The following is a 62,848-nucleotide window of genomic DNA, read 5'->3' on the forward strand; positions in this document are numbered from 1 at the left end:
TTTGGCAGAATGGTTAAATCAGATCCAGTTACGAGATCTCTAAGTTTCTTAAAGTAATGAGTCAAATGTTATTATTTTTGTAGTGCATAATTATGTAAAACATTACAGAATTATGCAAAACATTGATAAAAAATAATTATTAAATAAAGAGTTATCTTCTTTAAGAGTAAAAAAGTCTCGCAGAAACTGGATTGTCAGAATAACACTCGAATGGTTGCTTACATTTTAAAAGTTTAAACAGTTTGGAGGGCGCTCCACTGGTGCTATATCTATATTTGGTGAGGGTGGAGATTATCGTTCTTTACGAACAAAATATATTCACGAATATTCATAGCAGAAACGACGACTTTTTTTTATAAAAACATTTTATTGAAGATTATTTTTTTAATAAATTAAGCGTATTTTTAAAATTTCTTCAAGCATTTAATTTTTTCATAAAATATACTGTTCTTACTGATATATACTTTATAGTAGTTGAAGTAACTTTGTCGATCGATGCATTTTAGAGTTGTGATTTTGAAAAAATGTTTCAAAAATCAAAATTTTCAAATTTTAAGAGTTTCCAAATTATATTTGCTGACAAAAAATAATTTCTTCTCCAGTGATAATAAAATTATTTCCTTTCAATTTTTTGTTAAAATTTAACTTTAGACTTCAACCAAAAACGAAAAATAATTTTATGGCGGAAATAATAATTTGATCAAAATAATCCTGATTTCCACTTAAATTTTTATTTTTATGAATTAATTTCACACAGATTAAAATTAGAGTTAAAGAAATTAATCTGCAAAATTCAATTGATTGTCCTATTTGTGCTACAAGTATCATTTTAGACACAATGAAAACTATATTTTTTTAGGAAAAGAGAATAAAAAAAAATAAATTTGAACTTTTTGAAAATTAATTTACTCAAGTTAGAAAAGTTTTGCTTAGTTCCGTATAAACATGTTCTTCTAAAACGAAGACGTTATGGATCAAAATTACTTATCACAATACGTTTCAGAGTACAATTTAATCATAATTATTAATTATTAGATCACACAATTTAATCATAATTATTAATTATATTATTATTCTGATAAGATCGCATAATTTAATCAGACATGGTTCTTATAAACATGTTTATCTCAAACGAAGACGTTGTAGATCTAAAGGTAAGCATGATCATTTCTAAATGATTTAGATAGTGAGAGAATTATACCACGCATTATTTACACTGGATTAAATCACAATTATTAATTATTTGAGCACACAATTTAAACAATGTCCTTATAATCATGCTCATGTCAAACAAAGACGTTTTTGATCAAAATTATTTACCACAATACATTATAGATCACAATTTAATCACAATTATTAATTATTTGATCACACGGTTTAATCAAAAAATATTCGTATAATCTTCTTTCTCTCAAACGAAGACGTTATAGATCAAAATTATTTATCACAATACGTTATAGATCACAATTTAATCACAATTATCAATTATTTGATCACACAATTTATTCAAAAAATGCTCTTATAATCATGTTACTCTCAAACGAAGACGTTATAGATCAAAATTATTTATCACAATACGTTATAGATCACAATTATCAATTATTTGATTACACAATTTATTCAAAAAATGCTTTTATAATCATGTTACTCTCAAACGAAGACGTTATAGATCAAAATTATTTATCACAATACGTTATAGATCACAATTTAATCGCAATTATTAATTATTTGGTCACACAATTTAATCAAACATGGCCCTTGTAAACATGTTTCTCCCAAGCGAAGACGTTATAGATCGAAAGGTAAGCATAATCCTTTCTAACTGTTTTAGATAGTGCGAGAATAAGATGTTAATTCTATGTATCAGAAGAACCACCGATGTGATTAGCAATTTACCTTTTGTTGAGCGCCTATGCATGCACATTCTGTTATTATCTATAATTATCATTGAATAAATACTTTTTTGCTTTGATTAACAAATGAACATTTTGATGAAAGAGTATTTTTGAGCGGGATTTTTAATTTTTGTTATGCCCCCATGCAGCATGTGGAGAGGCTATTCAACCCTCGGATGGGCTGATCAGGTTGGTTTCTCACAATCATCTTATCAAAAGGGCAGAGCACTTGAAAAGTCATATTTAAAGATTTTCTAAAAGAAATTTTTGATCAAAAGGATTTATTTTTTTTAATTTGAAGTTGATTTCATATTTAGAAATAACGTTAACTTGAAAACGATTTCAGAAAAAATACGTTTGCATTTACTATTAATGCGTGCATAATCAATCATACGCAATCAATCAAAAGTCAAAAATAATTCTTTTCGTTGTGTTAAGTTTTGTTTTTCTTCCAAACTTTTATTGAAATTATATGATTTATCTTTTTGCTTTCATACCAATGTTATCTTACGTGAAACATTCATTTATGATTTATCATAAATTTTATATAACATTTTCACATTTATGTATATTTTATGAGTACACTGGAGGCCAATTCTTATTTATTTATTTATTTATTTATTTATTTATTTATTTATTTATTTATTTATTTTGTTTTTTGTTGCATGAGATTTTTTAAAGTATCTTTATTGTTTTCACATTGCTATTTTCAAATCTGTAATCGTATTCTCGGTTCATACTATAGTCTTCTTAAAAGAAATTTTTAGTCTACTTTCTGCGAAATGTACAAATTTAAATACGTTATGTACAACAAGGGGTTACATAAAAGTTGTGACAAACTTTTAACGTAGTTAAGGCATATCATCGGAATGAAAATTGCATAGAAACCCATGCCGAAAATGTCATTGTAAGCGACAAGAGACACTTCCCTATAAAAACCTGCCCAGCTATTTTTTATGCATTTATTTTCATTTAATTTTATTTTTTTAGCATTATGCATGAAAGCTATCGTTCGAATAATAATTTTCCAGAAAAAAAAACTTATCAAACCAATTTTTTTCCCAAGAACCAGTAATTCATATGCATTCAACTAGTATATATTCATAATATGTTCATAATTACAAATTCAAATGAAATATTAAGTAAAAGGGTAATCAAATGTTTATTTTATTTATTCTATTTAGTTAACTGCTTTAAATTTACAAACTGAAGCACAGGTTTAATCACGCTCCGTGCACTCTGCTCATCATTATAAATAAATTCGAATACATCATTAGAATCCCCATTGTACTCAATGCATTGAAGACGATTAAAACTGTACTCGCGTCTGTTGAATTAAAACGTAAGAGCATTGAGTACCGTCATTCGGGGCTACTTTGTGCAGTATTACGCAGTTTTTGAACTTTGACATGTAAAAAAAACTATGTTAATTCAAACTTTAGTAAAATTTATCGATATTATATTCATAACTGGACTCAGACGAGTGAATTTGATCAATATTGGCATTATTTGTATGTAATATTTACGAATAATAAGTCAAAACATACCTTGCACAAAGTAGCCCCCAAATGGGGCTATTTTGTGCAGCGATAGGAATTCAGTTTAATAATCATGTTTTTAGTAAAATATTGTTATAAAATTGTTAAAAAAAGTTAATTGTTGACATTTTTAAAGACAAAAACATCAAGATATGTAAAGATATTAGTTTGAAAATAATTTTCAGCGTTAAAAAACCTTTTTTTTTTCGAAGAATTTTTTCTTAAAAAAATTTTTTATTTCAAAACATTTGAGTTTAAACAAAAGGAAACCATATACATTTTTAACCATTGAAATGGATGAAATTTTAAAAATAATAATTATTACATATTCATTAACATTTATAATATTGTTAAATTTGAACATAACATCCTTGAATGAGCATGACAGAACTTGCTCTTCAGTTTCTGTCAAAATCACCTGATGTCCTATAAAATATATTTTTATGTATTAAATCGTTTGATTAATTCATTAGAAAAATCTTTGTAGAAGAAAAATAATAGTTTACCAGGAAGCTTCACGTGTTTCTTGTGAATTTTATTAGAGATAGTATTTCTGTGGATTTTGTACTTCCGAGAAGCTTCTGCAATCGACATACCACCAGCAACTGCCTGGAAATATTGTTGCAGCTTTTCTAAAGTGTAATCACGGTAGTTACTCGTTCCAGGTATTTTTTTATAACGTCTGACCATTTTTCTGTCGAAAAAAAAAACGAATGAAACTTTGCACAAAGTAGCCCCAAAGTGCTTTTTTTTTTCATTTTCCGTTTATTTGTTATTAATTTTCAAATTTTTTTAACGCTAACATGATCTAATTGTTTATTAATATATAAATAAGAAATTTTGCACTTACGACAATTGTTTTGTCAACGTCTTTGCATTTCACAGCTAAAGTTTCCACGCACACTTTTCGACATCCGACGTCCTCGGAAAGTTGTTGACGCTGGATGACGAAACACACTCTGAGATTGTTTTAAAATTCGAAAAAATGTTTGTAGTAATAGAAGAGACTTCTATCTTCAAATTCCACACATTTTTAACGTGAAATAAACATAATACTGAATAGCAGCACTTGAAAAATGCCAAATTCGAATTTGCACAAAGTAGCCCCCGCTGCACAAAGTAGCCCCTAATGACGGTAATATAAAACTCACATGTGTCCTCTTTACTTAGTGTGGTAACGTCGTGTACTTAAGCAACAAAATAGAAATTAAAATTATACTAAGTGATAATATTTTTCTTAAATACACCGTATACTCCCTACAAAGATATCACGAACCGAATAGTTATTCTTTTTCTTGAATATTCCTTCAAATAAATAAGGGTAATTATTAAAAATGGACAAAAACACGATACACTGTTAGAATTTTCATTCCACACCGGCACCGGTTAAACAACCGGCAGCAAATTTTCCCTCCAATTAACCCGTAAAGTTTACGCTAACGATCATATTTTAATTTTACCGTTTTGAAATCGTTTAAAACTAACAGGGTTAAAAAAAGCATGAATACCTAACTATACGGTTTTTACCCATTTACAACTAGCAGGGTTTCAAATACCGCAAACGAAATTTAACTGAACATTGGACACAGGTCAGGAGCCCTATTATACTGCCATCTATGCGTAAATAAAAGTATCGTATTCTAATAGCCCAGGAGCATACATTATTCAATGCAGAACATTGGAAACTCTTCATGTGTTGAACGTAAAGTAGGAAATGTTGTAACATCAAGGTTGGGATTTGAACCCCAGTTCAGTCAGTCATGAGACTGACAGATTAACTCTCTCGGCTGTAATATATACTCATCTACAACGAACTATGTTGTTTCATTAGGTGGACCTAGTTGGTGTGATTATATTCTGGTTGTTTAAGCCTATTAGGTGAAAAGTTTTTTCTTGCACTTAAGAGTATGAATACCATCTTATTTATGGTTATTTGATTATTTTGTTTGAATAGGTCAAAATAACAATTAAATAAATTGTTATTAAACCATTTTTTCTGAGAAACTTCTGTGTAAAATGCATATTGAATGCAAAAAAAATCAATTTTCACGTACGTAAGTTTGGCCAATTTCATTTTACTCCTTTTTAATCTTCTTCAATTTTCAATTCACATAATTTACTTATTTATTACAATTTTACATAGTTTCAAGAACTGGCATCATTTTAAATGTTTTATCTCTGTAAAAAAATGTGGGATTTAAAAATGAAGTAAATTAAGTCAAAGGATTAAGTGTGACTTTTCATGTGCTCCGTCAATAGATTAATTTTTGTCCCCATACATTTCAATGTTAGATATAGTTTCATATAGAGAAATATTCCTATTCTTTTTTCCAATTACCCTTAAAAATTGTAATGAAATATATTATGCTGTAGGGCAAGGAGAATTATATAAATTATTTTCTTAAAATTTTTATGTAATTCATAGTATATTTAATTTCATTCTATTAAATTAATCTAATCAATTTCTAATCAATTAAATTACTTATTTTAAACTAAACTGAAGCAATTGAAAAATATTGAAGTTTTAGGGGTAAAATGCTTTAAAATAAAGTAGATGCACTGAATATGATTGAATTAAATCAATATGTATTTATATAATGATTTTATTTAGTTTTTTAAAACGTTGGATTAAGGGTGCACAAATATATTTAGTTCTTTCTCCATACATTTGTCTGTCAGTTTTAATATTTTAAATTCTCAAATATGATTTATTTTTCAATTATAAATGTTTAATAAAATAGATTGTTATGTCGGTCATTGTGTTAATGTATTCAGATGAAATAAATTGAATCTATGCAATGTATATGATTAAAAAATCGTCATTTGTAAATTATTTTCTATTAAATACAATATCAAAATAAAATAAAGATAAAAATGGAAAAAATTTATTCTCATTTCTCTTTACAATAGTATATTTGGAAACAAGTGTTAAAATGTAATTTGTTAACTGGAAAATATAAATTTAGTTACATTTATTTATTTATACCACAAAAGAAAGCCACCTATCTGGACATTTCTTTTATTTTATGATATGAAATGGTATTCTGTACATTTCAAAATAAAATTCATCAACTAAATGTATTTTCATATTTTGTCTAAAATAATCAAACCAGACTTAGTTACTAATATAACTAATATTATTTTTACAAATACAAATTCATAAATTGTATATTGTAACTCCGACAAGTGCTATTATCGTGTATCTTAAATCATAATTCGAACAATGAATTAGATGATTATATGTATAATACGAGTTCCTTTCATAAAAGTTTCCAAGCTTCATTAAAAAAAACATTGCTATTGAAACCATAAAGATACTTATGAAATTCTATTATGGTAAAACAGTTTTCAGAAGGCGTTTATTATATTCAGTGCATCTTACCTAATCAAGAAAACACTTTTATTTAACTACGAGTCTACTTTTTTATCCTCCCATAGCCTAGGGGCAGGGTGATGTCCTCACTGCCTTTGCAGAGCCAAAGTTTGGACGGAGGAACTCACACTGTCATTCACGTTCCACCTGATGGTCATACGAAACAACAGACAGCATTAGACGCATTGCTGAGTGAACTGCAGACTTTCAACCTTCCTGCCGAGCAAAAAACTCAGCGAGATAACATACCAGGATTGCTTGGGCCTCAAAGGCGCTTGCCTTCCTACCCCAGTGCTGATTCTCCAGTTCGATCTCCTATACACGGTATGCCACAGGCACGTTCCCCTACAAATCTTGACCCTGGTGCCAAGACACTACTAGTTACTCCCACTGCCAATCGTTTATCACCAACACCTCAACAGCCCGAACGGAAACCTTCCCCGACACAATTAACAGTAAAAACTATAGCTGAAGTCCTCACTAAAAAAGTTCCTCCTCCCCCTCCGCCCCGCACAACAAGTCGATCTCCAGTCACTTCTCCCACCGAGGCAGCCACTGTGTCCAAATCTGCGCCTCTACGCTCTGCCCTAGCAACACGCAATCCTCCACCCCAGCGAAGCAGTTCTGTTCCTACACCTAGAGGTTCCACCCATCCTACTCTCAGGCAGACTGCTTCTACCAGAGCATCTTCCAGAGATCGTTACGATCCACCATCAGTGAGCATCAAAGAACCTCTAGCTCCTCTGAGCTCATCATCCAAGGAGAGTATCGTGAGGACATCAGCACTCAATGATGAGCCGCCTCCTCGTGAGCAGCTTTCAAGCAATAGTAGCAGCAGTGAGAGTGTGAACTCACAAGAAGGTCTACAGATGGCGCTACAAGCAGCCAAGGCTGAGAAGGATAAAGTGATACAACTTTTGAAGAATGAATTACGAGATGAAGTAAGTGATGTGCAGGATAATTATAATTTCTATATTCGTTTTGTATAAGAATGATAAATCAATGTAGATAAACAGCGTAATAACTATTTATGTTCATTGTACCTGCATATGTTATTTTAAATGTTAGATAACATAGGAAAGGCTTGGGGAAATAATAAAAAGTCACATTTTCAAATTGTCTATGGGAGCATTTTAGTGGGAAAAAAAGTTGATTCCCATGCATGAAATAAGATATTCCCATATATTGTGCTGTAATCAAGTGAAAATTCCAGACTCGATACTGGTGTCCAGAAAAAATGCCTAAGATCAGTTTACAGCAAAAATATTACCTTTGTTGAAGCGAAGTTTAATACTTTATCTCCTCAAACCAATTTTATTTAAATCTTTAATAAAAACTAATCTTTGCTAATAATTATTTGGAAGTAACCTGTTAAGTAACGGCTTTCAATATTATAATGTTGGCTTTGGAAGAAAAAAATTATTAAAAGCATGCAATAACCATTTCATTCAAAAATGTTTAAAAGATGGTTGCAAAAATGTTCCAAATCTCTTCCAATACATTTCATTGTTTACTTTAATAAAAAACGTTATCCAGTGAGTGAAATGAAAATGAAACAATAACTTTTGATCAAATAATTGAATTCTTAATTATTAAGATTCACTCGTAAAGGTTCAAAGGGCTATCCTTAAATCTGGGGATAAATTTGTGAATACAATTTTCTTTTCTTTTTTTTTATACAAATTCATATTCAAAAGCGGATTTTCTTTGAAAAAATACGCTTTTTTTTCAACGCATTTGAATTCTTGACCCTCAACATATGTGGTGTAGTTGCAATCTGAAAAATATTGTCCAAAAAGTTTAATTGAAAAAGCGGTGGAAATTTTGGATTCTTCAATATGAATTCGTGATCTCTTGTAATTAAGATTGCTCCTTTATACGTAAAAATCTTATCATTATATCAAAGTTGACAAGACGTTCCGCTTTATATTTTGTGTACTGTGCACCATGTTGCTCAGTATCATTCTCCTTAAGCTACGATTCATTTAATTCTGATAATTGGATATGTTCCTATGCTTTCTTTGTTCCAAGATATGGGAGAAAACGCTAAATATGATTTCTTTTGTTTCCATTTTAAAAATGGCAAACCCCATTTTCACTAGCAAAAAAAATTCTATTTACTCTTTCTTTTGATATAACCCCAAACGCATTTCATGTGAAGGGTACTGCATTGTCATTAAAAAATGCAAAGTATATATTTATTTATTTTTTAATTTAGGTATTTGCGGCTTCCCAGGGAAAAAAGTCGGGTCAGGGTCCAAAGAACCGACAGGAACTTCTCGAAGCACGCCATCAGGAATTACTGAAAAAACAAAAGCAACTCCAGGAGCAATATACTCGTCTACAACAGATTCAGCGAAATCAAGTCTTTTCTCGTCTCGGTGGCAAGACCGGGGATCTTAAGAAAACTGGTAGCGAGTCCAACATTCTTTCTAAAGCTGGACTACTATCATTGACCACAGCTTCCGGATCAATGCAACATCTTGCTGTTACAGGGTCTATTTCGAATCCGATCACCGGGTCAAAGTCATCTCCATCTTCTTCTCCGAACCCTAGTAAAGGTGGTGCTCACAGTCCCGCGAGTAAAATATACGAGACCGATATTCTTTGAATTCATAAATTGGTAGTTTTTCTTAAAGAAAGAAAAACCGAGAGATGTATTTTCCTAGCATTCATCGACACTATTAGAGCGGCAGACAGCATATAGCTGCTAAGCCTAACGTGTCGTCATGAGGAGTTTTGAAATAAAACACACTTTGAAGACAAGTTATATAGAAATTTTTAACATTACGGATATAAAGAAATTGGAGGCTAATTTCTGATACAGAAATATATAAATATATACAAATATATATATATATGAACTTTGCAGGGGCGCTTTTTCCATTTATTGTAATGACTCTTTTAGACTTTAGCTGATAATTTGATAGAATACTTTTTTAAGAAAACAAGATTTTCTTTTGCTTTTGAAACCAATTCTGGGAAAAATAACCCACCGTCGCTTTAGGAAATTTAGTTCTTTTATTGAATGTCAAGTAATTTAAAAAATACAGATTCTTTTCTTAGATGAATAACTTGGTTTAACACTGACTTTAGTCACAGAAGCAAATAAGCCTGCGACCCTTCTATACATTTTAAATCCCCAAACAGAAATTGTGCCAAAACCAAACAAGGTGTGAGAGCTCGCTAAACTTTGATTTGAATATTAAATCTGGACTTAGTTATATGTTAAAATAAGTGTCAATAACTAATTAGTCTGAGTCGCGACGGTTAAGGGGCTGAGATGCCATTGTGAATGTACGGGGTTCTGTTCCTGGTGGTGACTTGAAGCCCACCCAACTTCTGATCGATAAATACCAGCTTGTCTATGAAGTGAAGGCGGCCAGTGCTGACCTCATTTCCACCATCATGCTGTTTAATACTTGAATGTGTGAAACCCTATCTTCTATGACCTCCCTGTTTGACAACTGCCTAATTAGTCATTACACTTATTTTTTTCATGAAATATTTAACATTATTTTTATGATGAAGATTGAATATGAATTACACAGAGATCAAAACTATTGTTGTGTTTTATTATCGTATTCTAGTCTAAAAAAAGTATTATATGTTGTTGATGTATCAAAAAAATATGAGAAATTCTTGTTATGTCTAAGAACGTCCTTTAATAACATTTATGTGATTTAAATTGCTTTTTTAAACTCCAAATCATTTGTAATGGCTGCGTAAAAGACGGATCTGCATTTCTACGAATCGACAACCAAACACACACAGTACCCGCTTCCAAATATTTATACCCTCATTCCAGTTAACTTACGGTGCTACCGCCAGGAACGGGGACTGTTTTTATACTTGACGCGAGATGTTCTTTTATAAAAATAACAAAAGTAAATAATATGTCACTACAACAAAATATTCTTCAGCGGCGAGATTTGTTTTTTCCGAATTCGCCAGCTTGTGACGAGGGATCTTTATAGGAGAAAAGTTCCAGTTTTGTAGCTAGTTAAAGTATCTCCGTTTACTGTCACCAGGAGAAGTTTTATACATAGGCAAAAAAACTAACTATGAAAAAATACGTTAAATGACAAAATCATTTTTCTAGAAAAGCTTTTCCTGCTCTTCCACTAAATTTGTTCATTCAGTTTTCGCTCTGTCGAGAGTTAACAAATGCAGAAATATTTAATGATCTTAAATATAATTTGATAATTATTTCGCATTTCATTATTTCAGATTGAGTAGAAACTTTCTTCTTTTATCAGATTGAAGTATCACCCTCACATTTAAAGTGCAAAATTAGATTTTTAATTTAGCATAATTTATATGTTCTGTTCTATTTATAGCATAATTTCAATCCAGAAGAAACTTTCAAATCAACTTAATACCATTTCAACCCAGTGCAACTCAGGTGTAAAATGTTTTTGAGAATAATTTTGGCCTTTGTCTTTTACTTTATATTGGACCTCGCTCTAAATTATACTCATATGAGTGATATTATAAGTGATTTTTATCATTTCTCGATAATTCAGAATTTTATTTTAAAAATTGAAGTCATTAGAACTTACATTATAAATAGTGTACACTGCTTGTGAGGCTTGCAAGAAAAGAACATAAAAATAGAAAAAAAATTCGAATTTTTGCAAACCGATATTGCGGATAAATCAATTTTTAAGTAAAAGTTTCGTCTAGAAAATAGATTATAACTATCACTTAAACTTCTAAAGTAATAAGATTGGTAAACTAATAACTATAGTATTGATGACTACTAAACTATTTCTAAATACATTACCCTTTATATTACGTATTTAAGACTAAAAATGCCAAAGGTTTAAAAAAAAAATGTGATAATGAATTAATTTTCATATTCTGGGAAGCTTAAACCATGAAGGATTCCTTTACCAAAATTCTGATCTCGACAGTTCAGAACTATTGCGACAGCAGGGAAATTATTCGAGCTCAATGTTCGAAAGAAGAAACAGCTACTCTCTGTCCACCTTAAGAAGACGGTTGACTTTTGAAAAGCTCATTTCAACGCGGGGGTGTCATTGCGTTGTAGAATTGGTATTGGCGCAAAGCTTTTCCCCCGTCATCTATCGTTTCCTGTATCTTCCTTCGCAACCTCTGTTTCAACGAATGGACTCGTACCATTTTGTAGCTTTCAATCGTCTTCTTACTGTGAACAGGCAGTATTGTGTGGCTGTTAAGAGAACTCCTCCAGACATCAGTCTCACGCGGTGGCGGTTACTATGGTTACGAGAGTGAGTCACTTCGGATAGGGGTGTGGAGTGAAGAGTGTTGACTTGATCTTAAAACAAGTCTGCTCAAGAATCTTTGTTTTGAGAAATTGACTTCTTTATTCCTTCAATGCACTCCCATAAAAAACGTGCTCTTTCTTGTTACCATAGCGGCAAACAGCCCCTGACTTTTAGTCTGGAGGAGTTCTCTTTGAAGCTAAACAGTATTCTTCTTTTCCCTTTTTATCACTATCTTCTGCATTTGTTGACTTGGCGAAATATGGTATGCTACACTAAATTGACGTGTAATTTTCACCATTTAGCATTTTGTACAAGGAGCGTCGTGTATATTGATAATTCGAAAATTTAGAACTTTATTCCTCTCAGCCGGGCTGCGCTAGATGTTATTTATTGTACAGATGAAAAACAAAAAGCAGCTACGTTTTTTGCTTTAACTTATTAAGTTTCTCTTGTACAAACATTTTAGCTTACTTATTTTAATTAGTAGATCGTTTTGAGGCATTTTGGGTGCTGTAACAGAAAATGCGAGTATAATAATCGTTAGAAACCTTTATAAAGCAAAAGAAAATTTACGAATTTTGCTCAAATTTCATCTAAAACATGTTGCAATTTATTTAAATTTTATAAGCATCGAACCCTAAGAATTGTTGAATAGATATATAAAATGATGTTTCTAAAAACTACTATTTTTTTGTTAATAAAATTAAATTATTATTTTTTACATATACAAAAAAATTAAGCTTCAAGAAAAATAATTTTAGAAGGATATGAGATAATTAAATGTAAGCTTTACAAAAGTAGTTTTAAGTTAAATAAATCCTTCATTTATTAATTTTATTAATTATTAATTATTTTCTATTGCGTGATTACTACTTTTATTATTCAGTATTTGTATGATTGTAACTTTTTTATAAATTTTTATTAGATTTTGTTTTGTTTTTTCATAATTTTAATCATCGTTGCTTATTTTTTCTTAAAAAAATGAGGTGATAATTATTTTATTTACTTATCATTGGGCGAGTTTTGTGACATGTAGCTAATGGAGTTCACTTTGAATCTCTACAACTTTAAAGTTGTAAATACTCGCTCGACAGTTTATATTTTGTGTAATTTAGTTTAAAGTTTCTAAATAACAACATGATTCTTTACATGATAAAGAATTATTTTTCATTTTTTAAGAAAAAGGAAAATATAGAAGGACACATTAAAAACTCAACGAACAATAATCCGAAACTTAAGAACTAATCCTACTCTACCAGATGAACCAGTCTAAACTGTAAAAAAATCCGGCTCAAATTTAGGATGACGGTACTTTTTACCATAAAATTAAATTTTGCAGGCGCAATTATACGGAACAAAAAAATCTGATATACGAAATTTTTTTCAGTATATGAAATATATGAATTATATTAGAATATCTCTAAAGTAAATATTACTTTAAAAATTCCTTGCGTTCAGTGAACTTTTTCATCTATCAACAATGGTTTCAACAATTTATGGCACGCTTCTCATGTCACTCCTCCATGTCACAAACTCGTCAAATATATATTTTTTATCAGGTTTTTGTTGTTATTTATTTACAAGCATTATATGCAACAATGACAACTTTTTACAAACGAAATGAAATGTATATTTTCGAATCTAGCTCATTCAAATCTAGCTGGATTTCGAATCTAGTTTTTATTATCTAATTGTTTTAAACTACTTCATGAACAAAAAAAAATAAAAATTGTGTGTATTCGTATGAGGGTTCGAAGCAATTTGTGATTGTACAATATTCAAATGATAGACATTATAAAAAACTGTTCAAATGATCAAATGTCGTTTTTATGTCTTTCAAAGATTAATTAAATTAAATCTGGAGTTTATGAAACATTGACATATCTGAATAAGAAATGTTGATTGAAATTAGATATTTATGGCGCATAAACCTGTTAATATAAATAAAATGTCTGTTGCGCACTCAAAATTTTGTTTTGTGTTTATTTGTATTATAAAGACTCACATTAAACTAAAAACGCTCAAATAATTGAAAATGATAGTAGTATTTTTGTTTCAAAAACTCTGACGTCATTTTCTCTCGCAAAAATCCTAATGGTAATTCTGAATTGAGTTTCCTCTTATACACTAAAAAGATTAAAATATTTTTTGCCGTTAGAATAATCACTCGTTTTCAGCACATTGTTTTTTAAAACTTTATTTTTTTAAAGCGACAAAAAAAAGATAACCAATAAAATTTAAAAAAATAATATTTCGAATAATAATAAACTGGCAAACTTTTTACGAAAATATTTTAAATCATTTTTTAAAGATGCCGGTTTTTAGAAGTACATTTGAATTCGCTATTCTCTTTATAATTTTACATTTTGTGTTTTATTCTGTATTTTTCCAGAATTTTTATTTTCTATTTTGGATTAATATGTTTTATCTTGTATTTTTTTTCCTTAATTATATTCTATTTTCGTTTCAATTTTTAGGTGCTCCTCACACTATTGTATTTATATATTTTGCTTTGGCTATATTAATACAATGTTAGAAAGCACGCTTTTTTGTGGATATAATAATGTGAGCTAATGAAGATGATGAGATTATATTTTTTCGGTTTTTTTTCTGTTTTCTGGCCTTTTAGTATCATTTTCTTAATACTTTTTTATATTTTTTAAAAAATATTTCATTTTAATAATGTTTCTTTTTCTCTTTTTATAATTCTTTATTATTTTTCATGTTTTCTCTATATTTTTAACTTATTGATATACATATATAGATATCAATTTTTATTTCATCTTTGATAAATATTTTTGTTTAATTATAAGGTAATTAATGAAAACCAATATTTTATAAAAAGTTCAGTTTTATTAAATCTATGAATGTACAAAATTATTATACACTGATTTATAAATTTATGAAAAGTTACGGATACAGCAATACATAATATTTATTTCTTTACTTCACAGTTTTTAAATATATGGTATTTTCTATGTAGTTAGAATTTTAAATAATTGAAAAAAATATATTATTTGCTCTTAATTAATTTTTTTATTTAACATTTATGAAATACGAAAATGAGGAAAACTCAACAGGACCTATAATTCTGTGTGAAACTTTCTTTCATTATTTGAATCATCCAGTTCTGCATTTCGATCATCAAACGCATCATCTCGATCCTCCGTTTCCTCATCTAGATCCTCCGTTTCTTCATCTACATCCTCCTTTTCTTCGTCTAGATTCTCCGTTTCTTCATCTAGATCCTCCGTTTCTCCATCTAGATCTTTCGTTTCTTCATCTAGATCCTCCGTTTCTTCATCTAGATTCTCCGTTTCTTCATCTAGATTCTCCGTTTCTTTATCTAAATTATCTGACTCATCATCTGAATTATTACACTCATCATCTAAATTATTACACTCATTATCTAAATCCTTGCACCCATCATCTAAATCATCACACTTATCATCTAAATCATTACACTCATCATCTGTCTTTTCACATAAGTCATTTGTTTCTTCATCTGAATCATCGTAATTAAGAATACTTTTCTTTAATTCATCAAGATTTTTCAAGGAACTTGACTTTGGCTCAAAGCTTTTATTGCCTAAAAAAATTATAATATTATGATCAAGAAATCAAGAAAAATAAATTAAGAATCGCAACACAATCTTAAAATTATCACTGTTTCCAATTTTATTAAATCAAGCATGGTTTTTAGCTAATCATAACGAATCTATTATAGTATTGAAGAACAGCACTTCTCTGTAATTAATCAACCTTTTTCAAAAAACTTGACTTTGTTTAAAAGTTTTTATTGCCTAAATAATTTTTATAATTTTGCTATCAAGAAAACTAAATAAAGAATTCTAAAATTGTTTTAAAATTATCACTTTCGCCAATTTTATTAAATTAAACATGATTATTATCTAATCATACTGAATCTATTATTGTATTGAAGAACAGCACTTCTCTGTAATTCATCAACATTTTTCGAAAAACTTGACTTTGTTTATAAGTTTTCATTGCCTAAATAATTTTTATAATTTTACTATCACGAAAACTAAATAATCCGAAAATTGTTTTAAAATTATCACTTTCGTAAATTTTATTAAATTAAACATGGCTATTAACTAATTAGCAAAGTATTGTAAACAAGCATTATCATTATTTCTTCAATTGCAAATTATGGAAAAAAATATCTGTTTGAGCAGAATCATTAGCAATACTGTACAGGGTACTAAACACCTTTGTCTAAAAAAAATTATTTATCTTCCAAAGTACATTTATAAAACCCTCAATGTACATAAATTTTGCATTGTTTTAAATTTTACATTACATTTAATTTTACAGTTACATTAATTTTGAAAAGATATTTACAAAAATGCAAATTTTCTAGGAATCGTTACCAGTTTTTAAGAACCAGGTTATTATGAAACAGAAAGTACCGGAGCAGTTTTGTGTGGTCATATTAAATTTTATTAAAATATTGAGATGCCAAATACTAGGCACCATGGCAGCCAGAATTTGTAAACCCATGGTTTTATAGTATTAAATTCGCATTATTAATTTTACAATGATAACAACTTTCAATATTATTATTAATTTTTAATTTTACAGTGTTATTTACTTCACAATGCTCTCAAACTTACTTTTTAATCAATTTTACAATAAAAAATTTTTACAGTATCATTAATTTTACTATACTAGCTATTTAACAACACTATGAACACATTTTTCACATGCTTTAATCTGCGAACTAAATTAGGTATAAAAAAAATTTTGTGAAGCGTCCCATATTAATGTTCAGAATCATAAAACTTTTAAATGGTATAATGGTTCTTTTCACACAAATTAATTGATTTTATTTGTATGTGTACATTACTAATGTATATTACTAAAGTAATTTACGTTAAATAAGTTACGCCAAGGAAAAGTACGTTATTGAAATCGTTATTATAATCATTAGTTACTGTATAGTATATATGGGTGATTCTTTTCAAACACGACAATTCGGACCAAAAAATTTCTGCAAATTTAAAATCTTCAAAGTAATCTAAAATTTTTTTGTATACTTCTTTAGTTACATTTATTAATATCTAACATACAGCAGTGTAGTTTATTGACATTTGCTCGAGAGAAAAAATAAAATAGAAATTCACCAAATCTTGAATGCCAGGAAAATGACATATTAGCCTAGAAGTTTAAAAAACAGTCATTTTAAGTTAATAATAAGTAACTCAACTTAATCCTCTATGTTAGATGGACCATAAATTTCTTATATTAATTCTTTTTATCCACTGTAGAAAGAATCAAATTTTTTGTTGTTGCTGATATGTACAGAATAAAATTGTGTATAATAATCAATCATTAAATAAATAAATAACTTTGATTACATCCAACCATATTACAATCATACATAAACTTGATATTAGGTTAATATTTGCTTTTCCTCCTTACAGTATTAGCAGTTAAAGAAATATTTTGGTAACACTTCAATGTCCTGAGATCCATAAGCCAGGATAATGACAAATTAGCCATTTTATAGCATATAACTTTACTTTAATTTAATATTTTGGCCTAAGACGTTTACATTCTGCAGAAAACAACAGCATTTCTTAAAGTAACTCAGATAAATCTATGTAGTTATTAATGATTTCAGGAAGCCAGGAAAATGACAACACAAAAGCCTACTCATCTTGAAAAATCTTTTGAAATAGATTTTGAACCAGATAATTGGTTCTTTATTCATATAACAAGACGTATTCATATAGGAGGGTATCTAATCAATCTATTAACATAAGATATTGATTGCTGGCTCTATCTATTTTGTTTATAAAATACTAAATAAAAGTAGCCAGGAAAATGACAGATTTTCTTGGGACAAACAAATTATTGACAGAAAAAATTATTTTGAACGAAGTTTTTGTAAATAATGCCCTCTGCGTATATTCTAGAAAAGTTTGCACCAGTTGAGATAAAAAAATTAGATATTGAAAAAATTATGGGAAGTTTTGAAGCTAGTTATTATTAGAAACATTGCTTGGGACATGCCAGGAAAATGACATTTTGAAGTTCATTTAAATTTTTTAACTATACAAAACAGTCAATGCTAGTGCAAAGTCATTTTAAAATGCTAACAGCAATGCAATTTATTAATTTTTTTAAAAAAAAAGTACTTTTAGTATTATAGTATTAGATCTTGGAGCAAGGGACAGTGAATTGTCATATTTCGTGAGTATCACCCATATATATGCTATATTATCACCTATGGTATACGCATGTAAAGGGGATTGAACAAACAACGTGATTTAAATTTTTGTGATTTTAATTACGAGAGGCTGGAAAAAATAGTGTTTAAAAGAATTGACAAGTAAAAAGCCTCTATCCACAAATGTTATAATTGTTCTATATTATGTATAACCTACCCGTCCCCCCCCGGCTCAAAAAAGAACGTTTGACTCATTAAAAAAAATTCAAAATACTAAATTTTTTTTTACAATAATCACATTTTTTGAAACCCTTCTTAATTTTTATTTGCCGAATAACTGTTTGACCGATTTCTATCAAACTTTTTTCTACTTACCATCATTGTCATTTCCATGAGAAGTATCTGCCATATTAGGTTTTTTCAATGATTCAGAAGATTCAGTTTCCTTTTCATCTTTTAAGGAATCAGATTCTATCACAGAGTCTGCATTTCGATTTTGAGAAATTTTTCCTGATCTATCTAACTTCTTGACTTCTGACTGATGATTCATTACAGGATGCATTAGAAGAGAAACTGAAATTTATATTTTATCTATTATTCAAAACGAAAGCTCCATGTAGATAAGCAGATATTAAATAAATTAATTTTCTCATATCAGAATTCGTTATTCAGACATTGTTTGCTTTAGGTTGGAGCTCGTTTTAAATGTATTTACATATTTATAATAATGTAATTGTTATTGTAGTTCATTTACGTCACACTAGAGCAGCACAATGGGCTATTGGCGACGGTCTGGGAAACATCCCTGAGGATGATCCGAAGACATGCCATCACAATTTTGATCCTCTGCAGAGGGGATGGCACCCCTGCTTCGGTAGCCCGACGACTTACACGCGAAGTCGAGCACTTTACGGTAGAACAGTTTAAGGAGGACCAATATCGCACACCCTCGGTCCCTACGCAGACTGATCCAAGTGGTCACCCACCCGCACACTGACCGCAGATAGTGATGCTTGACTTTGGTAATCTGCTGGGAACCGTGTCTTAACGATCAGTCCACTGCGGGACATAATATAATAAAACTAAAAAATGTGTTTAAAACTTCTGATCTGTCATTTAATTAATCAAAAACTATAAAAGAAATCAAAAAGATTTTATATGCAATAAAATATGCCTTGCATATATGAATGCTTTTCAATTTTTAAGTAACTTTTTGAAAATTAATTATGTTATTGAGTTGCGTTACTTATTAATATATTGAAGTCAGTTGAAAAATTGTTGAATCTGTTTTATTTCTACGAGTTTCAGTTTGTTCTTTAAAAAATGTCATACTGTCAAATTATGTGAAAATTGGAAAATTGTTTGAAAATGATATCTATTATCGTCTTTCTTCGGTGAAGACAAAACATATATATTGGACCGGTCTTGGCTATAGGTAATTATACATAATTTCGGAAATCGGCCGATATAATTGGAAATGATATTCCTAGTCATTGTAAACAATTCCAAACGTTTTTTTTCTTCTTATTGCTAGCACAACAATATTTTTATTTTTCATTAAGGGGATTTGATTTAGGTGAAATATAGATAATATTTCTCAATTTCATATTTTGCATAAAATACAATGTACTGAATACAATGCCGGAATTATCCAATATACCTTTACGTATGTAACATAAATTAATTTTCTCATTTATTAAACTGATACATATATCTTTATCAGAACTATTTTTCTGTAAGCAGAAATTAAAAATAAAGCCTAGTTTAATTTCATTTGAAAAAAACATTTAATTCTTGCCAACTCTGCCATAGTTAATTAAATCAATAGATTAGGTAGAAAGTAATCTTTCAGTTATAAAATTAATATCATTTTTAATGCCAACGTGGAGATCTTATCAAGATAGTGAAAAATTTCACATAAAAAAAACTAATTAAAATCATTCCCTTCTTGTCTGTTTACTTTAATTTACGATCTTTTTTATTAAGAAAAAAAAGATTATTTATAAAAGACTCACCAATTTTATTACTTACCAACAAGAGCTAGAAGAAAAATATTCATTCTCTCATTTTCACTCATTTTAGTAATTTACTTTTAATTTCAAATAGCAGGTAGAAAAAATTTATTTTTAAATTAATCGCTATTATATTTTACACGATATATTTTTATCCAAAGCGTTCTCTAATACCTTAATAATGCCAGAAGTTCAAAGATTCATGAATCGCAAAAAAATTGTCTTTTACTTTAATAAAAAAGAAAGGTGCTGTCAAATAAGGTATCAAGGGAACAATTAACAACAGCTGCAATAACTGTAGATTGAATTCTTCGAAAAATTTTCAAATTGAGAATTATGCATTCATGGAAAAAATATCTTTTTAGGTCTTTCAACTTTACCTTTTGAAGAAAAAGTTCTCATTTTCAAAAAAGCGAAAGAGAAAAAAAATAGCATTAACTTGTAGTTTTTTCATATCGGATTAATATTTTATTCACTGTGAAAATGAAATTATTTTCATTTTCTTTACCATTTGTTAAATTCTAATTAAATATGCACCTTTCAAGAAGCTAGAAAAATGTTTTTTTCAACAGCTTATAATATTTTTCTCAGTCTTTACCAATAGTTATATCAATACTTATATGAGCAATTAAAGTCTATAAATAAAAGCGTAAAAGATGTCTCTCCTTATAAATAAGCTGTTTAATTAAAAATAATGTCCCTAATCATGAATACGTGAGATGTCTCTTTATTTTCGGATTTTATTTTATTACATAATGATGATTAAACTCTATGTTGGTTAGTAAAGTGAAAATATGCATTTTAGAGAAAAACCATTTAATGATAGGGGGGCTTCATACTTATCGTTATTTAATGTTTTCCGTTAGTATGACAATGATTCAAAATTTAAAAATATTTCGTCTCCATCTGTAGTTTTCTCAACTTTTCGCAACATCAAGTTTTTCTCAACTTTTTTTTCAATTTTTGAGCTTAAGCGTATTTTTTTTTTCTTTTAATTTTCAAAACCCACTTCGTCATTTTTCTTATTTAATTTCAAAAATGTGATCTCTATCTATAAGATATTTTTTTTACTTCACTGCACTTTCCCTGTCCTATTATTCATTGCCCTTTATATATCTTTGAATTTCAAAAATAAAATAAAGACAATCTATTGTTATTATTGATCGCAAAAAAATTCTTGCAAGAAATATAAAAATGATTTCCACAATGAGAAAAATATTCTGGTTAAATTACTATACTTGTATGATAAAATCACTTCTGCTAATATAGAAAAAAAAACGATAACTCTAATACTTAAGAAAAATATACGGCATGCATTTGGTAATTTTTTCGTTTGTTAAGATTTCGATTTACCTGAAATTCTATTTTTCAAAATACCTCTTATTACCACATATTTATTAAAATACAAAGGTGAAAAATAAATTTAACCAAATAAATGATTTTTATGTCGTGCTCGAAAGTATCGCGATAAAATTACCAACATTTTCTTCTAAAGTCGAATTATAATTGACCATACCATAATTTTATCATATGATTGACAATTTTAACCTTTTGATGTCTATCTCTTACCAAATATAATGGTAATAGTTTGTATTGTTTATTAAGAATGCATTATTGAAATAGTTAATAGGAGTTATATAACGCTTAATTATTTCTTTTCTAATGTATTTCGTACTTATAACACGAAGAAGCGGGAAATGGATGATAGCTTAAAATGTTTCATCAAATTGTTCCAAAGATACTTATTTCAAATATATCGAGTTATGGTGTCTGTTTTATCCATTTTTATGAGAATAGTGAGATTTATTTATTCATTCACGTGCGCGTATGGGTTTCTTTGTAAGTTCGACAAAGATAGCAAAATATATATTTAGTGTTATAACGGGAATCGGCCCTACTACAACCACGCTCTAGAGCCGTTGCTGGAACAGTGATACTGCACGACGAGGAAGATCCCTAGAATATGTTGCAAGTGAAACAACTATACATTTTTGGGGTCTGGGTATTGTTGGAAGAAGGATTATAGTCCTTCTGGAAAATGTAGAATTAGCGGATTCGATATCTTTCCGCTGTCTTTCTCATTTTCGTGACATGTGTTCTTCAAATTGGCAAGAGACAAGCCATTCTTTGCTTTAAATACAGTACTATGTATCTGTATCTAAGCAAAATTTATTTATTAATTGCCATACATTCAATTATTACTGTTTGTTTTGAACTGGTTACCACCATTTTGAAGGTAGAAAAGCGAAATCGTACTGTCCAGAAAGTATATTTAAAGCAAATAATTTTTAAAAAAAATATTACTATTTCAAATATTTATTAATTTGTTGTTATATACTTACATATGCAGGGTTGTGTGCTCATTACAAAGTATTACATATTTTTAGCCCATGTCCAGTTGTAGAGCATATATCACAAGTTAGAAAAGGGTATTACAAAGATCCTTCGATCGTAAAGTAGAGATAGCGGGTTCGAATCTTTCCATATCCATGGATAAATCCTTACGATATCCTTCTCTATCTTGTGCTATGTGTTCTTCGACTTGAATATCTAATAAGCCGAATTTTGAAAGAAGCACACAAGCCTGTATATGTATGGGTAACAATAAATTAATAAATAAGCCTAACAATAAATAAATATAAATAACTAAGTTGGGATGAGATTTAATCCCACCTCCACACTTCCATTTTATGATGTTAGGACAGCTCGAAACCATTTTTACTTGATTTTTTTTACATATATAATCTGTTACATTAAAATCGAAAACTGTTTTTCATGATTTTGTCTCCTCTGCCCCTTTCATTGCTTAGCTTCTTCCTTTAAAATATGTTTTATGTCATTTTTTACTTACTGCAAGCATATCGGTAAGATTAATTGCTCCAACAAATGTATTTAAAATGTTATACTAGATTATGTTTAAAAAGTCTGTATGTAAGTTACGTAAAACGATACGATAAACATTAATCATTTCATGTCTTGGCAATTTTTTTAATAGCTATTCCATAAAATGCCTAGGTTTTAAGTAAAACATTAGTCATTTCATTCTTTTCTGATCAATTTTAGGCAATCTGTACAATGACTAGGCATTTCACAGAATGCCGGATTTCAGGCCTTGACTTTAACTTATCCATTGCTTTTACTTTTTATTTTAAAAAAATGGTTTTTCCAGATAGTTTTATTTATTTACAATTTGGGTCATCTTCAAGATTTTTTCCCAAATGTTATCCAAGACAAAAAAGAATTTATATTATTGAGATGTGATTGCCTTACTTTACGTGAAATAGATATGCGTATAACTATCCTACGATAATCTACATAAACAAATTCTTCAATCTGTAGTTAAGCTTATTACAGTAGTGGAGCGTTGTATACGTTGGGTTGAAGGTATGATCTTTTTCCACGCTTCAAAAAAAGAGTGCATTGCATTTTTACACCCTCTATCATGAGTAAAAAAGATTTTTTTCTTTAAATTATTTTTGTGATTGCTTCTTTCTTCTGATCCGTGCTTTAAATGGTTCTAAAAGAATTGCATAAAATAATAGAAAAATAAACAACACTACAATCAATAAAATATTATTTAATTAGTGTTTATACTTAAATATACAAACAAGACTTTTGTAAGAGTTTCATTCAAATTTTTTTAAACTTATTATTTCCAGACCTTAACCTTCATCTTCATATTTGTGAATGTTCTTTAAATTACCTAGAAATTAAAAAGAAACAATAATATCCTATAAATATATGCAGTGAACAAAAAGTCATATTAATAAAGAGAACACTCTAGCGAAATTACGCTAAATAAAAATTTAAAAGTCGTTACTCTCATTACTCATTCACGCACTAAAATAGTTTATTTGTTAACACAAATTTCGCCATAATGGAAAAAGCTAGATTACAGAAAACAATTATCGAAAAATTTTCGAAATTTCTTTCTACCTGAAAACCGATGTGTAAGTTATTTGAAAATTCTTAGCTTTGCCCAAAATCTAAAGTTTGCTTCCTCCCTATGTAGGCTTTAGCCGTCATCTTGGATTTACTTAGAGAAAGAAGACCAAACAAAAATAAACTTAAAAAAACTTGAAAAGAAAAGAGACTAAATTTATGCGTAAGCTATATATATATATACAAAAACCTTATAACCCCAAAACTATTAATCCAGTCTTCTTGAAAATTCAAAATGGCGCCTAAAGCTTAAAAATCAAACGTCTAAGGCTTAGCGTCTAAAGTTTAAAATTCAAAATGGCATCTAAAAAGAGTCAGCTATTAGATGCTCATATTTGATTTAAAACAAATCTTTCAAAAGAATTAAGGGCTTTTTCTTAGTTATTTCTATTTTGAGCTTTTTGTATTGACACAGTTTGTATTAACACACAAAAGGCATTATAGAAAAAATTTTAATACATAAAAACTTTGCATAGGAAAATCAGTTTTATAAATTAATTTTAGAAAAAACATGCTATCGAAACAAAAAATTGAGGCAAAATTTCATTTTATTTAAAATGTTTTTTTTTTCCTATGTCACAAATTAAATATTTTGCTACCAGATTAGCTATCATTTTTTGCAATTTCTTAGCCTAATATAACTAAAATTTGCTCCATGGAAGTTAAACCTAATTTTTGTTTTGAATATATATCAATAACTTTTTTTTCATTTCACTTTATTCAATAATTTTGAATAAAGTGATGTAGCTTCACTCTTAAATCGTTCGAATAGTTCCTGAGAAATCGCATTTTAAATTCGATTTTACTGGAACTATTCGACAATTTTACACAAATTTTGTATTTAGCTGTATAAAATTACATTCTTTAAAATGATGCAAAAAATCCTGAACCTTACAATTCAAAATTTTTTCGACCATTTTAAAATAAAATAGTGAAAATAATGAATATTTACTAAAAGTTATTTTTTACATGGAATCATCATTGGATAAACGGGTTTTAGAATTGTGGGCAAAACATTTTCATTTCTCTTAAGACATACTCGAGATATAACGAAATACGCGAAAAGTAAAATTAACATTAAGGGGTACAAACTTTGGAGCGCTCTCCGGACTAAACTATTGGGACCATATTTCACAGATTGCGGTTACCTCTTATATTTTGGGGGTCAGATATCCGAATCCGTAGAAAAAAAGGTATGCTTATTCAGAGAAAGTACACTTTTTTAAGTGATTTCGTAACTTAAAATATCGCCTGCACTTATTAATTAGCATATTTGAAGTCACACTCTCGAGCCATTAAGATGGAGTCCTAGAACGTGAAGATCCGATGATGAAATCAAAAATTATACAGGGTGATCCGCTTTTTTTCAGCGCATTGTACGTTAACGTTCCTTAAAGTTACAAGTTAAAATTGTTTGTAACATTTTTACAAATGCTTTTAATCTCAGCAACTAAATATTTTGCTTCTAATTCAGGGAACATCTCTGACAAATGTTTGGCAATTTATTTGAAAGGTTCTTCATGGAAACTGAATCATTTTTGTTTTGTTTTGGTAAGGCCAGTAATTTTGTTTACTTCGATATATTCTAAGGTTTTTGAAGGGCTAAAATAAACTTGCTGTTCTGAAAATCAATCCTGATGTCTGTCATTATTAAAAAGACATCAAAGAGATATCAAAGTCAGAAGCTGAACTAGATCAGTGTTCCCCTATCATTCAAACAATTTTTGTTTGCGCAATTGTTCGAAAATTCGTATCCCTATTAGTTGCATCTGTAACTTATTGATTATTGATGGATTTCCAATGGACACGTAAGGAAAGCGACGTCATCTTAGATATCTCTATAATGAAGACTCGGACATGATTCATTTTAGCAATGTGATAAAGTTATCGCAAAATTGTATGATATTATACATCAACGCACTCCAAAATTTCTATGTATGTAAATGCCTTAAAACCTTTTTTTTTCTAAAAACAATCAACAAAAGTGACAATTCTAAACTGTGAGACATTTTGGAGAATGTTGAGTTTTGGAGAGTGTAAGGTTGAAAAACATTATAGGATATATTAAATTAAATTATCTTAACTTGGTGACACTATACCAATGGTCACAGCTTTAACGTGGTCCACTTTGGTTCCTTAATAAGGTTACAGAAAACTTGCACGATATTCATATTATCAATTTTATGCTAGTTTTTTGTTTCAATGTTTCTCTGAATAAAAAAACGCCTGATGTATCAACAATGAAACATAACGTTTATTAAGCTTAAAATTGCTTACCTTTTTATTCCTTTAAAATCGAGATTCACCGTCGGTCTCAATTTTTCCCCTCAAGTTCTTTAATTACGTACGCCTTCCCTCGGCGATCTCCATAATAATCTAAAAAAGCAACATTAAAAATAAAAATAATGTTGCAGAATTCATCGTTAACACATTTTTTGTGTTAATGATGAAACTATCAAAGCCTAAATTAGCAATATGATTATCAGTATAAGAATATCATTTTATCCTGTAGACTAAATTTACAATTTTTTTTTAAATGATGACCAATTTTATTAAAATGTTTCATTATTTTGTTCTAATGATTGAAAACGTTTAGCTCATTCTAAAAGGCACTTGTTTTAATCAAGGGCTGAATAATAAGATGCTGATAAGAATTAGGGAGACCTTGTCCCCATTTAATCTACATAACCAGCCACATAAGCAAGAGAGGCATTCATTTTGTGAAGTGAAAAGTTTAACTATTAACCAATCTTTTAGCCAAAACGTAAACATCTGTCTCAACTGGTTTATTTTTATTTTACTTTTCGCACACAACACCACCTTTCACGCATACAGAGTTATATTGATAATATAACTCTGTATTTTATGCTGATATTTTATACTTGCTGATATTTTAATCTCCTCTTACAAAATATCAAATCGTAATTGAATTGGTGAAACCACTCTCCTGGTAATGAAAATTGGATAATATGGTTACGTGGAAATCAAGATTCCTCAGAAGTTTTACTCATCACGCGTTGTCCAACATTCCAAAGCATGCTTTTCATTAGTGTTTTTAATAAGCCTAGTGGTACTCGGCTTGGATGGAAATGACATAATCAATTGTTGCACCCCTTCATTCGAAGAGCTAACTCATCCTAGAAAATCTCGATATTATTTAGATCTAAGCTCTAAGCAGAGCAATTCATTCTCTCACAACATGGTAACTAGTGCTGCCATTGTCCTGAAAGTAATATGTATCTAAAGCCTAAAAGTATTAACCGGCTTGCACCGACCGCAGTGCTGACGTGAAATATCCTCAGTGGTAGACGGATCATGGATTAGAGTCCCCTTGCCATCAGGCTAACCGTGGGAGGTTCTTGTGGTCCTCTTCTCCATGTAAAGTAAATGCGGGCTAGTTCCATTAAAAAGTCCTCCACGAAGGCAAATTTCTCCCAATACTTGATCAAGGAGTTCCCTTGTCTCCTGAATTGGGTTCAAAATTACAAGGCTACGGAGTTGAGCATTAGTAGTCGTAAGGCCAAAATCATTGGGTCGGCTGTTCAACGACGGTTATAATACAAAATAAAAATGTTCAATATTGACCATAAAATAAGAAGATCCTTATCGGAAAGAAATGTTTCAGAGTGGGAATTAAGTCTACCAATAACGCGTGCAAACCCACTGAACAGCTTTTGCGGTTCCAGTTCCTTTTGAATTGTTCATGCTTGAGTTGCTCGTTCACCATATGTGAAAAATTGAAATCTAAATCCCAAGTTTAAGCATTTGTTTTTTGCAGACCTACTTTGTAGATTTGCGTTTGTTTACATGAATCAAAACTCTCTGGGATTTTCCTTTTTCGAACAGAAGGTTCTGCGACGACAATTCATAGCACACTGTTTGTCGGAGGGCGATTCGTCATTAGCACAATTCCTCACAGAGGCAATTTACCTGAGCAAGACTCGCTACAGAGACAATTCGTCGTGGGCTATATCGACGCAGAAAATATTAGTCGTGGCCAACATAGGCACCACACGTTTATAGTTTGTCTAAGCTAAAAACTCTTCCGGCCGCAAAGTCTGTGGACGTCTGGTGGTATGGAAACAAGAATGGCACATTTTAGGGGGGTAGCTTCAGTATAGGTACAATAGACCAAAGAAAGAAATTACCTTTCTATCGCGACCCGAGCCGAAGCCACTCCAAAACAGTGACCCCACACTCCTACTCAAAATAGTTATACCTCGTTACCATAGTCACCGCCACAGGTCCAGACGAATGTCTGGAGGAGTTCTCATTTTAAAATAACACATGTGATAGCGTAGAGTCATCACATATCAGGGGAATGGGGCAGACTTGCTTCCTCTTACCAAGAGAAACTCGCCCGAATTCCACTTTCATCCATATGCATGAGTGTCCTAATACTTATTGGTAGGTATCATTATAATAAATAATTATATAAATAATTAACCAAAACAGAATGAAAATAAAACAAAAAGAAGTGTCACTACTCTTACGTCCTCTCGAGAGTGTTTTACTTCCGAAAGACTTAGCACAGTGTGGTAAAGGTGGGTCCCAATTTCCATTGGTATCACATTCATGCCACTCTGTTTCTTTGCCTCTGCCGCAATCTATATGGCACCGTGGTCCGTGATCCATGAATCCTTCCATGCATTTTCCTTCACCACCATATAGCTTAAGTTTGAATTTGAGATGAGCTGCCCAAATAAAATAACTTGACATGAGTTGTCATGAATAATACATTCAAAAACAAAAATCGTTCGTTACTAAAAAAAATTTAACAATTATTAAAACTTTTAAAATTTGCAGCTTCTAACTTGAAAACAATAGATAGTTACACCGAAGAGCCATTACATTATGATCACCCTGCTAATAACATGTAGGACCACCTTTAGCCCTCAAAACTGCTAGCACCCGACTTGGCATTGATTCCACAAGGTGCTGATAGGCAGGCTGAGGCATTTGGTACCAAGCGCTCACCAACTGGTCCTGCAATTCCCTCACATTGAGAGGGGGTAGCATGGCAGAACAAATTTGGCTTTCCAAGTAGGACACAAATGCTCTATTGGTTAAGGCCAAGATATGACTTGAAAGTCACTGGAATGTTCCTAGAACCAACCCATGAGGATTCGACCCTTATGACATGGTGCATTATCCTGTTGTTAAGCACCATCCCCCGCTGGAAAAACTGTTGCCATGAATGGGTGAACCTGGTCTGCAATTATGTTCAAGTAGCTTACAGACGTCAGGGATTGTTCTATGAGGATTATGGGTCGTAATGTGCCCCATGAAAACATTGTTCCTGGACGAGAAACCATGAAAATCTGGGCGAGTCCATTGTTATAGATGGAGGGTGGTCATAATGTAATGGCTCTTCGGTGTAAATTTATTGAAATCCATTGAATAGGTATGTTCTAGCTTAATGAGAGTAAATAATCTTTAAATTTCGTTTCATCTGATTTTAACAATCACAGTTGCATCTTTGCTTACCATAAGAAATTTCTTGAAAAAAACTCTTATAGATATTTATTTAGTTGTTATTTTACCATATTCAACCAAAATAGTCAAATAATCATAACAAAAGATGGTATTTAAGCTGCTAATTATAAGGAAAATCATATAAAAGATCATACATCATAGTTGAGATCGCAAAAAATATTTTAGCACGATAAAAATAAAGGTAGTATCTAAAACTAACAAATCACTTTTGAGGAATGTTGAGTTGAAAACAAACAAAAAAATGTCAAAACCATTTTATAAATAAAAATCCCAATCAATTACCTAAGGAATTACAGAATATCCGTCATTCTTTAATAGAACCGAGACATTACTGTTGCCACCAAAAAGAAAGAAATAATTTAGCGTTTTTCTCGAGGTTACATTGGAGATTAAGTTTGAAAAAATTTTCCCTTTAATAACTTTTAATATTAAACTAATACTTACAATCACAATCTCTGATATGACTGGCAACTCCCCACCATCCTTTATTCTTACGACAAGTTATTTTTGCTTTACTTTTTCCATCCTTCAAATAAGCTCCATAAGCACAAACTTGCTTGCATTTTCTAAGAAAAAGAATGACACAATATATGCATAGCTAAATTTATGAATTGTAATATTTTTTCTCTCCCAGCACATAGGCTTTCCAAATGAAAAAAAAAAAGCTTTCCGATTTGGTTATTTATCCCCAGTTTCAACGGACAGATTTTAAGGGAATTCGATGGGGAGATACACATGAGATTTATGTATAGTTTTGTATAACACATACAAAATGAAATTAACTTTCAGCAATTAGAATACACACCCATTATCATGCGCGTTCTTTGGGGTAGGTTAGAGAATTGAGCAAAACTAAAACGACCATAGGACCGTTCCCACCAAATTTCCTTAAAAGCCATCCTGTAATTTGGAAGAAATCTACCAAGTCTGAATTTTCTATAATCTTAAAAATAAGTGTAATTTAATATTATTAAACTAATCTGCATAGAAACTTTAGCAATGCTCTTAGTGTTCAATGTATTGGAACATTTTTAAAAAATTCAATGACCGTATTTTGTGGGAATACTTGTAAATTCAAAAATTCTCACCAAAAATTTGAAAATCGAGCTCCAAGGGGCATAAATTTGAATAAAAATATACCTTCTTATTTGATTCGTAGAAAGTACCCTTAATTCTACATGAATAGATGCAAATATTAGACAGCAGCATAACTTTATTATACTGTTACGAGAAAAAATAAATATCGTAGAAAAAAAAATTGTTAGCTAATAACTTCTACAATAGAACTAAAATATCCACAAATTCATAAACACTCAAATTCCATAGTTTTATCTATTTTTCGGGTCATGTCTCTTTCACATACATTAAGAACTGTCTGAACCATTTAGAAGATTTTGCAAATGCCATTTTTTTCATGTAGTTAATTAATTTCCATTCTATTTAGAAATACGAAGAAATCTATAGGATCTTATACTCACATCGACCTTAAGGAGATGATACATCTCAGTTCTGAATGCTTCATTTTTTTGGGGAGATGACATTTCTTGGGACTAATTAACTCCTCTTGTAAGCTATGAGTATACATATAAGAATCATCTTCATCTGCTCCATATTCAAAATCTAAATCCAGGGGAGTTTTACGTGATATCCTATGATTGAAGTCTTCATTCGTCAAAGAATTAGACCAAATTCTTTCGTAGCTCTCTTTTTCTAAGAAAATATCAATTTAAACATCTTTGAAAATAATTATCTGAGAGAAATTATTAATAGCCTATTAATTCCCCGAAAAAAATGCCTTACTTATATGTGTTCTTCTGCTATGACCACTAAATGTATGTACACTTGAATTTTTGTCACAATAAAGTATACATAATATTAACACCTTGAATGCCAATGGGGGTCACCGGTGACCTATACTGTGTTTGTTCATAGCGCCACGGGGGTCACCAATGACTGGCGAAGCCAAGATTATTAGAAACACATAATTCGAGCAAATTTTTAATGCTTTCAATTTTTTTATATTATCATCATTACTAAAATGGTTTGAAGAAATTAATGCAATGTAGAACACACAAAAATTGTTTTATTTATATACACAGAGATGCCAACTTGCTCCGGACAGCACATAAATATTTTAATGTGGTAGTTTATTAATCCTGATTCTTGGTTTAATAAATTCAATTTAGTAGGTTTACATCCACCACTATTTCTAAACAATTCGCAGGCTTATATAATTCGTCACTTTTTTTCTGATATGTCATGCTAAACCTTTTCAAAAACTAGCAAAATCTGTCTAATATTTGCAAATTTAGTTTGTAGTTATTTACCGTTTGGCCAGATAGACAAGACATGTAAAATTAGCTTGGCTTTCAATGTGTTAACAACTTAATATTTAAATTTCAAAGAGAAAAACGAGACATGAATATATAAGAAAGAAAAATAAAGTTAAATAAATAATATGGTAATGAAATCTCTGGAATTGTTCTCGAGGAAAAAAGGGTGAAAAAATTTAAAACCAGTTTGTTGTCTGATAATTGATTTCAAGTTTACCTAACCTCTGCAAATCAACAGGCTTTGACTTTCTGAAAAGTGGTTTATGTCAAATTTATATGAATAAAATAATTTCTCTGCGCATATGATACATTATTAGAACCGTTACTTCTTGGTGCCTAAAAAATTATGAATTAATTTATCTTTTAAATCTAAACAGGAGGAGAGTGAAATGTACGATTTTATGCATTCTGCTTAGAAAACGAGATAACTATTTTCACGAAGTATTAAAATTGGTTACAAAGTTCGTCAACAGATGACGCTAACCACTGTAAAAAGCTATGAAACAAGATTCGTAAAAACATAACGCAGTCTGATGACAAAATTAAGATACGTTCCTTCATATATTTTTAATTGAAATATTCTGAAATGCTGTTACAGTTTTTCCAAATCAGTAGCTCTACTGGCGAACTTTGCACTTTATTGTGAAGTTTAAGAATAAATAAGTTTGTCTCTTTAACAGAGCAAATCAAACCTCACATTTTTATCTCATTGATTTTTTTTCTTGATGTCTCAGGTCATCGGATATTTTAGAATAATCTCTTAAAAGAGGCCCGTGGGCAATAAAAAGTACGGAATATTGAGACTGCTTACCTCCTTAGCCGATCTCAATTTTTTAACAAAAAATTATCTCAATAACTTTGAAAAAAAATTATTTTTTTAATTTTTAGCTGTGATCCAACATGTTTTTTAAATAACGTATAATCTTCTTTTATTCTCGTTTATAGTTCCGGTTTCATAAGTGTAGTAATATTTATCAATTAATTACTGAACAGTTGAAGATGCAAACAAATATTCAATAATGCATATCAAAATGAGTAGCATGTAAATTTAAGTTTCAAAATAATTAAGTTTCAAAAACGTTCGATTTTAAAAATTATATCTGATAATTCATTCCATTCATCAACATATTATCCATGATATATGCCATATCTTTTCTAATTATGTTAGCTACATCATAATTTTTTAAATATCAATAAATGGAGCTATTGTAGATTCACGTTAAAATAGTAAATAAAATAGTTGATTTTTTAAAAAATTAAGAAAACGTAAAAGTTTCGAACTACTGAAAGATAAAAAGGGAATTTTTAAAATATCTTAAATAAAGACACTGTTTTTTTTTAAATTTGACCTTTTCATATAAATGATAATTTTTTTTTACAAAAATCTCTCCATTATCTTACAAGTATATTTTTAGAATTCTTGTTAAAACTAAAGACAAAAACTACTCAGACTAAAAGCCACTAATTAATTTTGAAGCTAGAAAAAAACAGGATCAGAATTCAACCAGTTACTATTGAGGAAGGTAGAACTGAAAACATCGAAACCTGATTGATAACCGGAAGAAACAGAGTGGAAAACTAAAGGCAATTAATAGAAACACCCTTAGTTGTTTTCGGATTAACAAGCTGGTTTTTCTTTCTTTCACCGTAACTTCCTCACTGCTAACTCAACTCATTTTAATGGAGTTTTTATTTATTTCTCGCATAAACATTTAATTTATGAGCCCCAGAGTGTACCTTTTTTCACTTTGTTCGAGGCAAAGACTCTAAAAATATATAATAAAGGCGAGGATTACAAAGCAACAAGTGTTTTGTGTTTTGAACACTTTTAACCCCTTAACGATCGGTCAATTTTCAAGAAAATGGTAAAAAAGTGCCTATTTTTTTGACTTTTGTATCTGTATTAAGTATTTGATTAGTGCTGACATCTAGTTTAAAATAAACTAACTATCTACAATTATCTAAAAATTATCCTGGTACTACCACCTGGTGTGTAAAATAAGAAATAAAATGTTTTCCGGGCAAAAGAAATAAATTAGTTTTATTCTTATCGGCGCGTTACTACTGAACACTCCAGCCCGGAAATATCACGAGAGCGAGAGATAGAGGGCGAAACCTCACCCCGTCATTTTCACGGGAGCGAGAAGGAAGGGGTTAAACATAGTGGTTATTGTTATGCAGATAAGGATGAAATCAAATAAAACATGAATGGAATGAATTATCATACAAACTTGGGGTACCTGTGTCATGCCCATGCGATGACACAGGTACCCCAAGTCACTACCTACATGACTGCCCACTAACTGAATCATACCACCTCAAAAAACCCAATGAACAAGGCAGAACGATATTTGCAGACAGTTTCAAAAACAAGCATATTATGCAAAAACTAATAAATATTCTAGCCATAACCAGAAACATCACAGACAATATGTCATAAACCTTATAATAACTTTGTAAAAATACTGGCAGCAAATACAATGTTGAGGTGTCAGGGCTCCAGGCAAACCATTGCTGCAGCATAAAAACACACTCTGGCCCCACCCCTGACCAGCAAGCATTTGGCAGGCAGTCAGTCAACACAAGCTGTTGTCCGTGAGGCAAATAAAATTTAAAAAAAAAAAAAAAAAAAAAAAAAATTTAAAAAAAAAAAAAAAAAAAAAAAAATAGGAAAAAAAAATACCTGTGAATACCTATTTTATATTGTACTGTTATTGTCGATGTCCATTCTTTGTGGCTGTAATGTAACGCTGCTAGTTATCTATGTAAAATTAAATTGTCTCTACTAAGCCGGGATAGCCTGGTCAGTAGGGTGCCGGGCCCATGTCCAAGAGTTCGTGGGTACGGTCCCTGCTGGTCGAAGACTCCCCGTGTAGTAAATGGTGACTGATGCACGTTAAATCTGTCGAGTCTCAAAGTCCTCCATGTTCCCATAACAAATCAATACCTCTGGGGGTACCGATACAGAAGTTTCCTTGTCTTCTGGATTGGTTCAAAATTACAAGGCTACGGCGTTTAACATTTGTAGTCGTAAACCCAAAAATTGGGTCGACTGTTCAACGGCGGTCATAAAATAAAATAAAACATATTTATGTACGAAAATCCGCCTGATGGTTCAGAAATAATGTGATTTAAAATGATTAAAAAGTTTGAAAATGTGCCTTCAAACTGCTTTTACCAAAAAGAAGGGAAAAAACGTAAATTTTAAAAACACAAGTGGTTTTTATGACTAAATTAAATGAACTCAAATTATAGTTACCATCTATTTTTGTTATGTTTCTTGTCCGTAAATGTGGCCTTATTACAAATGTCTTCCCAATATTCTGGTGATAATTTTCTTTTTTATTCCTTATATCGCTTAACAATTTATCTCCACTTTTGACTTCAAATGGAAGAAATTCTTTCAATCCATCATCGTAGTAATTTTTTTCGATGGTCTCACTCTTAATATTTCCTTTAAATAAATTAGAAGACTCAATTCGGCTCTCATTTTTTAAAGAATCAGATTCAACAGCAAAGTTTTTGTTTTGTTTAGTTTTCGTTTCATTATTTTCTATCTGAAACTCATGTATTTCTTCTTGGCTATCAGACCATATTGTTGCCCTTTCTTCTATTACTTTTCCTCGTTCGAATTCAAATGGAGAAGTATCTTTCGATTTATCATCGTTATAATTGTTTTCGATGGTGCCATTCTTGTTATTTTCTTTAAATAAATCGTAAGATACAGTTCGGCTTTCATCGTTTGAAGAATTAGATTCTACAACATGGTTTTCATTTTGTGTATGTGCAATAGCGTAAGTGGGACCAACATTTAATTCCTCAAAATTAATTGCTTCTGTTGAGTAATTTTGTGCAGAATTCTGCAGAAGTGAGGCTGGAATAAAAAAAGTGCTTTGTTATTGAGAAGAAAGCTATAAGGTATACAAAGAAACAGATTCTAACCAAATACAGATTGTTTCGCAATCATTGAACCAAAATTATATTGTTGGAGCCTTTATCAAAAATTGAATGAAAACAAGTGCATATTTGTAAGTTGGGATGAAAAAATAAAAAAATTAATTTTCAATCCAGTCTAATTTTATATTGATTAATGAAATGTTATGAATATTTCATTAACTTAGATATTAATTTTCGATTCCTAATGGGTACATTTTTAAAACGTTTTTGTTAAGATTTCTAAAATATATACATTAAGGGTGGTGATTACCAAACACTTTTCATCTTTATTCCTAAACGTTGCTAGGGAGGCATCATTTCACTATTCTCTCAGCTTCATTTTTAACTATGCATACTTTGTTGCTGATCTACTCATGGATGTAGTGGATCCCAATTTGTATTGCCTCTAATCACAGTAAGCATTTGCTTACTACACATTGATCGTGGTTGAATAGGCTTGCATTGTCTACTGTTTCAAAAATTTAACTAATTTTTCTCTTATTTGCTTACTATGCGATATAAGTGTTTGCAATATGAATTAAAATTTCAGCATGTTTGTTAAGCAGTTTGATTATCGCAGCAACAGTAATGTATTGTTTAACTTTTCTAGGAAGAAATAATAACTCGTTTTATTCCGTATATTTGCTTACCATACAATAATTAATTAGTTTTTCTGTAGTGCTGATAATACATAACAAATTTTAAACAATTTAAGAATTTTTTTTTCCAAACTGTAATAAAGTAACTAATTTGAAAATTTGTTTTTACAATACTTTTTTTGTACTATTATTGTCACTATATTTATTTTCATTATGCTTGGTAATATTAAAAAGGGGTAAAAATTCTGTAGGCATAAGAATTCTGTTTAGGGATCAAATCTTGATAAATTCTGCTTGAAAACAATTGAGATCTGTGTTATCATCTAGCTTAGAGTTTCAATTCAGATTAATTATCCTAGCTAGACAAAAAGTAGATAAAATTTTGTTTGCTAAAATTAGCCAATGGACTCAAAAATGATTGATTTAATCTTCGATATAAATAAAAGAATTCTGAAATTCTGCGAAGATATAATAAAAACAGATGTTACATGAGTTTAAACCGTGAAATTTTAAAACGTGACTTTATGAACTTACTATTATAATACCAATTAAGTTATAAAATATATATTACTTTTATTACTTACCAACAAAAAGTAAAGGAAAGCATCCCCTTTTACCCATTTTATTCTTTTAGCAGTTTATAAACAAATTCAGACGATCCATTTTTAAATTGTATTTGTAAACTCCTACAATTTCCAAGATATTTTTAATAAAAAACATTACACAATATCCTATTAATAAAAAGAACATTTCAGGTGAAAAAATTAAAGTAAACAATAGATTTTTTTTATGTAGAATATGCATACCAGTTAGAGCAACTGCATATTAACAATAGAATAAGTTTCTCAAAAGTATGTAAAAGAATGGGCTTTATTCAGTTTTCGAAGAAAAGGTTTAATCCAAATCAAAATCTAACAATAGATTTGGATTTTTTTTTTACAGTAAGTACTACACACTTCTTGCTTCGCTCTTCAAGCCCCGTGATTGGGATCATCTTTGTGTTTGATTATGAAGCAGAAATGGTACTGAAGGACAGAATTTATTCTATTTAAATATTTTATTCTGTTGTTCCATAACACATTAAATTTCACGTTTCACATCCTATTTTTTTCTAATTTCGTATTAACTTCATAATTACAAAAAAGTAATAAAAATAATGACATGGGAACATACTCGACATCTAAAATTACTTCTCAAGAGAAATTCACAAGTCTGCAAGTTGATTATATACTGTCAAAAACTCCAAATCAAATTACGGTCTAAAATATCGGCACACCACCCTAAAAATACATTTTAGCGAGAAAACCATTTTTATCGTAAAATATATTACAGTAATATTTATTTATTTAGAGTGACTTGGTGATTTTACGTAATTATTACTGTAAGAACTACGGTCTGTCTGATTTTTTGTTCCGTATCATGCTGAATTTAGCGGTAAAAATACCAACACTCTAGATGCCGTTATTTTTTATAGTGTTCATAGAACGTGAAAACCACTCAAGATTACCTAAAAACATATTTGATCTAATTATCATTGACGATAGTTTGCCCAAAGACATATTTGATATAATTATCATTGGCGATAGTTTGCCCGAAGACATATTCGATCTAATTATCAATGGCGATAGTTTTTGTCAGCATTGTGGCAGTAAACTTATTGTTATATTTTATTACGCACTCTTTCCTCACTCACTTACCTTCATCGTAATGGTTTTTATCACTTGACGTAAAAGAGGCATTTCCATCAAAAGCAAATGTTATTCAAATTATTTTATATCACAACTGACGATGAACAACGTATCATACGATAAAATATGGAGCAATCAAGTTCAAATTCACATTAAAGCACTTTTAAAAGCTACTCAAATGTAATTAACTCTCGAGTCAAGTTTCAAAACAAGCTTCTTTCGTTGTTGAATTTAATTTGCATTTGAGTTACATGAAAAGGAAGACCAATAAAGTCTACTGATACCAAATTTTAACCTGACAAAATTATTCCTCTTAATAGAGGTACCTCTGATTATTATTATAGTATTAATGAAGCCAAGCAAATGAGCAAAACGATCTGATATTTTCCCCATTGGTGCAGCTCTTAGTTTATCTTTTCCAATAGTTCATGCCTTTTCACAATGAAACACGCTGTTTCGCTGTAATTTGTACATATTATTCTAATTTTAGTACTTTCAAGTAAATTAAAATAAAAAAGGAATAGGTTTTGTCACTTTTCTGGTCATTTAAATTGTTAATTTTATGTGTTTATTCACTATTTTCATACCTCTTATGCAATTTTAAAGCAATATAAGATGAGAAGTATTAGAACTAATTCATTTTCTATGGTAAATTTCTGGAAAAAAGCCAACATCTCCGTTGCAACGAATGAAAAACCATGGAAATTTACCAATGTTTTTCCTACTGCATTTTACCCTCAACTCAACTTTCACTGAGTAGAATTTTTGTCAGCAGTAAGACTAAGTGAAAACTTTTTTCTGATTGATGATATTTTTTCATTCTTGTAATTTAAAAGTTCAAATATTCATATTAGTACTTAAATATAGCTAATTTTTTTCACGAAAACTGATAGTAATCTTTATACTTACGCTTTATTTATTTGCAAAAACAAAAGCTTATATTAATAACTTTTTTAAAAAGCATTTGAGACCATTGACACATAATTTTATGACGGATATTATTTTAGAGTTTTTGCCATTATTCTCAGTAGTTGAGATAATATCAGCACATGAGGAAGGTGGACATACCCTCACAACTTCTATTAACTTATTAGTTAACAACATAGCTTTTAAAAAAGATTAATAGACTACACATGCGAGTACCGAAATGAAAAGGCAGTAAGAAAAACAACTAATCACTCCAAGCAAAAACAAAATTCCATAAGGAAAGTAAGCTCCATGCATTTTATTAAATTCCATCATATTTTGACCAACATCTTCCATCATATTTTGATAGTTATTGTTGGGCCAACAATAATATACATAACTTGTTGGTTGACCATTATAAATGTAAACCAACAATTTCCATCATATTTTCATGGCTGCTGTTGGTCCAACAATAGTAAACATACCATGTTGGTTGACCATTATAAAGGGAATACGACATCTTCCATTCTTGTTTGATGGTTATTGTTGGTCCAACAATAATACACATTACTTACTGGTTGACCATCATAAAGATAATACAACATATTCCATCATAATATGATGGTAAATATTGGTCCATGAAAAATCAAACATTACCTGATTGTTTACCATCATAGCAATAGAGCAACATTTTTCATCTTGCAATGTTGGAATTTGTTGGTCCATCAAAAACCAACAAACCACGATAGAAATTGTTGTATGATGGTGGCCATCAACACATGTTGGACCATCAAGAATCTTATTGAAACCAACATAAACCATCAAAATCCTTCGATGGTATCATCATAAATTTGGTCTTGGGCAAGTAAGGCATAGACGACAGTGTTCGAAGACAACGATTTGAAGTTCGAAGTATTGTGTCGTATATGAGTTAGGAGGGAATCAAAGTCTAATTTACATGCCCGGTGACAATGACGTCATTGTGGATTACCACATATAACTCAATACATTTAAAAGTACCCTTTAGGAGAATGTCACCCGGGTGGAGTCGAGGTAAGATGGGCGGTGTCAGTCTGACCAAAAGAAATTTATGTATGTCTGGGACAAATATTGAAGTTTCCTATTACAGTTATTAAAAGAATTAAAATAAAGTCTTTAAACCAACAGAAACCATTGGTAATTTCAAGAAGGATCTTAAATCGCAGATTAAAAAAGATCTTTTTTAATTAATGATATCTTGTACTGATTTTTTTAGTATAGAATAGCGTGAAAAGCAATACTTCAAAATTAGCTTTTCATAGAAAACGAATAAGCAATATCAACCACACCGAAATCAGTAATATCATCCACAAGTTTAATAAATATTAAAGGAATCACCTAGTCAACGTTTGTCGAAGTGCTCTAAGCATAGATTGGCCGCTGTTCTAACAGAACTATGTTGCCCAGGAACAAACCACGGCAGATGTAAATTTAATAAACAAGGTTTCTTCATAAGGACGAGTTTGAAGTGCTACTTAATATTTATCCTGATAAATAAAAAGGTTCTACCTCCATACAAAGACAACAGATTGAAAAAGAGGAGTAAATGTCAAACATTTTACATTCATTGATGTAAACCAACGTCTCAAGTAACTCAGTAGAAATTTATGTGACATGTAGCCCATATTATATGAACATGAAAACCCATGTAACATATATTTATGTGGGTTTTCATGTTCCCTACGCTTTCAGATTTTATAGTGTGCTCAGCTTCTCCATATTAGGCATCTTCAAAAATACTTTTATATTATATCTCAGAGTAATTGGTACGTAGGTTTTTCTCATGATACAATTTGAAATAAAAGCACAGTGCGCAAAAATCAATAACCCTGAATAACTTTTATTCTAATGATTCTTTTCAAGAACTAGGACTCAATCTTAATGATTCAAAAACATAATTTATGGTTCTAGGGCTGTGTATTTTGTCATATTTCAAAAGCTTTCCTTTAAGCAAATTGGAATTTTCTGATGCAATTATAAAAACTATTAAAACAAAGATAAGGCAAAGCAAAAATACTGAATTCCATTTCTTATCTATTCCAAATTCGCAAATACTTCATGGTCAAGTGAATTTTGCTACCACTTGTCAAAAAGATCTACCACGCTGCTACTGTTCTTAGGGAACTGACAGAGCTCAATGACTAAATTTTTAGTCTAATAAGCTTTAATAGATAATAAAAGAGTAAGCAAAATTACAAAGCTATGGAGTTAAATATTGATAGTTGTAAACTTCAAATCAGATAAGCTGTTCAACGCCGTTTTAAAATAAAACATGAAATAAAACTAATAAACGAAAATTTCACATGATTTTAAGAAACCGTGTAAAACAAGAGCTTTTGTAAAAATAATGCATTTTCATTTAACTTTTATTGCTTCATGATTAATGCCTATAACATATATATAACATATACCATTTTGTAGTCTTATCTTTACTTCAAATAAAACAGTGCCGGATTCGTATTTTTAGGTACCTTTAACGTTGTCTCAGATATGGTTTAAAGCCATATACGTGCTACGTCTTTGTTACTCATATGATTTAAACCTTATTGCAGATCTCCTTTTATTTAAAAGGAAATTACAACTTTGAAGTTTTTGTTGAAAGCAAGAATGTTCTCTGTATAGTAGGTTTATCCAGGGCTCGAAAAAACTCAGAAATTTTACCCGTCCCCGAGGACTGCTTGTCCAACAATGTACCCGTCCTCCTTTGAAACTAACCCGTCGCTTCTAAATAAATAAAAACATAACTTTCTCTTATTTATTACAAACATTTATATAAATTGCACAATGAATTAATAGTTACTAGGATTACAAATACTAGGATTACATTATACAGTAATAAAAGAAATACTAGGTTACTAAGAGTAAAACCTTGTATTTCTATTATGAAATAATTTATTTCTTTGATGAAATAATTTAAGTAACAAAGGTTAAGTTAGCTGTCAATTATCATGTCAATTTATCCGATGGTACTGCGTTTCCTAAATGAATCAAATATGACGTTTGCCAGTTCCACAATCAAGTCAATGATTTACAGAGGTTTCTGCACAGAAATCTGAAAGGGGTTTTCTATTTAGGTGGATGTTCATAATTGCGTTTAACGCTTCTTGTTTAAGACCAGTAAGTAATGTGTTTTTTTGTAAGTTCATTGCTGAAAAGCCCCTTTCAACCGCTGCAGTACTCCCAGACAGAGAAAACATCAGTTCCACCATGCGCAATATGTTGCTGTATTTCGAGATTAGCGGGTCATTTTAGAAGTGAGGCGATAGACTCTAGTAAAATAACAAAAATTTAAAATGTATCACGGACATTAACGGGAAAATGGCCGTCCGCGCGGACGCTGGATTCTAGAAATTTGTTGTCCGCGGGGAATTTTTGACAGCCGAGGACGGGCGGTTTTTCGAGCCCTGGGTTAATCTTAACTTTTTTTTTGGTACTTTGCATTTTACAATCTGTTGTTTGGAACCACACGAAAAAATTTGAAATAAAAGTCACACAAAAGCATTTTATTAATTTTCATTATTTATCTACAAGTTATTGCTTGTTTATTTGATAGTAATTAATTTCAAGAGAGATTAAGAGATAACATTTAAAAGGAAATTACAACTTTGAAGTTTTTATTGAAAGCAAGAATATTCTCGGTATAGTAGGTTAATCTTAACTTTTCGGTGTTTTTCATTCCGTACTTTGCATTTTACAATCTATTGTTTGGAATCACAAGATGGAAAAAAAATCTAAATATAATGTCACACAAAAGCATTTTATTAATTTTTATTATTTATCTACAAGTTATTGCTTGTTCATTTGATAGTAATTAATTTCAGAAAAGATTACATAAAGAAACTCCTTCAATATTTAAGAATGATAGTTTTTTATTGTTTAATGAAATAATGAGTGGACTTCTCTATCCAATCCCCTAGAAGTAAAAATTCAACAACATTAGCATACATACATATTATTTAATAATTTCTTTGCATAGTTAAAGTAATCTAATTTAATAATTTAAGTAATCTAATTAACTACAAGATGAAAAAAAAACTTTTTTATTTTATGTATTTAAAGCTCAAGCCTAATACAATGAAAGAGATTATTAAGATAGCTAAATATTCAAAACGTGTTTTTTGTACCAATAGCTCAGTGCTATTCAGGATGTGACAAAACGTATGGTAACTGTAAAAGAATTAAAACTTTCCAAAACAAACTATTTTGCCTTAAAATGAGGGGGAGAGATAAAAGGATGCTGTGTAAGAGGAAGCTTCGCAAATGGCACTTTTTTAGATATCTCCAGAAAAAATCTAACCTTACCAGAACAGTAGCCAGAGACGGTCCCACCGTGACTATTCAATCTGTTTGGAAAGGCAATGTGCAGGTAGTAACAACTCGTCCTTTACTTTCCAACCCCAGATCATATGAAGGGAGTTGTTTACATTGACAAGTTCTATCACCCTTTACAGTTTGATCATTAATTTAATTTCTCCCGGTATACGTTTCCTCAAGCCATTAACCCGGTATACATTTCCTCAAGACATTGATCCGGTATACGTTTCCTCAAGCCATTAACCCGGTATACGTTTCCTCAAGCCATTAACTCGGTATACATTTCTTCAAGCCATCAATACTTTTGAAAGACATGTGTCGTAAACCAATTGCAAAATAGAACTCCTTGCACACTGCCAACGTCATTTGTTGGACCTACTGTAGGGAGTCTTGTAGGTGCAAAGTGAAGTCAGCAGTTTGCTTACCCTATGACATATGCATGTAAAATAACCAATCATGGCATATTGGATACATTCGTATGGAATAATCATATATGGGTGTATTATCTAATGGATCTAATTAGTCCATTAGGCATATTTTCATGTTTGTTATATTGCTTTAAACGTTAATATTACATTTTAAGTGTGGTGATCCAGTGAGTAAAAGTCTCTTTGAATGTTTTTTTTAATATTTTAAGATTAAAAATAGTTCTTTAAAATCTTTATTTTGAGATTTCAAAATTAGGAGTGACTCTTAAAAATCCTGAAGAATCAATGTGACGAACACAGTCGTGACCTATTTACAAGAAAATTAACAATAGTTCGTTCGGGTGAAAACTAGGCCTCTTGAAAGTCTTATTTTAAGATTAGCAGTAGTTCTTGAAAAGCCCCATTAAAGGATTTCAAGCTTAAAAGTGACCTTTACAGATCCTGGAGTAACATTGTGACGAATAATTCTCAATTTATTTCAGAATCAGGAGCTAACTTTGCAGTTCGTTCGGGAAATAGAGATCTCTTAGATGTCTTTTTTTAGAATTTCTAAATTAAGATAAGCCTAAAACACCAATGTAACAACTGAAATGTTTCCTACTTTTCTCATTCACTGCTGTTGGACTCCATTCCTTTTTCAAGCTCCTCCAATACCAAAGCTTTGCCTCTTTTTGGTTGGTAATGGTGATGATCGCTCAAGAAGCGATGTCCTTGGTCATGATAGTGTTCTAATATCACCGAATAAGAAAAAAATAATATTACTATCTAGCAGGATGTACTTTTTAGGACATTTTTAAATGCGAATGACTAAAATGAAAAAAAAAATGAAACTGTCATCAAGGCACTATTAAAATTTGAATCAAAAATTTTGAGTGAGCCTTTATACTTATATTGCTGCTTATGCTGTTTTATTACTGCTGATGTACTTTATATTACTGCTTATGTTATTTATATTACTGCTTATACTATTATATTACTACTTATATTATTATATTTCTGCTTATGTTATTTATATTACTGCTTATGTTATTTTATTACTGCTTATGCTATTATATTATTTCTGATGCTGTTTATATTACTGCTGATGCATTTTATATCACTGCTTATGATATTTATATTACAGGTTATACTGTTTATATTACTGCTGATGCATTTTATATCACTGCTTATGTTATTTATATTACAGGTTATACTGTTTATATTACTGCTTAAGCTATTTATATTACTGATTATGCTATTTATATAACTGTCTATGTATTTCGTATTACTGTTTATGCTATTAATAATGCTTAATTAATTAATTGATGATATTTAATTAATTAATTAATAATACTTAATTAATTAATTAATGATACTTAATTAATTAATTAATGATACTTAATTAATTAATTAATAATACTTATTTAATTATACTTAATACTTAATTAAATATTAATTATACTGCTTATTAATAATGCTTGTACGTTATGTTTCACCAAGAAATAACCAAGTGAATGAACGTAACTGAAGGAAAATAGTACTTTAAATTGGTTTCACAAGAAGGAAATTAAAACATGTTTACTAGTTAACTGAAATCATGGCGAATTTTGGTACGAAAATACTCTTTTTCTACAGAGTCATATTAATTTTTACTTATAACTCTATTCAATTTAGAAAACAAAGAAATAACCCCTAAATACAAAATAATTCTTATAAATGAGAAAATTTTAAGAAGTGATTACACTGGATGTTCCAAAAATTACTTTTCGAAAAATCAATCGAAAAAAAACTGAAAAAGTAGTTTTACTGTTTCATGCTTTCTGCTAGAACAAGTTTAATCATTGAAAGTTTAATTATTTTTTTTACAAGCCTCGCCAAAACATGGTGTTGTTCTTTAAAGAGAAAATAAGACAATCCTTTAAAAATAACTGCCTTTGACATGATATAGTCTGTGGGCAAACTTAACAAATGCCCGTACAACTATATTTAAACTGTTAAAATCTGATATGTTGTAGTTTTGTTTTAGTTAGCATTGTCATAAGTTAAAGCACCTTTACTATTTTAGAAAGTGTAAGAATATAATTGGTTTCACAAGCAGAACGCAGAAAAATCTACATTCCCGATTCAATCCATTTATTTAATGGATTTCTTCAAATCGTTTTTTATATTGGGACATTTGTTATGTTTGCAATAAAAATAATTGTCACCAATTTTTGTCGTTGGTAAAAAGATATTACTAGGAGGTTCTTAAAAATTGAGTTGTTACTTCATTTCAACATTCATTTGATAAGACAAGAGGTCAATGTCAGAAAACAGATTGGCATAATACTGCTTCTTAAAAGTAAGAAACTCCTGCTAAAAAGAGCTATGCGAAAGAACCATAAGTGATCAAATTATTCGCAAAATTCTAATGTTGATTTATGTTTATGATTTTTATAAATCAATGTTCATAATTTATTTAACATTAAAACTTTTAAATACTTCAAAAAACTCATAATTTTTTTTTTAAAAAGTCACAATTTAACATGTCTCTTAAAGAAGAGTCAGATAACTCGGCTCATCATAAGACAGACCATTCAGCCCTTCATATATATATATATATATATATATATATAACTGNTATATATATATATATAATAGAACACCTAATAGAACACCAAAGTCAAGCATCACTGGTTGGTGGTCAGTGTTTGGGTGAGGGACAACTTTGATCTGCTGTTGAGGAACCGAGGGTGTGCGGTATCAGTCTCCGTTAAACTTTTCTTGCGTAAAGTGCTCGACTTCGCTGGCAGGTCGTCGTACGACCAAACCGGAGAAGATATCCCCTCTGCAGATGATACAAAATTGTTACCGAGTGTCTTCGGATCATCTTCTAGGATGTTTTCCAGACGGTCACCAATAGCCCATTGTTCAGCTCTAGTGTGACGTAAATAAAGTACCTTTCGACCTGCGATTTTAATATTTTTAGAATTTCTTTTTCAGAATTTGAAACTTTGTCATACTTTAAATTTTAAATACTTATGGAGTTGAAGGAAAATTTGTGATGAAAAGTTTCTAACACAGTATAGCGTCTTCTAAAGTAAGGAAGGAACCAACCCTTTTCGTTCTTCATTTAAGCCCTGAGACGATCACCAGGTCAGTTTTGTCGGTATCGTATCTAATGAAAAAACTATTTATAACTCAATTATCTTACTTTTTTTTGATGGCTTAGCACATTTGGGTAATTTGGGGCTCCACTGTGCTTTGTCCTTTTTTGGATGTTTTTTGCATTTGTATTTTTTTGCGGACTTAAGTTCTTTAATATTAGTAGCTTTACAATGTACTTTACACGTTGGGTGATGCGTTATGGAATTATAAGTACAATGCGCTCTGCCACTGGAGATCTTAATGTTGCAGTCAACTTCAGCTGCAATAAATAAAAATAAACTTTATAAAACAACATAAAATTTTTAAGAGCAACTTCAAAAAAATTTTCATTAATATTACAGCTAAATTTTGATTATTCGACGTCAAAAGAACCAGAGAAGAAGCTCGAAATATTTAAAAATTCGATTCCCTCAAATGGGAAAGATAATTAAAAAAGGTTTACTTTACGATCAAAGATTCTGCACATAATTTGCTTACTGAAATATTGTTGTATTTTCTTTTTTAAATCAAGCATTGTTTACTATCTTATTTATTCATCACTTTAAAGATGTATACTTTTGATTATTTCATTGAGCTCTGTCGTAGTTATTCTAAGCTATCAAGCAATACGAAAAAAGAATCTCATATATAAAACCGATCAAGTAAAGGAGTACAGAAAATTATGGAAACAATTTTATATTAACTCATCTGTTATATTTCTCAAATAATCATTTTATAACATTCGACGTGTTTAGGTTATTCGATTTCTCATTAGCATAAATGAAGTTTAAAACTTTTAAAGACCGGCAATAAATCACGAACAGAAAAGAGTGTTTTTGAACACCCTATGTCGAAAAAAATATCAATAATAATTTGTACAAATTTTGGTTAATATAAGTAATAATTTCAAAAGATTTCATAAAGCTAGCTTAAATATTCATGGATATACACTAATGGTAGTGCACTGGACTCCCATTCGGAAAAACGGAAGTGTGAATCCAGCCGGTCAAAGACCTCCCTGTAGTATATAGTGACTGGTACACATTAAATCCCTCGGGTCACGAAATCCTCCATGTTTCCATGACAAATTATACCTCTGGGGACACTGAATTAGAGATTGATCGCTCTCTGGTTCAGGTCAAAGTAATGATCTGTGGATGAATGAATGAATGAATATATGAATGGGTTCCCCCTATAAACGGATGAGACATGTGGGTGTGGCAGAAGTCGAATTCTTGGCCATAAATGGCGCCACTGGAAAACAAAAACAATCGCCCCCTTGCCTTAATGGCCTACGACGACAACAAATATCCAATATTATTAAGTAAAGTTTTAAGAATAATTTTTAATTAATAACGAAAATATCATTTTAAATTTGAAAAATTTTGTCATAAAGTGCGCAAGATATGATTATTTCAAGTAATCCTTTCTTACTGCGCATGCGCAAGAAATATTTTTAAATGACATCATAATTTACTTCTGACTCGTATTTAGTAACGCATGAAAAAAGTCAGATTTGAATATCTAGAAAATCAAATAAGTTTCTAGCAGCTTTCTAAATATTTTATGCTTTGAAAAAAATTCTAAGTGCTGGATTTCAAAGTTATCACTGATAGGTTTCAAAGTTCTATCTGAAAGATTTCAAAGTTATAAATAATCAATTTTAAAATTCTAAATGTTATAATTCAAAATTATTACTGCCACTTACGCACACAGTCAGAGAAGGATTTGGAAGGACCCCATACTCCCCTACTCTTGTAGCATACTTGTATTCTTTTATGATATGGTTTACCTTTTAGTTTGTAACCTCTGGTGCAAGTTTGAGTGCAATTCCTTGAAAAAGAATTATTTGTTTATTACTATTCATCTACTTGATAGAATTATGATTGTAATTCCAATTAGCAAGTTTTCAACTTAATTACAGCAAATACAAGACGTGTCATAATAATTGCCATCTAATATCTAAATTGTTGTCAAAATGAATTAAAAAAGTCCATACATAGGTCTGAAAATTAATGTTTATGAGGGATGAAAAAAACATAAAGTCTAGTGTGGGGGGTGAGTAGTTATCGATCATGTCAACCTTCATCTATGAAAAGGTATCTCAACATAGAATCGAGTTAACATGTCTTATATACTAGGAAACTGTAACTGTATTTTTGTAGTGGTAGATACACTACATATAGCGATAATCGCTTTGAACGAAGGCGAGACTAAAAACATCTAAATGCATTTAATTGCTTCAGGAAATAGAAAGAATTCTAAAGATGATTACAATTAAACTGGTTTTGACATTTTATAAATCCGCTTTCTTCAGTTGTGATTTGCCATATTTCAATAGCGCGTTTGATTTTTCTTTGCCAAAGTATAGTTTTGTAACCGGTAATATGTAACATGTGTTCTAAGAAAGGCGAGACTAAAACTTCAAAATACATCAAAAAATTGGGTAGAATTAGATTTCACAAACTTTTAATTTTTTATAAAATTTCAGAATGTTATGTATTCTTAGTTTAAAATGGTTAATGATTAAAATGGCTTAGTCACAGTGAACTGATCGTAAGAGATGGTTCCTTCAGCCAGCTTCACTGACTCCGGTCAAAAAATGTTTGGATGACCACTTTGATCAATCTACCGATGTATCGAGTTTGTGCGCTATCTGTCCTCGTTAAACTCTTTTACCGTGAAGTACTCGACTTCATATGATAGTCGTCGAACTATCGAAGCCAGGGTGCCATCCCCTCTTCAAAGTTGTGATAACAAGTCTTCGTATCATCCTTAGAATTGTTTCCCAGACCACTACCGACTTAGGAATACTAATTCAGTAAAGTAGCTTGTGTTACCGACAATTTCAACCTTCATCTATGAAAAGGTACCCCACCCTAGATTTGATTTAACATGTCTTATATACTAGTAAATTGAAATTGTATAAATGTAATGGTAGACACTCTACTGTACTCTCCAACCCGAATTTTGTCTGTGATAGAATTCGATGAACGGATACCACTTAGTTGATTCATTGCTGTTTTGTGAGAAACCAGGAGAGGTGTTTTAAGTTCACCAGATTAAGTTCACCAGATCGTGAGAGCTGTATTAAATTCAAGGTGGTGGTCCTTCATGTGCTGCCATTAGCAGTCAAGCGTATGCAGGCCGACGTTGTGTGTGATCGAGACTGAGTAGCAACAGAGTGAAGAGAATAATATCACAGTCACAATTAGCAAGTCTACTGTTGAATGTGGATCGTCCATCGAAGTAAGCGTGTTAAAATCGAAGAGGGTGTGTCTGTTAAGGTAAGAGTGCTCTGATCAATTCTGGTGGGGGAGTAATGTAGTGTAACTACCACTACAATATTACAATTCGAATTCCCTTGTACATAAGACGTGTCAACTTTATTCAATCCGAAGGTACCTTTAGATAGATAATGGCCGACAGAGTTACTAGTTTTTCGTCCACCAGCTACGCTATCCATGTTTATCATTGTGTTTGTAAAAAACTATTTTAACATTAAAAAACGTGTAATGAAATCTTAATGATGAAAAAAAAAATTTAGGATATGGAGGATATATATATATATATATATATATACGTAACNCAATGGTATATGCTCCTTGTCAATGTCGGAATTTCAGAAACTTAGCAACAACGGTTCTGTAGACCTAAGAGATTAAAAATAGCGCTCCGGGTGAAGAACACACCAAATAAGGAGTAAACACAAAAGAAAAGTAGAAAAAAAATTTTATTGCAAGTCTAAGTGTGTAATTTTTTTAAACACGTCTATCTGTATAATTTATTCAAATAAAATTTGAAATAAATTGACAACGGAGATAGAAAAAAATTTTAAAAAATAAAATAGAAAATGGTTTTTTATTGTAAGTATGACTAATTTTTAAATTATCTTTGAAACTCGGAAAATATTGAACCCATATACTAAAATATTTGTGTTTTAAATTAAAACTTATCCTCTTACACCATGTCGTATGTACCGTATTTCATCTTTATTTGATTTACTAACAAAACTCCTCATGCAACAGTCGTCTTTAGCATTTAAAGTTAAATGGAAAAGTGTATGTTTTGTAAAGTTTGAAGTTCATGTTGATATCTTATATAATTTATTTTCCTTTGATCAAATTAAATAAATCGCTTTCATCCTCTTATTTCCAATAAATAAATTTTTTATAATAATTTTTATTATTAAACTCAATACAACCTCGCCGTCTGCTGCATTTTCGAACGTCTACCAACATTGTCATACACCCAGTTAGTTATTCCGCAAATTTTTACAACACCTTTGTCTTTAAATAAATAATCCCAAGAAACTGAAGCTGATTAAAAATTTCATTCACTTCAAAAATATATAAATAAGAAGTAACAATCGGCATGTTTCAAATGGTTAGAAAATAGGAATCTACTTTAACGACTTGCAGACTTGAATGAGAATAAGCAAAAGAGATTCAAAATATAAAACGTTAAGTTGCTAACTAAAAATGGAAGAATGAAGGCTGTAAACGTAACTAGAAAAACCACAGTACACGGGAGGGCCGAATCAAAATGAAATGCATTGCCCCCGGTATGGAGAGGCGGAACTAATGGGAACAAGCATGAAGCTGAGCTGATGCGACAGGGGTGGAAATAATTTTGACATTGTCGAAATTGAATTTATGCCCAAGATTCTAACATATGAACTTTAATTTTTCATTTTTCATAAGCAACTCGTAACTTGTTTAAATATTTAATTCGCGTCAGAAGTTGACGAAAATTCAATTTCGACAATGTCAAAATTATTTCCATCCCAAACACATCATCTCAACTTGATGCCCTGGAATCTTATTTTATTCATATTTTATTTTTTTCATGTGCTGATTCCCTTGTTAAACGACATTAATTTCTCCATAGCCTTTGGAAATGCATTTTACTTGTGTTTGCTCCTCTCGGCCATTGAGGTTTTTCATGTTCTGTTCTTCAAACTTTTTTCCTCTCGGCTACTGTGATTCTTTCTAGTTTTGTTTGTCACCTTTATTTTTCCATTTCCCTTTGGCAACTCTAAGTTTTATATTTCAAATTCCTTTTGTTTGTTCTTATTTATATCTAACAAGTCTTGAAAAAGGATGCTTATTTTTGAGTTCTTTGATCATATCGACTGTTTTTTTCCGATTTGTATGTTTTTGGAAGTTTTTTTAGTATTTATTTGCATGGTTAATCAGGTTATACTTTTGTTTTGATCTCACTTAAAGCGAACAAGAGAGATGAAGACAAGTGAAATGAAATATAAAGTTGCAAAGATTTTTTTCATACAATTTTAATTTTTTAAATGTTTACTTACGTATACGATCCATAAACTATGCAAAAAACTTCTGAATGAGCGAAATTTTTAGGAACCTTACATGAACCCTTAGGTGCAGTTAGACGTTCTTCACTTTCAACTTCACATTCAGTTTCAGTTTCACATTCAGATTCAGGTGCAGGTGCACGAGCGTTGTATACTAATGCATCATCCTCGCTTACAGAATCAGAATGGTAGCCATAACCATAAACATTAGGTGAAACTTTTCTTCGTGATATTCTATGAATGTAACTATCATTCTTTAAAGAACCTAGTATGACACTGGCCTTCTCTTCGTCATCTTCTTCGTCTTCTTCATCTAAAAAAATGATAGAAATTTAATAATTGTTTACCCCTTAACAATCGCTTAATTTTCCAGAAAACGGTCATAAAAATAGCCTATTTTTTAATACACGTATATTGTGCACATATTTGATTAGTGCTGACATCTAGTTTAAGATAAACTAACTATCCACAATTGCCTTAAAAATATCCCGGTACTGCCATCTGAAGTGTGAAATGAGAAATAAAATGTTTTCCGAGCAAAAGAAATGAATTAGATTTATTCTTATTGGCGCGTTACTACTGAGCACTTCAGTCCGGGAATTTCACGGGAGAGAGAAATAGAGGGCAAAACCTTTACCCGTCATTTTCACTGGAGCGAGAAGGAAGGGGTTAAGAAAAAGTTGAAGGAATCTGGATGATTTACAACCCATTGCAGTTCTTTATGATACAGAGTCAGCCTGTTTGATTCTTCCATTTTCAATGGGCGGTTTATTTACATGTCTCCAACATACATAGAAAAATTATATACAGCAGGTAAAAAAAATTAAGAAACTGTTAAATGTCGCGTGAAATATACATCGGATCGAAAAACCGAAAATACTCATATTTATTATTTTTTAAAAGCTGTACAATAATATCATACTCGATCTTCCACCCCTTGGGAGAAATTTGCAGAGCGACTTTGAAATCCAAATTATGAATCTTGTATTTTTTTACTGCTGATATGGAGTCTCCAGAAAAAAAAGTAATTTATTAGAGTTGAAGGTTTATGCCTTTTGCTTCAGAAATGGCGTTGTAACCGAAAATAGGTTAGATAGAATACAAGCTGTTGAAAATGGCAAATCTCTGGACACATCAGAATCACGAAGACAAAAATAGATATGTAGAAAAAAAGTTATCGATTTTTTTTTAAAAAATATCATACTTTCTTATTTTTGTTTATTTTTTATTTTCAATCTGATGGGCCTCGAATTATCTCCTATTCAAACAGTCTATACTCTGCATAATTTTCTCGGTTACAGCGCCCTCTGTTAAGCAAAATGCAAAAACCTACAATGGATCTCTAGTTGTCACGATTTTAAGCAGTTTGTACTTTTTTATATAAATTTCCCAGTTGCAGTGCCATTTGTGAAGCAAAATGCACAAACCTACAACTCAAATAAGGTTACTTTTTTCTGGAGAATCTGAATCTGCAATGAAAAATAAGGGTTCATATTTAACATTTCCAAAAATGATCCCTACCCCCTGAAGATAGGGATGTCAGTATTAGTGGATAGGTTTTTATAGTTTAGTATTATTGATACTGTTTTAAAAAATATTGAATGCATCACCTTTCGATCCTATATATATTTCTCGAAATATTTGACCGTTTCCAAACTTTTTCACTCCCTGAATCGTAAAATAAATAGCCTCATTAACTTTCTGCTATCTATTGCAAACATTTATTCGATGGAGGAGCCACGGTGATTCCAAGGACAGAGCCCATTCAGGTAGCCCAGGATCAAATCCCAGCGATAGCTAGTGGAAACGAATTCTGCATCAAACTAGCACTAGTGACAGACGGCTCATTGGTAGAATCCCCCTGCCGTCGGGATAAACATGGAAGTTTTCTGTAGTTTTCATCTCCTTTTAGCGTAAATGTGGGTTAGTCTCATCTAAAAGTCCATCCAAAGGACAATCATGACTATTATATTCGAAAGTGTAATCGCACACACTTATCCTTCGGTAATAAATTTGTATTGTTCTTGACTCTAGTTTATTCTCTTATATTTTCATTTCATAAGTAGATTAGAAATAATCAAAATACCGTTAAAAAATTTACCACAAAAACTATTTTAATCATATAGAACAGGAATAAAATACACTCACCCAGTTCTGCTGAGTCCTTTATTACAATCATTTTATGCGGTCTTATTGTAAATGAACTTCCATTGCCATGAATGATTACGGTATTAATCTCTTCATTAAACTCTTCATCTGTACCATAAATCGATTCTAAACTTGATCCATCGTCAATTTTACCCTCCTTCTCTTCTTTTTCATTAACTCCTTCTTCTATATATAATTTTAGCTCTTGGTCAGTTTCCTGATGAGGTTCAGCTGTGGTAAAAAAATTGGTAGTTTCAAGTAAATTAATCAATTTATTTCCAGTCTCAGCTTCAAGCGAAGAATCTTTTAGCTTTCCTAATGAGTTCACAGAAATGGTTTGATTTTCTTCTTTTACTGAAACGCCTTCATCAGGATTTCTGACAATGTTATAAGGTGGGCCAACATCTAATCCGTCGATGCTTCTGACATCTGATGGATGACTTTCTACAGACTTATGCAGAATAAAAGCTGAAATGACAAAAAAAATAATAGCATTGTAAAAAGTTAAAACTTCGTACAAAAAAGCATGGTAGACCAGGATTAACTGGCGTGGTTTTCCATCAAAAAGTTTTCAAAACGCAATAATTTATCATTTAGTATGAATTATAAGTTAAGTATAAATTTTAACAATTTTAAGTTAAGCTGTTAGTGTCTGGGTGGCGCAGTTGGTTTGTCGTCGGCCTTCTGAGCCCAAGTCTACGGGTTCGATCCCCGGCCCAGACACCGGATTTTCGGGATGCAGAAAATCCTCAGCGGCCATGTCGTATGATTATGCGCCATGTAAAAGATCCCTGGAGTGCCTTATTGTCTCTTGACATTTCCGGCAAAATTAAATTCCTAGTGCACTACAAATAGAGTCTCGGTGCTGCCATCTAGTGTGGCAGGAACTAGACGTCCAAATTAACATGACCAACGGTATCTCATCCATTGTGGTGGTCCTGAAAGAGTGGATACTGCTTCTGCAGAACGCACTAGGTCTGCTCATCGGCAAGACTGATTATGCAGCTCATTGGTAATAAGAAAAATAAAGAAAGTTAAGCTAAGACGGAAAGTTTAAGAAAATTTCTTGACACCCCCCCCCCGTTTCCTATGGTCATGTATTATCCTCAGTACTTTATACTAATTGTATGAAAGTATACTGGTATGGTTTAATACTATTGGTGTATTTTCAGGAGCAAGTCACTTTGAGGAAACCTGTGTGCATGTAGCTCTCAACTGTAATACATGTAGTTCTCGAAAGTACTTAAAGTGTTACTGTTACTACTTTATGAACATTTTAACTAACATCAGTATGTAATTTCATTTTTACTTTTCTCGGTGGCTTTACGCTATTAGATTTAATAAAAGACAATTAAAAAAAATTATTGCTTAAAAACACTCTTGGTTACATGCAGTTTTCCCTGTACTAAATCGTAATAGTGATGACTCACCTCGAAATGCCGAATAAGTATTCGGTTCAGGGGGGGGGGCGCACAAGACCTATTACCCCAATATCAGTATCAGCTACTTTCTATATTTCATTTGGAACCTATAACTTCACTACAAGTAGTAAATTTTAACAAAATTAGTTTTGAATCACTTGAGTCTATAATAGCTTTCTCCGGTTTCGTATGACTCCCGAAATGGGGAAATATAATTATAAGTTATTCCACTAATATTGTAACAAAAATTTATTTTGATCTAAATATCAGGGTACTTACACATCTATGTTTTTAGTCCAGATACAAGTTATCCCATTAAAATGGCACTTAGTCCGAAATTATCATTTCTTCACTTTCTATACTTCCAAAAGACTTAATATTTTTAAAAACTTCAGAACACAGGTTTTTCAGAGGTTCATCTGCTTTACATTGATTACTTATGATTATACTACATTACTGATTACTTATGATTATATTACATTGGTTATTTATGATTACTTATGATATATACACATTTTGAAAGTGTAAGTATAAACAAAACAATAATTCGATAAACATCATTCGATAATTTTACCACATTATGCAACGAAAACTCTCCATGTAATTATGCTTGTGTTCTGACTATTGTTAAACTGAAAGTTCAACAATTAATTGAGGAGAAACAACATCTATGATTCACTACATATTTCAAGATACTAGTTCAAAATTTCAAGTTGAAAAAAAAGTTTAAAACTTAAGTCATATACTTACTACTATAATGAAATTTCATTTGAATTGATAAATATTTCGGTTTCTCAGAATAAACATAATTTGTTTTTTAAACCGCATTCATAACAAGCTCAGTAATTTTTAGCGAAGTGATTTGGTTATGATTTTGGTAAAATTATCAATAAAATATGGTTTATGTTATGTGATAAAATTTGGTAAATTTGGCAAACTTCGGTAATTTTTTGGTGATACCTTATAGCTTGGCATGTAAACCATTTATTCGGTAAAATGTAATACTTAGTTTCGTTTTTTTTTTTTACTCAATGTGTGGTAATAAAAACTATAATTTTAAAAACCAGAATTTCCGGTAGACCTTTACCATATGATTAGAAAAAACAACGCGAATATTAACTTAACTTAAAGCACACATTTTTGTATTTTTACTAAATGCGTGGTAATAAAGTGACGCCCGGTGGCTGAGTGGTAGCTCTTAGCGCTCCCATGCTGCAGGTCTTGGGTTGGATCCTCGGACCGGGAAAGGTTGACTCAACCTTTCATCCGCTTTCAGCTACTCCTGCAACATCTACTCCTGCACCCCAGAGCCCAAGTTCAAGAAAACGGAGATGGACACAGTAGGTCTTGGTCCTCTATGGGCTGTCGTGCCACTGAGTTTAGTTTTTTTTTAGTGGTAATAAAGTACCATAACTTTGAAAATCAGAATTTCCGGTAAGCCGTTAGCATATAATCAGAAAAATTACTTTATGAATGGATGAAATATCATATATTTCGGTTTCATTAAACAAAATCATGGTTTTGTTTTTACCAAAATGTCAATGCGATATAGTATATTCATTTTACCATCATTTTTCCTCTGCGTCTGAGTAAAAGAAAGCAACGTAAATTAAGTACAACCAAAGGCAGAATAATAGACATAATATAATTTCGGATTCATAAATACGAACCACCTCTCTAGGAATGTTCTTAGGATTTTTTTTTTCTTTAATGGAATTTTTTCCTTAATGAAGTTTTTTGCTACTCTAAAGTAGATTCTTGTTCTTAGAAACGAAACTATAGTATGTCCATTTCTGTGCCTTTATTCTTGATTTATTTACTATGATTTATTTTACATTATTACTCAAATAAATTTATACTTATATTTTTGACACCGAATAGTGCAATTTTTAGCTGATTCTTGAAGATCTAAATATTTTTCAATTTGCTTGGACATATCTTTTATAAATATATGACCGAAATGACGATTTTTATCGACTTGAAATTTAAAACTTTTTAAATAAAATTTTCGTGGTGCAATCTAAATAGGAGAAATAAGTAGAAATTTGAAAATGGTCACTCAGTAAAAATATTGGTGAAGTAGTTTAATTTCATCATCGCTCCAATTCAACTGATTGGTTATTGCTTATTTATGTGCTTCATTCGCTTCAGAAACATTCAAATCGAAAATAACAGTCGACATGTTTCAAGCTCTAAAAAATAGGCGCCCATTTTCAAGGCACGCCAAACGAGAATGAGAAGAAACAAAAGTGAATTAAAGTATAAAATGCAAATATGCCAATGAAAAAATAAGGTGAGAAACATAAGTAGAAAAACCATAGCAGCCGAGAGAGAGGGAAAAAATCGATGAGAAACAGAACAAGAGCACATTTATAAGGGGGTGCAATGGAGAAATGAAAGTTTCAATTGGTTTACTCACGCTGACCCATGCCAAGATAAAGACAAAACTATTCACCTCACACCCCTATTCGAAGCGACTTTTCCTCGTAACCATGGTACCCGCAACGATGCCAGACTGATGTCTAGAAAATTTCTCCTGAAAGCCTCGTTATAAAATATTTTTCTCCGAATTATGGAGAAACTAATTTCGTTAACAGGAGAATGAGCATTCATATGAATAAAAAAAGATTACAGTGCGTCAAGATGAGCTGTGTGACTGGGATGGAAATAATTTTATCATTGTCGAAATTGAATTTATGCCTGTTTTTAAAGTGAATGAAGTACACTGGTTATCATAAATTAAGGAAAATTCACAAAAATCGCGATAACTCAAGAAATTACACATGGAATTTTATGAAACTTACCCACAATATACAACACATAGTAAGGTATTAAACAACATAAAAAGAAATTATCAGACATTAATAGTAGTATAGAAATTAGCACATGTATAAAATAAACAAATTGGAAGTATCGGTTTGCAATAGAAAAAGTACCTTTAATATGGAATATGATTGCCTCTAGAAGCAATACAGCACAAACAGCGATGTGTGATGCTTTCAATTATGCGGTCTATCAGTTCAATAGGAAGTGAGAGCCATTGCTCTTGTAAAGCAGTTGCAAGCGTGGCAAGGGTCTGAGGGGGCGGATTGATGGCAGATACACGCCTCCCTAGAGCATCCCAAACGTGCTCGATAGGATTCAAGTCCGGGGATCGAGCTGGCCACTCCATGCGAGTAATTGTTTCCTGTTGAAGATAATCATCAACAATGCGAGCTCTGTGTGGTCTTGCATTATCGTCCTGTAACAGGAAGCAATCACCAATTGCCCCGGCATATGGGCGCACATAAGCATCAAGGATGTTGTCTCGATAAACCTGAGCATTCACGGTTCCCCTTGGAAAGACATGGAGGTATGTGCGCCCTCCTAAGGATATGCCTCCCCAAACACAGACACTGCCTCTTCCGTATGCATCTCTTTCACGGATGTTTGATGGATGATAACGGGTCCCAGGTTCTCTCCATATCAAATAACGTCTACTGTCACTTTCTAGACTAAACCTGGACTCATCCGTAAAGAGAACAGGCCTCCATTGATCTGACGTCCAGTGGACATGTTGTCGGGCCCACTGCAAACGGTCTCTCCTATGGCGTGATGTGAGCGGCACGCAAATGGCTGGTCGTCTCGCATACAGACCACCTTCGTGGAGCCTTCTGCGCACAGTTGACGTTGACACCAACCTTCCGGTGGCTGCAGCAAGAGAGGATCTAAGATGTGTCGGAGTAGCGGTTCTATTCCTGCGTGCACTTAATGTCAAATATCGGTCATCGGCACTGGTCGTAACAGTTGGCCGTCCTTGACTGAACCTCCTAGATGCCGAATCTGTGGTTTGAAATTGCCTCCAAAGTCTATGAACCACAGATGGACTCACATTTAGCCATCTGGCCACTTCTGATTGACTCTGCCCTGCCTCTAGTCTCCCGATGGCTCTCCATCGTAGTTCTTCAGGCAAATGATGCCTAGAGGTCATTATTACGAATTGGCTATCTCAGATTTTCAATGTCGCAATCACAGTAAAATTTGTGTGCTTTCTCTCAAACTTGGACTTTTATGCTCCAGGCAGATGACGTAAGCCGAGTGCAGCGCCACTAATTTGCATATTGCAATTTTACTCAGCTACTCTTAGTGGACAACATATGCAAATTTTGCACGGTTTGGCTTACTTTTGAAAGAGTTATCGCTATTTTTGTGATTTTTCCTTAATTTATGATAACCAGTGTATTTGAACAAGTTACATCTTTCCGCTTTACTTTCTTGGGATTATTTATTTATTCATTCATTAGTTCTTGGTTATAATTTCAAAATTATTGAAAAATGCTAATTCTTTTCCTATTTTAATATACTACCTCAGTAATCCTGAAAAAATAACACTATAACACTGAAAGAATTACTCAGTAACACTGAAGAAATAATTAAATGACGCAATTTCACACTTCCGAGCTTTTTTTAAACAATATTAGTACTTACCAAATAGAATTCTGAGAAAGATTTTCGTTTTTCTCCTTTCACTCATTTTAATGATTTAATGACAAATCCGTACGGTCATAAAAAATGAACCCATTCGATGATCTTTAGGATAAAATTAAGACTGGAGAATATTTTTCAATTTTTAGAGTCTTAAATAGCTTCTCATTGGATTTAGTATGAGTAGTTAAAAAATTAAGTGTTTTTTTTCTGAAAAAGATTATATTTATTTAAAAGGAAATTATTAAACCTAGTTATAAGAAATGAGACAAATAACAATGGTAAAATTCATCGAAAATCAATAAAGTAAGAAAAAAAATTTATTTTTTGAAACTTTTCTATGCTCATTGTTTTTATTTTTCGAAGAAAGGACTCAAAAACAAAAGAAAACACTAGAAAACTAGCTAATATTTAAAATTATTTTAAGTAACTAGTTTAAAAATGAGTTCATGAATACAAAAATGCATTTAAAATTTTAAAAAATCAGATATGCTAACTATTTTTTTGCATGCTATTATAATCTATCCCATCCTTTTGTAATAGCTATGGTTCTGGAATCGGAGTCGAAAACAATTTTGCAGGAGTCAGAGTCAATACAATTTACGTGACTAGGACCAAAAAAAGTTATGTTCCATAGATTTAAGTTTAATAGCTTGATCTTATGAGAGTTATATGGCTTAATATTTATAATCATGCAAGGGAAAATGTTAATTAAGCGTGAATATTATAACAGTCAAAGTTACAACTTTTCATAAATAAATTTTTTATGTTTGAGTTTTTATTAACCTACATTTTTGTCTACTTTAAGTGTCTAGGAACATTCGAAGTATGATAAACTATGTTTGTTACATTTAAATTTTTACTCGCCTATATTTTGTTTAATTTTAAACGTCTTAGGTACCTATCATTATTACAATTAGAATTTAACTAGCATGTATTTTACTGAATATTAAATGTCGAAGCAACCTATGATTATTACATTTGAATTTTTATTAGCCTCTTTTTATTGAACTTTAAATGCCTCAGCAACCTATGATTTTTACATTTAAAATTTTATTATCCTTAATTTTGTAGAACTTTAAATGTCTAAGGACCCTAGGAGCCTATGATTATCAAATTTGAAATTTATTAGCCTATATTTTATTAAATTTTAAATGTCAAAGATACCTGAGATTATTACTCTTGGATTTTTATTAATCTATATTTTACTTAACTTTAAGTGTCTAAGGAACCAATAATTATTTCTTTGAATTTTTATGAACCCATATTTTATTGAAATTTATATTTAAAAGGAGCCTATGATTGTTATATTTAAATTTTTATTAGCCCATACTTTTTTTATTATAGCTTTATTTAGGCATATTTACTAGCCCATATTTATTAGCCCAAATTTAAATTTTAAAGGTATTATTGCATCCGAATTTTTATTAGCCTATATTTTATTAATTTTTAAATGTCTAAGAAGCATTTAATAATTTGTTTAAGAAAGCATGTATGCAAGTAAAAAATAAAATTAATCATTTTAGATTAATAAAATATCATTGACACATGAATTAATATTTAATACTTAAAAAATAGCTACTTCTTTTCGAGAAATTATAAACTGATACACATTTATGGCTAATTCGATATTATTTTGGTTAAGCTAATAAGAAAATATGGACTCGTTTATTTGAAAATAATATTGAATTAGAAACCAGTCAGTAATTTATTTTGTTAATAAACTAGTCTGAATACCCGTTTTTCGTACTGGGGGTGGGAGGATTGGCATCAACTAATCAGCACTAATCAACTATACAAAATTGGGCACAAAATTGTAAGATAAATATCGACACAAATAATAAAGCTAAAATAATTCCAATGTTGTTTTTTATTTATTTATTATTTTTATCTTCTCGGTGACTTTACGTTATTATATTAAGCAAAACATTTATTTAATAATTCATCGCATCAGAATAAAGATTAACTGTATTCAATATCAGTTGACATAATGCTGTTGCTCGAGGCAACTCATGATATTTAAAATTTAAGACCACCAAGCTACTTTCTACTGAACTTACTTAGTCGAAAAGCTGTAAAAAACCTATCATAAAAAATACATTATTGGTTCAGTAATTGGAGTCAAATATCTCCAAATACTTTGTAGCTATGTAATAATACTTGGTACCAATTCCAACTACCATGTATTATTTTGTCAATTACCATGATGCCTTTGCCTATAACTAAAATTAAAAGGGAATTCTCTCCAACATCAGAAAGCGTGTCATTTTTCTTTCCATTAGGGAGAATCTTCTACCTTCTTCCATCTCTTCCACGAGAGTCTTTCTTCATTGGAGAAATATTTCCCTTCAGAACACTGAAAAAAAGAATAAAACATACTTTGCGTTAAGCATTATCTAATATGAAATAAATTCCTTTTTTGGCGAGATCGATAATAAATATG

General features: G+C 30.8%; 4 protein-coding genes across 18 annotated transcripts in view; 1 reads left to right on the forward strand and 3 right to left on the reverse strand.

Moving 5' to 3' along the window:
• The window catches only part of LOC107442885 (coiled-coil domain-containing protein AGAP005037), a 301,042-nt gene extending 290,178 nt beyond the window's left edge, over positions 1–10,864 (forward strand). For 12 of the 15 annotated variants that reach the window (XM_071182301.1, XM_071182308.1, XM_071182302.1 and 9 more), the window contains 3 exons: positions 2,045–2,084; positions 6,872–7,747; positions 9,025–10,864. In XM_071182301.1, coding sequence (XP_071038402.1) covers positions 2,045–2,084; positions 6,872–7,747; positions 9,025–9,417 — 1,309 coding nt within the window. In that variant the 3' untranslated portion in view covers positions 9,418–10,864. The remainder of the gene's footprint in view (positions 1–2,044; positions 2,085–6,871; positions 7,748–9,024) is intronic. The other 3 variants (XM_071182305.1, XM_071182310.1, XM_071182312.1) reach the window with 1 other exon arrangement.
• A 4,112-nt stretch (positions 10,865–14,976) lies between these two features.
• Positions 14,977–20,538, reverse strand: LOC107442875 (17S U2 SnRNP complex component HTATSF1-like). Its single transcript, XM_016056543.3, has 3 exons — positions 20,283–20,538; positions 18,627–18,824; positions 14,977–15,647 (listed from the first exon to the last, which is right to left on the reverse strand). The coding sequence occupies exons 1-3, from the start codon at positions 20,326–20,328 to the stop codon at positions 15,142–15,144; spliced, it is 750 nt and encodes a 249-aa protein (XP_015912029.3). The 5' UTR covers positions 20,329–20,538; the 3' UTR covers positions 14,977–15,141.
• Positions 20,539–26,478: 5,940 nt separating this feature from the next.
• LOC107442874 (uncharacterized) lies at positions 26,479–37,244 on the reverse strand. Its single transcript, XM_016056542.3, has 6 exons — positions 37,154–37,244; positions 35,294–35,908; positions 31,180–31,411; positions 30,146–30,267; positions 28,699–28,899; positions 26,479–26,581 (listed from the first exon to the last, which is right to left on the reverse strand). Exons 1-6 carry the CDS (start codon positions 37,188–37,190, stop codon positions 26,520–26,522), a joined length of 1,269 nt encoding a protein of 422 aa, XP_015912028.1. The 5' UTR covers positions 37,191–37,244; the 3' UTR covers positions 26,479–26,519.
• A 5,710-nt stretch (positions 37,245–42,954) lies between these two features.
• On the reverse strand, positions 42,955–60,536 carry LOC107442869 (uncharacterized). The gene is made up of 7 exons (XM_016056532.2): positions 60,409–60,536; positions 54,521–54,988; positions 52,367–52,685; positions 48,758–48,882; positions 47,117–47,329; positions 44,546–44,672; positions 42,955–43,115 (listed from the first exon to the last, which is right to left on the reverse strand). Exons 1-6 carry the CDS (start codon positions 60,452–60,454, stop codon positions 44,551–44,553), a joined length of 1,293 nt encoding a protein of 430 aa, XP_015912018.1. The 5' UTR covers positions 60,455–60,536; the 3' UTR covers positions 42,955–43,115; positions 44,546–44,550.
• Between the last annotated feature and the right edge of the window lie 2,312 nt (positions 60,537–62,848).

The sequence above is a fragment of the Parasteatoda tepidariorum genome, chromosome 6 (assembly GCF_043381705.1).
Source record: "Parasteatoda tepidariorum isolate YZ-2023 chromosome 6, CAS_Ptep_4.0, whole genome shotgun sequence".
Lineage (NCBI taxonomy): Eukaryota > Metazoa > Arthropoda > Arachnida > Araneae > Theridiidae > Parasteatoda > Parasteatoda tepidariorum.

Bases quoted from the DNA above. Each gene is read 5' to 3' on its own strand.
- LOC107442875 (XM_016056543.3), bottom strand. From the start codon at position 20,328: ATGAGTGAAAATGAGAGAATGAATATTTTTCTTCTAGCTCTTGTTG. The intron at 18,825-20,282 runs GTAAGTAATAAA...TATAAATTTCAG, and splicing joins TTTTCTTCTAGCTCTTGTTG to TTTCTCTTCTAATGCATCCT. The intron at 15,648-18,626 runs GTAAGTAGAAAA...TAATTTTTTTAG, and splicing joins TCATGGAAATGACAATGATG to GCAATAAAAGCTTTGAGCCA.
- LOC107442874 (XM_016056542.3), bottom strand. From the start codon at position 37,190: ATGGGTAAAAGGGGATGCTTTCCTTTACTTTTTGTTG. The intron at 35,909-37,153 runs GTAAGTAATAAA...TTTTTATTCCAG, and splicing joins CTTTCCTTTACTTTTTGTTG to CCTCACTTCTGCAGAATTCT. The intron at 31,412-35,293 runs GTAACTATAATT...ATATTTTCTTAG, and splicing joins AAACATAACAAAAATAGATG to AAAAAGAGAGCTACGAAAGA.
- LOC107442869 (XM_016056532.2), bottom strand. From the start codon at position 60,454: ATGAGTGAAAGGAGAAAAACGAAAATCTTTCTCAGAATTCTATTTG. The intron at 54,989-60,408 runs GTAAGTACTAAT...TTGTCATTTCAG, and splicing joins CTTTCTCAGAATTCTATTTG to CTTTTATTCTGCATAAGTCT. The intron at 47,330-48,757 runs GTAAGTGGCAGT...TATTTATTGCAG, and splicing joins ATCCTTCTCTGACTGTGTGC to CTGAAGTTGACTGCAACATT.